Source organism: Taurulus bubalis (assembly GCF_910589615.1).
Source record: "Taurulus bubalis genome assembly, chromosome: 8".
Taxonomy (NCBI): domain Eukaryota; kingdom Metazoa; phylum Chordata; class Actinopteri; order Perciformes; family Cottidae; genus Taurulus; species Taurulus bubalis.
The window spans coordinates 2,275,945-2,348,033 of NC_136596.1; the positions used below are offsets into that span (position 1 = coordinate 2,275,945).

The 72,089-nt window shown below is 44.8% G+C and overlaps 3 protein-coding genes across 3 annotated transcripts in view; 1 reads left to right on the forward strand and 2 right to left on the reverse strand.

Moving 5' to 3' along the window:
* Nucleotides 1-15,236: 15,236 nt before the first annotated feature.
* On the forward strand, nucleotides 15,237-33,219 carry LOC306740145 (spermatid perinuclear RNA-binding protein-like; the record flags this gene model as incomplete). The annotated part of the gene is made up of 17 exons (XM_079222252.1): nucleotides 15,237-15,248; nucleotides 16,785-16,984; nucleotides 18,738-18,903; nucleotides 21,310-21,454; nucleotides 21,874-21,998; nucleotides 22,580-22,675; nucleotides 22,779-22,890; nucleotides 24,071-24,168; nucleotides 25,172-25,265; nucleotides 25,467-25,532; nucleotides 25,847-26,055; nucleotides 26,878-27,021; nucleotides 27,122-27,256; nucleotides 28,147-28,287; nucleotides 28,409-28,532; nucleotides 28,947-28,997; nucleotides 33,131-33,219. The coding sequence occupies 17 exons, from the start codon at nucleotides 15,237-15,239 to the stop codon at nucleotides 33,217-33,219; spliced, it is 2,007 nt and encodes a 668-aa protein (XP_079078378.1).
* Nucleotides 33,220-55,062: 21,843 nt separating this feature from the next.
* On the reverse strand, nucleotides 55,063-56,124 carry LOC306740146 (putative G-protein coupled receptor 21; the record flags this gene model as incomplete). The annotated part of the gene is made up of 1 exon (XM_079222253.1): nucleotides 55,063-56,124. One exon carries the CDS (start codon nucleotides 56,122-56,124, stop codon nucleotides 55,063-55,065), a length of 1,062 nt encoding a protein of 353 aa, XP_079078379.1.
* A 12,114-nt stretch (nucleotides 56,125-68,238) lies between these two features.
* Nucleotides 68,239-72,089, reverse strand: part of p2rx7 (purinergic receptor P2X, ligand-gated ion channel, 7) — an 11,313-nt gene continuing 7,462 nt past the window's right edge. Inside the window, exons 11-13 of the mRNA XM_079222254.1 lie at nucleotides 70,261-70,365; nucleotides 70,065-70,172; nucleotides 68,239-69,711 (exon numbers count right to left, since the gene is read on the reverse strand). Coding sequence (XP_079078380.1) covers nucleotides 69,088-69,711; nucleotides 70,065-70,172; nucleotides 70,261-70,365 — 837 coding nt within the window. The 3' untranslated portion in view covers nucleotides 68,239-69,087. The remainder of the gene's footprint in view (nucleotides 69,712-70,064; nucleotides 70,173-70,260; nucleotides 70,366-72,089) is intronic.

Sequence of the window (72,089 nt, forward strand, 5' to 3'; positions counted from 1 at the left end):
TTTTTTTCATGCTCAAAATAAAACCGTGTGGGAAGAAGTGAGACGAGTCGTTCCCAAATATTGTATTATGGTTACCAGATCATGTAACGTCATTTATTCCATCGTAGTTCTGATAATTGTAGTCTCTTTATATCACTGAATCCAAGATGAAAGACCAGCGTTCATTCTGTTTGTTTCACCGATGAGAGGAAATGATGATAAATGTTTTTTATTATATTTTCAATAACGATAAATAACAAAAGTTGTGATTAATCAAAAGTATTTCTCTTTTGAAATGGCAGAAAAACGTGTTCAGTTCTTAGGGTTCACAGACGAGGTCGACCTTGAAGGTCGCAAGAAAAGTGTTTCCCCAGGAAAGTGGATAAAAGGGGAACGCTTGACTGGAGGCAAAGGAAAGGCCCGTTTCCTCTCCTCACTTTCCGGCTTTGTGCGGCTGGAGGCTTAGAGAGATGCACTGTAAAGACGCAGTGAAGCGCCATCTTAACGTCCTGCTCTTGACATTGAGTCCTGCTGAAGCGGTTTAAACCCGCTGGCTGCCAGTCTGTCAGGACGGTGACGCTCTCCGAGCCGCGCGGAAACAAACCGCTGGAACTGGAACGCCGCCAATTCCTTGAATCTGCGGAACATCGCCGAGGAAGATAAAAGACGGGATTACGGAGCGGATTATCTTTTAAAGACGCGTGCTGGTTGGATTGTGTGTCGACGAGATGAGGTCACTAAAGTTCCTCCTAAGTCGGCTGCCAAACGTGGAACACGAGGACTTTTGATAAGAGTGGAGGGAGCAACCTTTTGAAGCTCTGAAGCCCCTGAGGTTGTTACTGGCAACGCGGAAACTCACCTGGATGCTGCGTCTCGTCACTGTTGGTGAATCTCAGCCTTTTGCCCCCAAAACCCAGCAGAACTAAGACTTTGGTGTTTAAAGTTGTGTGTTTACAACACTAACAACCCATAATGCACAGGGAAGCTGCTGTATTCGTTCTCTAGCTTGATGCCAAACACAACGTCCAGTATCCACAATGTGTGTTGGAAGAACCGATATTTTAGAAAGAGTCCGATGTGTCCGATGTGTCCGATGTGTCCGGGTCTCGATAGGAAACTTCTTTTGCATCCAGATCTAGAAGAAATGGACTGTATGGTTTTGTGGGCAAAAGTTCTACACACATATATATATATATATATATATATATATATATATATATACTTACATATACTATAATATATATGTATATACAGTGCCTTCTAGAATTATTAGTAAATATGAGCAAAACAGGCTGCGCAAAAAAATATTTGCTCTTCATCCTCTTGGTCTTTCACTCAAAATATTTACAAAAATCGTACCTTTTCATTAAAGTAAAGCATTTTTAAAGAAACTTTTTTTTTGACAATAAATACATATTTTTCTCCTAAACATGTGTGCCACAATTATTGGCACCCCGAGAAAATGTCATGATTAAAATCTAACTGAAGTATATTTTAAATGTTTAAGTTCACCTGTTTGATTAGGAACTCTTACGTGGTCAACCATGACTTCCTGTCTGAAAAAAAATGCATGCTGGGTATCAAATAAAGTTCCCTGTTGGTACTGGTGTCCCGGTTATGGTCCGTACTGGTTTGGTCCATATTTTAGGCCGAAAAGACAGAAGCAGCAGTTTAACCACAGGGCGCGTTGCTGGTTCTCTCCTCCCTGAACTCCAAACTTTTATAAAAGTGGAATTTAAAAAGCTGGCAGCTTCATTTTCTGCCTCAGGTGTTGCAGCGAAGTCCTTTGAGCTGAGGAGGGTGATGGCTCTCTCCCAGGATGCGGACCGGATTATGTGAAGGGATGCAAAGAATCGGCCTCGGCCTGCCGGGCCGCATTGGACCGATGCCCGATGCTATGCTGCTGGATATTATAATCAGCTTCTCTCAGTGGGACTTCATTCAGGGTTCACGGGGCGGCCGGGCTCGTCTGGGAAGAAGATATTTCATTCTGTCCACGTCCTCAACGAGAGCAGGAGCGTTTAAACCGCCTCCACACGGCCAGTTCTGAGCGACTACAGAGGCTTTATTGAAAAGACAAAGTCAGAGTTGACTAGTCTAAAGGTAAGAAAACACTCAGTACTATATTGTGTAAATTATTAGAAAGTAATACAAGCTCAAGACTACAACTGTTCCCCAAATGTCAACTTCAGCTCTTCTGATTCTGAACACGTGAAGCAGCTGACATGTTGAAGACGGAGGAGGAAGCTGGTTTCTCTGGGAGTGAAAAGACGTTTTTTAATTTAAGAACAAATGGCAAATCGATAGTTGGGTATCGGCGCGCTAACGACTTGATTGATGATTTCCTCGCTAATTGTTCTTCTCGGGGAGGAGCTCCGGTTGGTTTCTCCTGCAGAGTGTTGGATCCGTCCACAGGCGGGAAGACGACTCAACAAAACACAAAGAACCAAAGCGTCCGATAAACGAACGGGAACAGATGCTCATCGTAAAACTCGCGGCTCGCATCGCTACAGATTGGATCAGAAGAAAGACGAGCAAATATAACGTGTAGTATTAAATACCGATCATTGACGATGCATATTGCTGTTTTATTACAGCAGCTGGTCCACGAGGATCCAGACTTTTGTTTGTCACCGTCCCAAAAAATCATTTCAACTGAAGTCTGTAAACCATCAAAAATACTAAATGTCATACTTTTACTTTGTTATCGTCATTCAATCATCGTGGGCAATATGTATCGTGTGTAGCGTGTATCGTCATACAATTCAAATGCTAAGGATATTAAATATGTTATTTTTATAGATTATAGATAATAATGCACAGCGAGCTTCTTTCGGTGGACTGGAATGATGAAGAGGGTCTCAGCTCTCTGCTCTTCTTCATCATTTCCTCCTCTGAGTCTTCGTCGATACAAAAAGCCTTTTCTAGATGATGCATGTCTGCTTCATAACAACTTCCTGACGCTCACACTGTGACTCAATTTGTCTTCACAGAGAAACCTTTCAGAAAAAATGATTACTTTTTCCATTTGTTGTCCATTGACTGCCTGATTGATTTGTTTTCTCTGTTAAGCTTCCCTTCAAAGTAGCAGTTTTACTCCTGCTGCACCTCATTTATTTGTAATGAGTGTAAGACATAACATGCATTGCTACACAGTGAATTAAACCGGATAAAAACAACGTGATTTAAATGAGTTATTATACTTTAAAAGCTTATTAAACGTCTAACATGGTTCAGTGATAATCATCCGATATTACAACATATTGTCATGTTATTTAATGCTGAGGCTCAGAGGAGGTCTTCCAGTCTAAAGGGTGTCCTTGAGCAGCTGTGTGTGTGTGTGTGTGTGTGTGTGTGTGTGTGTGTGTGTGTGTGTGTGGCGTGTGCGTGTGTGTGTGCGTGTGTGTGTGTGTGCGACATGAAGTGTAACAGCCCTTTGAGAGAACGGTTTTATACAAATAGCAGCAGCTGAGTGAGTACCTTTATACTTTACACTTCTATACTTTATACTTCTATACTTCATACTTCTATACTTTATACTTCTATACTTTATACTTCTATACTTTATACTTTATACTTCTATACTTCATACTTCTATACTTCATACTTCTATACTTTATACTTCTATACTTTATACTTTATACTTCTATACTTCATACTTCTATACTTTATATTTCTATACTTCATACTTCTATACTTTATACTTCTATACTTCATACTTCTATACTTCATACTTCTATACTTTTACTGATGTTAGATCTTGAATGCAGGACTTTTACCCGTAACCGTGTTTTTTTAATAATGTATAATACAAAGTAAAAGATTATTGTACTGCTGGTATTATTTCATGACTGTGTGTTTCATCATCAGTGAGTCACAACGTCTCGGCGTCTCTCCTCATTTTAAACCTATGAGAATACATAATGTCCTAGATTTGACCCCCACACACACACACACACACACACACACACACACACACACACACACACACACGCTGCAGCAGCTTTTAGTAGCAGACAGGGATGAGTGTGTTGTGCTTACTTGGATGTTTTCAGGCCCACAGTGTGCCACGGATCCATTAATGCATTAATGAACGTCTGAGCCTACGCTGGAAAACAACACACACACACACACACACACCGAAGCTGCTGTTTCATAACAAAGCAGCTGTGTTTGCTGGAGCCCTCTGCGTGTGGGCGTCGCCTAGCTGGGCTTCGAGTCCGTGAAGCTGAGACGTCTGCTGGTAAAGTAGCTGCTGCCGCGGCCGCCAGGCGAGTGTGGAGACGACCCACCGGGCTCCACTCAAACGCTCTCTGCTGGACGGGCTGATGATGGTGAAACGTTTCCCTGGAAATGTCTGCTTTCAAACCCCGGCGGGTGGAGAGTGTTCCTGATGCCGAGGAGCAGCGATCCCCGTCCGGCCTCCACAGGAAGCACAAGTTGTTTTCCACAGGACGAGGCGGACGAGATCTACTTCGTTGCACCGCAGGGACATCGGTTCATGGGCTGCTGCATCGCACGAGAACACAGATCATACTGGTTCCACTCGGTTCGCTCGGACTCACGGGCAAACAAAGATGGCGGCATCTCGTCCCGCCTTCTGCGCTACTTTGAGCTTGTTCGCGGCGGAAGCGCAACCTCGTAAAGCGGCCCCCGTGGTGGGGCGCCCACCGGCTCCGTTTAAATCTGCTAGTTCGTTAAAGCGCTAACGGCCGCGATGGCGCCCCACGTTTGGAGGTCTGGGCGTTGATTACTTTCACTCACTGAACCACAGTTCTCTGTTTCCACTCAACACCTCTCCTCCAAGTATGTCAGAAACAGAACGTAGAGATTTAAACCCAGGAAGGTGAATTGGTGTCTCCTCAGCATCCGGCTGTAAAACCTGAGAGATGACTACTGTCTCTTTTAGCGGTACCAGCCTTCCTGTGTGTCTTTCCTCTGCCGCTGTGGCTCACTTATGTAACGCTCGTCGTCGGTTTTATGGGCTCTGCAGCAGTCGCCGTCTCTCCGGCTCTGAGAAGAGATCACAGGGAATTTGCGCAGCCGGTGAAATATGTTCCTCCGCCGCGACGCGAGGAGTCCCAGCGCGCTGCCGGGAGGTCAGCGGGTCACGCCGAGGTGCTCAGGAAGAGGGAAGAAGAAACTCCAGTGCTTCAGTTTGGATTGAATGTTGATGTCACGGCGACCTTGTGAGGTCGGGACTCCCAAACACAGGTGTTCTCCGTCCAAATCAGTCAGAACTTTGGTTCTTTTCTAGTGTAAAATGTTGATGTGGGATGATTTGTGACTTCTTTACAAAGAGGGGAAGAGCCGTCAGTAATAACTGCAAAGGTTCAGGATGAATGTAAAGTAACTGTGTCAGTGTTTCCCCTGATATAATGCTAGGGGAAACACTGAGTGAATCCAATCGGAGGATCACAGAAGTAAAAACACGACTCATCCTGTCAGAACTCCCCACAATAATAATATTCTGTCTCTGCAGAAATGGGACACGCATCGTGAATCCTAATTTCCTGGGATCTGCACACGCACACACACACACACACACACACACACACACACACTGAAACAGGCTCTCAGTCAGTCGCGGCTGCAAAATAAACGTCATTTACCAACACGTGTCTCCATTGTAGAGGCAGAACCAGCCGAGTGACCTTCAGGTAGCGGGACATTCTGTCAGAGGTCATCTTCCCGTTCAGAGTCCACACGAAACCGCCGGTTTGTTCTGGTTTTGGAGCTCCGATCCGTCGGAGCGCGAGTGCCCCAGCATTTTGGATTATTACGAGAAAGTCTGCGCCGCCTTTTTGCTGTCGGATCAAATGTTAGTCACAAAAGCTTCTGTAGAGAGAACAAGGCCTTCTTTTTGTTTCATGTTTTTATTCAACGTCCCATCCCGCACCTGGCGGGATGGGACGTTGAATGGGACCGGGGTGACACCGAGGTTATTATGAGAAGACTTTATCATGTGAAGACTTTATTATGAGAAGACTTTATCATCTGAAGACTTGTGTGAACGTTAAAGGCGGCTCATGAAAAGTTCCCTCCTGCAGAGCAAACAACCTAAATAAACACAGAGCCGGAATAACGACTCATCTCACCTTCATGAACGAGGAGGAGGAGGACGGGGGAGGCATTAGAGGAGGGAGGAGAGGGGGAGGAGGAGGAGGAGGATGGGAGAGAGGGAGAGTGGGGAGAGAGAGAGGGAGGGAGGGAGATAGGGAGGGAGAGAGGAAGAGGGAGGGAGGGAGATAGGGAGGGAGAAAGAGAGGGAGAGATAGGAGAGAGAGATAGAGGGAGGAGAGGGAAAGAGAGATAGAGGAGGGAGGAGGAGGAGGAGGAAGAAGGAGGAGGAAGGAGGAGGAGGAGAAGGAAGAAGAAGAAGGAGGAGGAGGAGGTTAAAGTGTTTCCACCGTTCCCTGTATTGTCTTTTTATTTATTCATGTGAACACGTCAGCACGACTCTGAGCGTTGTGAAGAAAGTCTACATTTATATATTTACTCACATCCCTGCTTCTGTCTCACTTCTTCTTCTTCTTCTTCTTCTCTTTTTAATCAGCGTTGTCCGTCGGTCACACGCTGAGCTCCATCTGCTGCTCAAAGAGTCATCCCTGTTCTTGATGATCTGGTTTACTCCTCTTGGTCTGAGCGGTGATGAGTCCAGTTATTGAGACCCTGAGCGTCTGCTTCTATTGGCCTCTGTTGTTTGCTTCTAAATACTTTTATTAAACTGAAAATGATTTGGCGTAACATTTAGCTTCATGGCTTTTTTTCCTCCATATTCAAAGTTTCTGATTGTGAAATCTTGTTCTGCAGAATCTCCTCTACGTATTCTTTAGCACATTTTAAAATACAGTATATGCGCCGGCACGGTGATGTCTGTTTTATTTATCTGCCTACAACCCAATGAATGAAACACACACACACACACACACACACACACACACACACACACACACACACTCACTCTCTCCTCTCAGTCGGCGTGAGGCTTGTTAGCATTCATGTGTTGAGTTCTCTCGTAGCAACGTCCTCCATTATTGAGCTGTCGTAAGCGCTTTGAAGTTCTGCTGTTTGGGGGAGGGTTCTACAGAGTGAGGGTTCTACAGAGTGAGGGTTCTACAGAGTGAGGGAGGGTTCTACAGAGTGAGGGTTCTACAGAGTGAGGGTTCTACAGAGTGAGTGAGGGTTCTACAGAGGGAGGATTCTACAGAGGGAGGGTTCTACAGAGGGAGGGTTCTACAGAGTGAGGGTTCTACAGAGGGAGGGTTCTACAGAGTGAGGGTTCTACAGAGTGAGGGAGGGTTCTACAGAGTGAGGGTTCTACAGAGGGAGGGTTCTACAGAGTGAGGGTTCTACAGAGTGAGGGAGGGTTCTACAGAGTGAGGGTTCTACAGAGTGAGGGTTCTACAGAGGGAGGGTTCTACAGAGTGAGGGTTCTACAGAGGGAGGGTTCTACAGAGTGAGGGTTCTACAGAGGGAGGGTTCTACAGAGTGAGGGTTCTACAGAGTGAGGGAGGGTTCTACAGAGTGAGGGTTCTACAGAGGGAGGGTTCTACAGAGTGAGGGTTCTACAGAGTGAGGGAGGGTTCTACAGAGTGAGGGTTCTACAGAGTGAGGGTTCTACAGAGGGAGGGTTCTACAGAGTGAGGGTTCTTTAGAGTGAGGGTTCTACAGAGTGAGGGTTCTTTAGAGTGAGGGTTCTACAGAGTGAGGGTTCTTTAGAGTGAGGGTTCTACAGAGTGAGGGTTCTACAGAGTGAGGGTTCTTTAGAGTGAGGGTTCTTTAGAGTGAGGGTTCTACAGAGGGAGGGTTCTACAGAGTGAGGGTTCTTTAGAGTGAGGGTTCTACAGAGTGAGGGTTCTTTAGAGTGAGGGTTCTACAGAGTGAGGGTTCTTTAGAGTGAGGGTTCTACAGAATGAGGGTTCTACAGAGTGAGGGTTCTTTAGAGTGAGGGTTCTTTAGAGTGAGGGTTCTACAGAGTGAGGGTTCTACAGAGGGAGGGTTCTTTAGAGTGAGGGTTCTACAGAGTGAGGGTTCTTTAGAGTGAGGGTTCTACAGAGTGAGGGTTCTACAGAGTGAGGGTTCTACAGAGGGAGGGTTCTACAGAGTGAGGGTTCTTTAGAGTGAGGGTTCTACAGAGTGAGTGAGGGTTCTACAGAGTGAGGGTTCTACAGAGTGAGTGAGGGTTCTTTAGAGTGAGGGTTCTACAGAGTGAGTGAGGGTTCTACAGAGTGAGGGTTCTACAGAGTGAGTGAGGGTTCTACAGAGTGAGTGAGGGTTCTACAGAGTGAGGGAGGGTTCTACAGAGTGAGGGTTCTACAGAGTGAGGGTTCTACAGAGTGAGGGAGGGTTCTACAGAGTGAGGGTTCTACAGAGTGAGGGTTCTACAGAGTGAGGGAGGGTTCTACAGAGTGAGGGTTCTACAGAGTGAGGGTTCTACAGAGGGAGGGTTCTACAGAGTGAGGGAGGGTTCTACAGAGTGAGGGTTCTACAGAGTGAGGGTTCTACAGAGTGAGGGAGGGTTCTACAGAGTGAGGGTTCTACAGAGTGAGGGTTCTACAGAGTGAGTGAGGGTTCTACAGAGTGAGGGTTCTATAGAGGGAGGGTTCTACAGAGGGAGGGTTCTACAGAGGGAGGGTTCTACAGAGTGAGGGTTCTACAGAGGGAGGGTTCTACAGAGTGAGGGTTCTACAGAGTGAGGGAGGGTTCTACAGAGTGAGGGTTCTACAGAGGGAGGGTTCTACAGAGTGAGGGTTCTACAGAGTGAGGGAGGGTTCTACAGAGTGAGGGTTCTACAGAGGGAGGGTTCTACAGAGTGAGGGTTCTTTAGAGTGAGGGTTCTACAGAGTGAGTGAGGGTTCTACAGAGGGAGGGTTCTACAGAGTGAGGGTTCTACAGAGTGAGGGTTCTACAGAGTGAGGGAGGGTTCTACAGAGTGAGTGAGGGTTCTTTAGAGTGAGGGTTCTACAGAGTGAGTGAGGGTTCTACAGAGTGAGGGTTCTACAGAGTGAGGGTTCTACAGAGGGAGGGTTCTACAGAGTGAGGGTTCTACAGAGTGAGGGAGGGTTCTACAGAGTGAGGGTTCTACAGAGTGAGGGTTCTACAGAGGGAGGGTTCTACAGAGTGAGGGTTCTACAGAGGGAGGGTTCTACAGAGTGAGGGTTCTACAGAGTGAGGGAGGGTTCTACAGAGTGAGGGTTCTACAGAGTGAGGGTTCTACAGAGGGAGGGTTCTACAGAGTGAGGGTTCTTTAGAGTGAGGGTTCTACAGAGTGAGGGTTCTTTAGAGTGAGGGTTCTACAGAGTGAGGGTTCTACAGAGTGAGGGTTCTTTAGAGTGAGGGTTCTTTAGAGTGAGGGTTCTACAGAGGGAGGGTTCTACAGAGTGAGGGTTCTTTAGAGTGAGGGTTCTACAGAGTGAGGGTTCTTTAGAGTGAGGGTTCTACAGAGTGAGGGTTCTTTAGAGTGAGGGTTCTACAGAATGAGGGTTCTACAGAGTGAGGGTTCTTTAGAGTGAGGGTTCTTTAGAGTGAGGGTTCTACAGAGTGAGGGTTCTACAGAGGGAGGGTTCTTTAGAGTGAGGGTTCTACAGAGTGAGGGTTCTTTAGAGTGAGGGTTCTACAGAGTGAGGGTTCTACAGAGTGAGGGTTCTACAGAGGGAGGGTTCTACAGAGTGAGGGTTCTTTAGAGTGAGGGTTCTACAGAGTGAGTGAGGGTTCTACAGAGTGAGGGTTCTACAGAGTGAGTGAGGGTTCTACAGAGTGAGGGTTCTACAGAGTGAGTGAGGGTTCTTTAGAGTGAGGGTTCTACAGAGTGAGTGAGGGTTCTACAGAGTGAGGGTTCTACAGAGTGAGTGAGGGTTCTACAGAGTGAGGGTTCTACAGAGTGAGTGAGGGTTCTACAGAGTGAGGGAGGGTTCTACAGAGTGAGGGTTCTACAGAGTGAGGGTTCTACAGAGTGAGGGAGGGTTCTACAGAGTGAGGGTTCTACAGAGTGAGGGTTCTACAGAGTGAGGGAGGGTTCTACAGAGTGAGGGTTCTACAGAGTGAGGGTTCTACAGAGGGAGGGTTCTACAGAGTGAGGGTTCTACAGAGGGAGGGTTCTACAGAGTGAGGGAGGGTTCTACAGAGTGAGGGTTCTACAGAGGGAGGGTTCTACAGAGTGAGGGTTCTACAGAGGGAGGGTTCTACAGAGTGAGGGTTCTTTAGAGTGAGGGTTCTACAGAGTGAGGGTTCTTTAGAGTGAGGGTTCTACAGAGTGAGGGTTCTTTAGAGTGAGGGTTCTACAGAGTGAGGGTTCTACAGAGGGAGGGTTCTACAGAGTGAGGGTTCTTTAGAGTGAGGGTTCTTTAGAGTGAGGGTTCTACAGAGGGAGGGTTCTACAGAGTGAGGGTTCTTTAGAGTGAGGGTTCTACAGAGTGAGGGTTCTTTAGAGTGAGGGTTCTACAGAGTGAGGGTTCTTTAGAGTGAGGGTTCTACAGAATGAGGGTTCTACAGAGTGAGGGTTCTTTAGAGTGAGGGTTCTTTAGAGTGAGGGTTCTACAGAGTGAGGGTTCTACAGAGGGAGGGTTCTTTAGAGTGAGGGTTCTACAGAGTGAGGGTTCTTTAGAGTGAGGGTTCTACAGAGTGAGGGTTCTACAGAGTGAGGGTTCTACAGAGGGAGGGTTCTACAGAGTGAGGGTTCTACAGAGTGAGTGAGGGTTCTACAGAGTGAGTGAGGGTTCTACAGAGTGAGGGTTCTACAGAGTGAGTGAGGGTTCTACAGAGTGAGGGTTCTACAGAGTGAGTGAGGGTTCTTTAGAGTGAGGGTTCTACAGAGTGAGTGAGGGTTCTACAGAGTGAGGGTTCTACAGAGTGAGTGAGGGTTCTACAGAGTGAGGGTTCTACAGAGTGAGTGAGGGTTCTACAGAGTGAGGGAGGGTTCTACAGAGTGAGGGTTCTACAGAGTGAGGGTTCTACAGAGTGAGGGAGGGTTCTACAGAGTGAGGGTTCTACAGAGTGAGGGTTCTACAGAGTGAGGGAGGGTTCTACAGAGTGAGGGTTCTACAGAGTGAGGGTTCTACAGAGGGAGGGTTCTACAGAGTGAGGGTTCTACAGAGGGAGGGTTCTACAGAGTGAGGGAGGGTTCTACAGAGTGAGGGTTCTACAGAGGGAGGGTTCTACAGAGTGAGGGTTCTACAGAGGGAGGGTTCTACAGAGTGAGGGTTCTTTAGAGTGAGGGTTCTACAGAGTGAGGGTTCTTTAGAGTGAGGGTTCTACAGAGTGAGGGTTCTTTAGAGTGAGGGTTCTACAGAGTGAGGGTTCTACAGAGGGAGGGTTCTACAGAGTGAGGGTTCTTTAGAGTGAGGGTTCTACAGAGTGAGTGAGGGTTCTACAGAGTGAGGGTTCTACAGAGTGAGTGAGGGTTCTTTAGAGTGAGGGTTCTACAGAGTGAGTGAGGGTTCTTTAGAGTGAGGGTTCTACAGAGTGAGTGAGGGTTCTACAGAGTGAGGGTTCTACAGAGTGAGTGAGGGTTCTACAGAGTGAGGGTTCTACAGAGTGAGTGAGGGTTCTACAGAGTGAGTGAGGGTTCTACAGAGTGAGTGAGGGTTCTTTAGAGTGAGGGAGGGTTCTACAAAGTGAGGGTTCTTTAGAGCGAGGGTTCTTTAGAGCGAGGGAGGGTTCTACAGAGCGAGGGTTCTTTAGAGTGGGGGTTTTGGTCATGTTAATTTTTAATTGTTTATTAGAGAAATATGATACAAATTCAAATACATTTCTTAACCTTTTGCACAGTGTTTTAAGCCTTTATAACATATAATAATGACAAATACTTGCCAGATTTTTACATTTCTCCTGAAAAAAGGAGCAAAATCATTTTGATCACAGACAGTCGATGCTCCACAAATGAAAGGCCAACCTGATTATGCTTTGGAGAAGGACTTAACAAAGAAGTTCAGGAGTGAATGGAGGGACACTGTCTTACGCAGATTTCACTTGGCGGCCAACCGTCGTCTCCCGCTCCACTAGTGGTGAGTTATCTGGTTTCATCCAGCCTGCTGGCCCTATGGACGAGGCTAAATGATTGGTTGTAGGCCTATAAGTTTGTTCTTTCTTGGAAAAACAAACAAACATGTAATGCAAAGCAATGTCTTCTTAATGTCTGTTGGAGGCTAGCTGTTGGTTGGCCCTTTTCGTCGTTGCTGCGCTCCGCTCTGTTTCGGACAAACACCGGACAGTGTGTTGTTGTTGAGTGTGTTGTTATCGTTATTGTTGTTGTTAATGTTGTTGCTGGATGTGTTAGCCTAATCATTTTACACCTTTTTAGGCCTATTTTTTTGAAATGTCCTGTTGTGGCTGAATCTGCTATCTGCTGATCTTTCAATACAATATATTGTGGGACTTATGTGTTGCTTGATTGCTGTGTTGATTGATTGCCATAGGCCTACGGTTCATGTCTAATTCTATTGGGTAGGCTACCTGCTCAGCTGGCCTATTTATTAGCTTGTGAGATTCTAAATAATACCGTCTGTCACCTTTTTGTGCCGGAGTTCGATTATAGGTGAAAAGTTGAACTGCTATGCTACCATAGGCTGTAAAAAAAAAAGTGCCCCCCCCCAAAGCAACGTACGGCCCCCCCGCAAATCAGTGCCTGGCGCCGGGCCTGAGTGCGAGGGTTGTTCAGTGCTGGGGTTGTTCTTCAGCGCGGGGGTTCTTATTATAAAATGTCGTTCTTCTTGGGTGAAATACAAACATATCTTCTGACGGTTGATGTTTTTCTCTTTGTGTTTTCTTTCCTCCCGACAGGGAGACTCTGAGCGAGAGGACCGAGAGACGTCTGACTGCATGAAGAGGTGGAGCGGCGGGACCCCGGTTCTCTCCTAGACCCTGGTTCTCTCCTAGACCCTGGTCCTCACCTAGACCCTGGTTCTCTCCTAGACCCTGGTTCTCTCCTAGACCCTGGTTCTCTCCTAGACCCTGGTCCTCACCTAGACCCTGGTTCTCTCCTAGACCCTGGTTCTCACCTAGACCCTGGTCTTCTCCTAGACCTTGGTCGTCTCCGAGACCCCCCACTGCCTGGACATGGTGAGCGGCCTCGGTCTGTCGTACGCTGTGTGTTTCTAACCACGCCGCTCTGCATCGGACAATCAGCTTGTATCTCCGTCACTGCGAGCTAAACCCTCAAAGTCACGACTGTTTTGGATAAAAGCGTCAGCTAAATGAAATGTAATGTAATGCCGGTGACGGTATCCGGGCCGACCGACACGGTTTTATTCTTATTTTGGCTTGTGAGGCTTTTTTTCCGTTCCCAAAAAGGTAATGACCTAAATGTAGTTTGATTTAATTAAGAGTTCTCTGGCAGCTTCAAATAATCAAGGCTCATTGGACTGTTTCAGGCAACAGGGTAACAAGCGGGTGTTTTATTTAATGTGAAAGTTGGGTTAAAAGCCGCTACTATCTTCGGTGGGTGTCCCCGATAGCTCCCCGCTGTAGCCAGCTAGCTAATGCTGCTGCTAGTTCCCCGCTGTAGCCAGCTAGCGCTGCTGCTAGTTCCCCGCTAACTTCCACTACCTCTCGCTAGTTCCCCTCTAGCTCTCGCTAGTTCCCCTCTAGCTCTCGATAGTTCCCCGCTAGCTCTCACTAGTTCCCCGCTAGCTCCCGCTAGTTCCCTGCTAGCTCTCGCTAGTTCCCCTCTAGCTCTCACTACTTCCCCGCTAGCTCCCGCTAGTTCCCCGCTAACTCCGGCTAGTTCCCCGCTAGCTCTCGCTAATTCCCCGCTAGCGCTCGTTAGTTCCCCGCCAGCTCCCCGACAACCATTGACGGTAGCGGGTCCAGCCCCGGCTCGACGCCCGACTCGGTCAGCGGGGACGCGGGCAGTAGCAGCAGCGGGGAGCTAGCAGCAGCGCTAGCTTGCTACAGCGGGGACACCCACCGAAGGTAGTAGCGGCTTGTAACCCGAATTTTACGGTAAATCTCTGTTCCTTGTGTTTATAACCTAAAGACCAGTCTCCAATAATGTTATCAGTATTCTACTATTCATAGAATTTGATTCCAGTGGTTTCTGACTGATTGTTTCAGACTCGTGTCCAAAAGTCTAAATTAATTGGAGAAGAAAAGAGGGATGTCATAATTTATAAAGAATTACACCATGTTTTTATCTGAAGAAACATTCTGCTTCAATTCAGATTTGTTGACGTTCAGCCTTTCAGGAGCTACATTCCTTCCGGGAGAAAAAAAAAGAAATTGCTTCAGATGTGTGAGTCAGATTTAAGTAAATGGCACCCGCCGACAAACCCCGCAGTGCAATTACTTAAAGCGGTGACCGTCGTTATCGCCGCTGTCTTGTCGGTAACAAATAAAAGGAACGAGCCGGATCCAGAAACGCTGTCGGGGCCGTGAAGGTGTTAATCTTTCACTTGGATCTCGTTAACGTTCTGAGTTTACGTTGTTGTGTCCGCGAGAGATTAGCTAGGTCGTGATGAATGACCCTCCCTCCCTCCCTCCCCTGAGGCTCATGGCCATGAATTATTAAAGCGGCATCATAAATAACTCACCGTAATGAGGGTGTACTTACACGCCGCGGGTCAGGGGAGAGGGAGGAAGAGGAAGAGGAAGAGGAAGGGGTGATTGAGAGGGAGCAGTTTGACCTTGGACTGGAAGCCGCGTTTGATGCTCGGGGGGGTTTTCTTCTTCTTCTTCTTCTTCTTCTTCTTCTTCTTCTTCTTCTTCTTCTTCTTCTTCTTCAGGTCGCTTCAGGTGTTCGCTGTCACCGCGCAGCCGGGGATGCAACCCAAAAAACAAGCGCCTGGGCTTTGCTCCAGAATGTCTGAGCGAGGAAGTCGAGGGGGAGATAGACACACACACACACACACACACACACACACACACACACACACACACACACACACAGCACCGGGTGTTGAATTAAAGAACGGTGTGTGTTCAAGTTCAAAGAAAAGCTGCTTTGCTCTGGATTTCGTCGGCTGCTTTCTCCTGCGAGTTCACTGTCAACAACATGTTGGATCCGCTTCTCTGCAGTTCAACAGCACGACAACGATAAGATGAGGATGAAGATGAGGATGATAATGGCGATAACAACAATAGCGACGATGATGATAACGGTGATAACGAAAATAGTGGAGATAATGATGATCACGGCGTTGATGGCGATAGCGCCGATAGCGGCGATAGCGACGATTGCGCGATAGACAGCGCCGATAGCGACAATGATGATGAAGGCGATAACGACGATAACGCTGATAAAGTAAATGACGATGATAACAATGATAACGAAGGTAACGATGATGACGATGATAACAATGATAACAACGGTAACGACGATGATAGCGACGATGACAACAATCCTTCAAATCAGTTTTCTAATAGTTCAGAAACAAACAGCTGAATATTGTGAGATGTGCTTTGAAATGTAGACATTTAGACATGAAGCACGTGGAGGGAGATTTACACGAAAACATTAGATTTGTGTTTATATGAAAAGTGAACACTTTAAACAATACTTCTCTCTACTGACCACCAGGGGTGGCGACCTGGACTTTCACCCAGGAGACCTGCGTCAAATCACAAATACGTGTATTGCGTAACTTGCATAACAATTTGAACCGTCGCCGCGACCTTTCCCTAAACCTTATCCGGGTCGCTCTGCTCGCTCGTAGGAAAACGCCGAAAAAAATAACACGTAGGTTTTTTGTACGCTATCGTATGAAAAACACTGTTTTTTTTTTTCTTTCATCGCCTCAACGACAAAAATAAACCAATTTCAAAAACCAGAGCGGGTGAATCTTAAAGCGCAGTAAAGTATTTATGTTGCTCCTCAGCAGATGGTGGCTGTTTCAAATCCACTTTACTAATTCATGTGTGTAGCTGGCAGATATATAGCTCAATGAGAACATAATTAACTGTTTAATAATGTTGGGCTCAGAGACAGTTCATGGTCTGATTCGTGATTCAGTAGCAAACTTATTGAAACTCATTGTTTCAGTCAAGAAAGAGTTAATTTACTCCATTGCCTTCTTATTGTCTCATTATTCTTACTGTGACACATTGGGCCTCCTGCAGCAACCACCTTCTCTTTATTTGTTATGCAGTGTTAAATAAAGTGACTCAAAGTCAACGGGGTTGTTCAGGACCGGCGTTTCAGGCAAGTCCAGAAGCTTCCTTTAGTCTTCATGCTGTTTTCTTTCAATCTCATTCAGTGATAGTCGTGTTCTTTTATTTTGTTTTTCGTTGCGTTGGACGAACATTTTGTGGACGGTGAAAACAAGATGTTTGTAAAATGTCCTCCGCCCTTTAGAGAAGCAACGTGTGGGAACAAAAGAAGGAGAAGTAGTTCTCTGGACGCTTTTACAGAACCAGGATGATGCTTCCTGAGGTTTTATTCTCCTGAAGTCTCATCGTTCGGCCCCAAACTGTTTGTCTGTCATTACAAGGAAAAGAGCCTCTCAATCATGCTGGTGAATAAATATGAACATAAAATATGAATACCTGCTAACGTGTTTGAAGGAGAGGTACCGAAAGTCCTTCCTTCCCGCTGCTGTCAGGCTGCATAACAAGCTGAAACACTACATAACACGTATAACTCTTATTACACTGCGGGACTAATACAGGATTATCTTCTCTTCTCTGATATGACAGAGAACTGCTTGTTTCCAGGTGTTGGATTGAAGACTCTCCAGCTCTTTAAGTGGCTCCATGACATTCATGCTGCTTCATGACGCTGATGAGGCGGGCCGACCGCCTCAAAGGTCACGGGGCTTAAAGTCCATTTGGCCTCCTCAGCTTCTCTCCAACGTCTCTCTCTCTCTCCCCAGAGGTCGTTCCGATCGTTTGCGAACGACGACCGCCATGTCATGGCCAAGCACGCCAGCATCTACCCGGCGCCGGAGGAGCTGGAGGCCGTCCAGACGCTGGTGTCCACCGTGGAGGGAGCCCTCAAGAAGGTCTCCGATTGGATGGACGGCCTCCACGGATCCTCGGGGAAGACCGGGGAGGAAGACGCCGCTGAGACCAAGTACGTCCCGCTCAACGGGTTCTTATTGATTAACCCTTCTGAACCCAGAAGCACTATTTCACTCTCTGCAGTATAAAGGTTCTGCTCCTCTCTGGAAGCAGAACCTTCATGACGACAAGTAGTTATTGTTGGAAAAATGGAGGCTCTAGGGGCCGGAAGTTCAGTCAAAGTTTCTCTGATTTGTTGTCACGTGGCTGTTGGTCTCAGATGAATCCGTCATGTCTTCATACTTCAGACACGAAGAATTAAATGTGCCTGATTAAAAGTCACAATTTAAAAACTTCATTTTGGCGGGGGGTTTCTGACAAAAGTGCATTCAAGGACCGTCGTAAAAGATGAAACTCTGGCGATGATGACAGCTTTTACAGATTCTGGCTGACAAACGGTGTCGTTTGGGAAATCTGTTTCAAGGAAACCTGCTTTTCAGTGAATCTATCGCTGGTTCCAGTTTGGTTTTTGTACCTTTGGCCTTTTCCTCGACGCAGAGCCAGAACATTCCCCTCATAAAACGGAGCTCGCTGTAAATCTTCATCGTGTGATGATGAGGATGATTAAACAAGCTCAGCAAACAGTCATAAATTCTCCACGTTTGGCCCGTTGCCTAAACATCCACACAGAGGCTCTGGATTAACGAAGCGTCTCCGAGGAGAAACACAGGTTAGAAGAAACAGAAACACACTGTATTATAGATATGATGTATGGGGATTCAGCAGGACCCATAATGCAATGCTGTGGGAATCAGCTTGACAATCCAGAGAAAAAGAGTCTGAAAGGGAACGAGCGGAAGAACAAGAAACAATGAAAGTAGGTATTTTTTTCTTCGGTTGCTGTAATAAAGCTTTTTACTCTTTTTATTTCAACCATTCACACCTACGGACAATGTAGAGTCCAATACCTGAGCTGAACATGCAGACTCCACACAGAGGGACCGCCCAGACCGGGATCTGAACCCGGGCCTCCTGCACCACCGTGCAGCCCGATCCACGAGCATGTTTTCTTTAAATATTCACCATTACTACCTTCGTCCGAGCCAGAAGGTGTAAAAAAAACTAAATGGCATAACCCAAACCTAAAATTGTGATATTTCATCAAAAACATGTTATTCTACGCGTCTCGTTTAACATCTCGCTGATTCTGTAAAAAAAAACATTAATATCTGAGCTCCTCGGCACAACTAGGGAGCCATGATGGATTCTCCTGAGACCGACAAGTGTGACAACAAGTCAGTGAAGCTCCACTGAGCAGAGAGGCTGTCAATAAAGGCGTTTTTACGGTCATGGAAAACCTGGAAAAGTCATGGAATTTTAAAATGGTTATTTCAAGGCCTGGAAAAGTCATTGAAAAGAAAAAGAAAATCCCCAAAGTTTAGTAAAAGTCATGTAAATGTGTTTTATTCATGTGTTCATGTCGTTCATTTACGCTGAGTTTGAAATAATGAATATGCTTTTAAAAGAAAGACTCAAAATATAAGCAGGCATACATACAGGCATCTATATAAATGTTTATTCTTTTAATCAAACTATTGTCTCATTCATTTGTGTCATTTAAGGTTTACTGTATGCTTTGTGTTCTCATTGTTAGTTTAAATACTACATTTACTCACTTTTTACTGTTTACACCCAGATTTCACTAAATGTTTGGAATAGACATTTGATTTAAAGTCATGAAAACCCACTGGTCAACATGTGTCTGACCCCTGCTGTCTGACCCCTGCTGTCTGACCCCTGCTGTCTGACCTCTGCTCCGCCCTCAGGCCCGACGGGACGCCGGCGCTGTGCGGCGTGGCGCGCGTGGGCCTGGTAGCCAAAGGGCTGCTGATCAGAGGAGACGAGGAGCTGGAGCTGGTGCTGATGTGCAGAGAGAAGCCCACCAAGCTGCTGCTGCACACGGTCAGCGCCAACCTGCCGCTGCAGATCCAGGTACGCTCGGCCCCGCCTCCGGCTCCGCGGCGCCGGCGACCTCCAGGCTCTCTAACGGCGTCTTTGTGACTCAAGGTTCAGTGGAAAGTCTCCACAGAGAAGCACCAGGAAGCTCTTTGTGTGCGATGAAAGCACCAGATCTTAAGTGGTGAAATTCTGAAGAGACCAGAATAACAGGACACATATTACACGTGGTAGACGGAGTACATAGAATCCATTAAGAAGTATTTATACTTTAAATATAGTCACACAAAGGTGCAGCATTCTTTATATCTTGCTCCGTTCAGTTTCTGTTGGAAAATGAAGCTTTGAGACATGAAAACATCCTGTTCTCTCTCTCTCTCTCTCTCTCTCTCTCTCTCTCTCTCTCTCTCTCTCTCTCTCTCTCTATATATATATATATATATATATATGCTTCATACATAGTGTTCAAAATTGTGTTCAAAATTGGTGGAAAAACACATATAATAAGTAAAAAATACCGTAGAAATACATTCAAAGCATTTGGTGCCTTTAGAGCTTTTTGACACTCACATTATTTTCAAGTATTTAGTTTTCTAACAACTAACACACTAATAATATATTATAATGATCCTTGTAAACAGTCATTCAGGTCAGAGTGACACGTTGAGCTCCGCTGGTTTGTTTTACGGTCTAAAGCCGTAATCTCCTCGCTCCGTATTAAGAGCTGCCTCATTATTACATCTTCTGCGAGATGGATTCGTTTCAGTAATTATTACCTTCTATTGCCTTCTATTACATCTCCAACAAAAAACCCTCTGTACACACACACACACACACACACACACACACACATTGTTTTGTTGATGCTTCAACCCACCCAATCACAATAAGAACAGATGAACTCCTCCTCAAAGCAGTTTGTGAGCAGAACATTCCCCACAATAACGACGATGTCACCGAGGCAGAAACAAATCACTTCTGTTCTCAAACTGGATGAAAGGATGATTTTAAGTCGGAAGGAGAAACGATGTCAAAGGAAGTGTCCTTGTCTTGTTTTATCTTTAGCCGTCTCCTTGAGATGTCTGAAGCTTAGAAGGTTGTCGTCACGCTTCGACCTCTGAGTGCAGCTTTGGTTCGGACATCTCATTCTTTATTCTCATGGACTCCCCATCATGCCTTAACCCTAGAACACTGACGTAAAAAATAGTAAGACTATCACTAACGTCGGGTATATTTCACCCGATATAATGTACCTGATAAAAAATCAAAATATATTAAAATACAACAATACAAGGTTGAAGTACTCTTCCTTTATTTTAACCTATAGAACTTCTCAAAATGAAAAACACGCCTACCGTCGATAAGACACGCCCACCTTCTATAGGACATGCCCACATTCAATAGGACACACCCACCTTCAATAGGACATGACTACCTTCAATAAGAGACACCTACCTTCAATAAGACACGCCTAACTGCAATAAGACACACCTACCTTCAATAAGACACGCCTAACTGCAATAAGACACACCTACCTTCAATAAGGCATGCCTACCTTCAATAAGAGACACCTACCTTCAATAAGACACGCCTAACTGCAATAAGACACACCTACCTTCAATAAGACACGCCTAACTGCAATAAGACACACCTACCTTCAATAAGACACGCCTAACTGCAATAAGACACACCTACCTTCAATAAGACACGCCTAACTGCAATAAGACACACCTACCTTCAATAAGACACGCCTAACTGCAATAAGACACACCTACCTTCAATAAGACACGCCTAACTGCAATAAGACACACCTACCTTCAATAAGGCATGCCTACCTTCAATAAGACACGCCTACCTACAATAAGATACACCCACATGCAATAGGACACGCCCACCTTCGATAAGACACGCCTACATACAATAAGACACGCCTACCTTCAATAAGAAACGCCTACCTACACTAAGACATGCCCACCTTAAATAGGACACGCCTACCTTCAATAAGAAACGCCTACCTTCAATAAGAAACACCTACCTACACTAAGACACGCCCACCTTAAATAGGACACGCCTACCTTCAATAAGACACGCCTACCTTCAATAAGAAACGCCTACCTTCAATAAGACACGCCTACCTTCAATAAGAAACGCCAACCTACACTAAGACACGCCCACATTAAATTGGACACGCCTACCTTCAATAAGACATGCCTACCTTCAATAGGACACGCCTACCTTCAATAGGACACGCCTACCTACACTAAGACACGCCCACCTTCAATAGGACACTTAGAGTTCTGGGGTAGCGGTGTCTGCGTGATGACGATGACGGTGAATCAAGTGTCTTCACAGAGGACGTCCTCTATCCGCGGGTCGGGTTGAAAGGTCGTCCGTGTTTTTCCTCTGGGCCGCGTTCCACTCTGCATCTTCATGTATTTGCAGGCGATGACGGAGGACAAGTACGAGGTGCGGTCCTGCGTCCCCGAGGCGGCCATCTTGGTCTGCAGCACCAAAGAGCCCCGGCTCACGCTGAAGATCACCCTCTCCTCTCTGACCATGAGGGAGGAGCCCGGCGCCACAGAGCAAGGTACTGACTTCCTGTTGGGGAGGATGACCTTCATCTGACCTCTGTGTGACAACGCCGTGACACCTGAGAGAGAGGAGGAGGAGAGGGAGGGAGAGAGGGAGAGGGAGGGGAAAGGAGAAGAGGGGATGTGGATCTGATAGAGACAGAGAGGGAGAGGGAGGGAGAGAGAGAAAGGGAGAGAGAGAGAGAGGAAGAGGGAGGGAGAGAGAGAAAGGGAGAGAGAGAGAGAGGAAGAGGGAGGGAGAGAGAGAGAGAGGGAGACGGAGGGAGAGAGAGAGAGAGAGGGAGAGGGAGGGAGGGAGAGAGAGGGAGAGGGAGGGAGGGAGAGAGAGGGAGAGAGAGGGACGTATGTGTGTGTGTGTGTGTGTCTGTGTGTGTGTGTGTGTGGTCAAACTGTTTCATCCTGTCCGTCTCTCCAGAGGACCGTCGGGACGAGGAGCAGCAGGAGGAGAAGGAAGAGGAAGAGGAAGAGGAGGAAGACGTCCTGGACAGGAAGAAGTGCCGGGCGGCGCTGGCGGCGCTCCGACACTCCAAATGGTTCCAGGTGAGAACAGCTGTCCCTGTGTATTATATTGTATTATATTGTATTATATTGTATTATATTGTATTATATTTGTGTGGAACGTGATGAGAACCCTCAGGAAGCAGCTGTTGCTTCACAGATCTAAACACAAGGACGTGTTAAACCAAATCCACCATCTTTCCCTCTCCTTTAAAGTATTTAACATCCCAGAATATTCAGCGTGTTTCATTGTACTTTAATTTGTCCAGCACTTCTTTTGTCTACTTCATGATTTATGATGTGGTGGTTCTTTTATTATATATTTGATTTTGTATATTTTGGTCAGCGTTGGACTAAAGCTGAGTAGGCACAATAAGTGTTATTATTTATCAATAATTTAGTATTATTTTGAGGCACTTTCATAACCTTATGGACTGTAAACTGCTAGAATAACTTCTGCTTTCCATCCACGTCTTTTTATGGACATCGGAGATGCTGGAAATTTGAAAAAAAAGACCAAAAATGCACTTCCATTAAAACATCTCTCTCTCTCTCTCTCTCTCTCTCTCTCTCTCTCTCTCTCTCTCTCTCTCTCTCTCTCTCTCTCTCTCTCCCCCCTTCAGGCCAGAGTTACGGACCTCAAGTCTTGCGTCGTCGTCTTGAGGATCTTCAGGGACGTCTGCAACCGAGTGGCCGGCTGGCAGCCGCTCAAAGGACGGGTAGGGGTTGTGTGTCCAGTGTGTGTGTCCAGTGTGTGTGTCGTCAGCTTGTCGTCCACGGGACCAGAATAGGTTCAGGTCCCTCTCTGTCCGTCCTCTGCAGCCTCTGGAGCTGATCTGTGAAAAGGCCGTGGCCACCTGTAACCGCCCGCTGGGTCCGGGCGAAGCCCTGAGGCGCGTCATGGAGTGCATCGCCTCGGGGGTCCTGCTGCCAGGTGAGTGTGGAGAGGTGGAGGGGTTCACACGCAGTGTTGGGGTAGTTACTCAGAAAAAGTAACTAGTTACAAGTTACTGGTTACTTCTGAAAATTGTAACTAGATTACTTTACTAGTTACAGCATTTGAAAAGTAACTTCACTACTAGTTACTTTACTTTCCATTTTTTTAAGCAAATGTCCAAATTAACTGCAAAGATACATGGACAAACATCATGGCCCTTTCATCACTTTATTTTCAATTTTCAATAATAATTTATTATTAGTAATTAATATAATTTCCAATAATAATAATCGCGGGAGTCACACGACACTTCCTGCATGAACAATCTACCGTAAACGTCGGGTTACGAGCCGCTACTACCTTCGGTCAGAGTCCCCGTTAGCTCCCCGCTGTAGCCGGCTGGGGCTCCTGCTAGCGCTCCGTCACTTCCCCGCTAACTTCCGCTAGCTCTCCGTTAACTTCCGCTAGCTCCCCGAAAACCACCGAAGGTAGCGGGACCAGGCTCGACACCCGACTTGGGCAGAGGGGTCGCGGCAGTAGCAGCAGCAGCGGCCGGTTGCAGCAGCAGCGCTAGCTAGCAGCAGCGCTAGCTAGCAGCTTGTTGCTATTGTTCATGCAGGAAGGGTCGTGTGACTCGCGCGCCACTAAAAGAGAACTTTTCGGACTGGTAAAAATGTCTTGGGTAACGCAGGAAAGCGCGTTCCTGAGGTCTAGTAAAGTAGTGTAGTTACCAATATTTTGAGTGTAATGCGTTACTTTACTTTGTTACCTATAATAGTAATATCGTTACTGTAATCCGTTACTTTGTAACTCGTTACCCTCAACACTGTTCACACGGTCATGGAGAACCTGGAATTTAGTTATTTCCAGTCCTGGAAAAGTCCTTGAAAAAAATGAAAACCCCAAAAGTTTAGTAAAAGTCATGTAAATGTGTTTTATTCATGTGTTCATGTCGTTCATTTACGCTGAGTTTGAAATAATGAATATGCTTTTAAAAGAAAGATGCTCAAAATATAAACAAGCATACATATGCAGGCATCTATATAAATGTTTATTCTTTTAATCAAACTATTGTCTCATTCATTTGTGTCATTTAAGGTTTACTGTATGCTTTGTGTTCTCATTGTTAGTTTAAATACTACATTTACTCACTTGTTTATTTGTTGTTGTTGTCCAGGAGGTCCAGGAGTTCACGACCCCTGTGAGAGGGAACCCCTCGACGTCCTGTCCGGCCTCGGCGCCCAGCAGGCCGACGACATCACGGACAGCGCACAGGTCGGGCCTCTTTACCCATCAGCCCCCTCTGCTGCCCTCAGGGGGGCTTTTGTTTGCACATCCTCGGTTCCTTTCCTCGCCTCCTCTCCTCGTGTCTTAGTAGGAGTCGTGACGTCATCTTGTTAGTTTGTGGACGTTAGGGCATTTTGCCCGTCGCCATCTTGTTTTTTTGCAACCAGTGAACAGGAAGTGACTATATTTGGATTGAGGAGGAGTGATGTAGAGACTTCTATACAACAGAGGAGTCGCCCCTGATGGTCAGGAGAGAGAATGCAGCTTTAACACAGGAAGCATATACTTCTATACAACCAGAGGAGTCGCCCCCTGGTGGTCAGTAGAGAGAATGCAGCTTTAACACATGAAGCATAGACTTCTAAACAACCAGAGGAGTCGCCCCCTGGTGGTCAGGAGAGAGAATGCAGCTTTAACACATGAAGCATAGACTTCTAAACAACCAGAGGAGTCGCCCCCTGGTGGTCAGGAGAGAGAATGCAGCTTTAACACATGAAGCATAGACTTCTAAACAACCAGAGGAGTCGCCCCCTGGTGGTCAGGAGAGAGAGATGTTCATTTAGCAGACCATGAAGCAGGGGATGCTTTAGGGGCGGGGCTAAAGGTGATTGACTCTTCAGTCTAAAGGCGGTCACTTCCTGTTTACTGGTTGCAAGAAAACAAGATGGTGACGTCAAAAACCGCAAACTCAAGCTTATCGTCCACTTTGTGACAGTAGCTCCCTGACCTCCACACAGCAGCTTTAAAGTGAGATGTGTGAAGATGTGTGTGTGTGTCTCTCTCCCTCTCTCTCTCCCTCTCTCTCTCTCTCTTTCCTCTTTCCTTTGTCTATAATTCATGAATCGTTTGTTTACACGATCACAAGACTTTACCTCGATGATTGAACTCCATCAATCGGAGAATAAATGATACTGACTTCTGTTGCTTTACGTGTGTGTGTGTGTGTGTGTGTGTGTGTGTGTGTGTGTGTGTGTGTGTGTGTGTCTTTCAGCATGCGTTACGCCTCCAGGCCTTTGGACAGCTTCACAAGGTTTTGAATATTGATCCTCTCCCCGCCAGCAAACCCTCATCGGGGCGGTTAGAAGGTGTGTGTGTGTGTGTGTGTGTGTGTGTGTGTGTGTGTGTGTGTGTGTGTGTGTGTGTGTTTTTTTTATTGTACTTACAATACTTAAGTTATAAAGTGTCTGTGTATTATACGATTAGCCGTGATGTCTGTCATACTGGTGTGTCATACTGGTGATACTGGTGTGTCATACTGGTGATACTGGTGTGTTGTGGCTCTGCAGGCGGTCACAAGAGGCTCCGGGACGACGTCGGGTCGGACGACAGAGACCTCATCAAGAGGATGAAAGGTGACTTTGAAGAACCGCAGAACCGGAGCTCGCTCTGGTGGTCTAAGGACCAGAATCCTGATCACTGGAGGCAGGAGCTTCATGTGCACCTGGTCTTTTAAATAATATAATATCAGGATTATATATTATAAACCAGTATTGATCAAACTCACATCAGCTGGAGGCGTTTGTCTCTAACAGCAGATGAGAGGACTTTGACAAAGACAATGTGTGTGTGTGTGTGTGTGTGTGTGTGTGTGTGTGTGTGTGTGTGTGTGTGTGTGTGTGTGTGTGTGTGTGTGTGTGAGCCTCACTTGTTCCTGTTCTGCCCTAAGTGCTGGACTGGAGGATGACCGACCCGAACCACCCCATGAACGCCCTGATGCGGGTGAACCAGGTGCACCCGGGCCTCCGGTACCGCCTGCTTTCCCAGACCGGCCCGGTCCACGCGCCGGTCTTCACCATGTGTGTGGAGATCCAGGGGACCAGCTACCGGGCCACCGGGACCTCCAAGAGGACCGCCAAGCTGCAGGTGGCCCTCAAGGTACTCAGCCTGGACGACGCACAGAGAAGCATCCCATAGTATAGCATATATATGTATTTATATTTATTTGGGAAAAGAAAAGAAAAAAATATATATAAATATTTAAAAAAAATGTAGATATATAAATATTTAAAAAAAAAAAATATATATATATATATATATATAAATAGAAAAATATATATATCAATATTTAAAAATATATATATATAGATGTTTAAAAATATATATATAAATATTAAAAAATATATATATATAAAACAAAGAGTCAAAGCAACTCTTTTTAAGTTGATGACAAGTTTTCCTCTTCTTCCACCTTCTCTTTCTCCTCCTCCTCTTCCTCTTCTTCCTCCTCATCTTCCTCCTCCTTCTCTTCCTCCTCCTCCTCTTCATCTTCCTGCTCCTCTTCCTCCCCTTCCTCTACCTCGTCCTACTCTTCCCCCTCCTCTTCCTCCTCCTAATCCTCCTCATCTTCCTCCTCCTCTTCCTACTCTTCCCCCTCTTCCTTTTAATCTTCCTCATCTTCCTCCTCCTCTTCATCCTCATCCTCCCTCTCCTCCTCTTCATCTTCCTCCTCATGCTCTTCCTCATCTTCCTCCTCCTCTTCATCTTCGTCCTCCTCTTCCTCCTCTTCCCCCTTCTCATCTTCCTCCTCCTTGTCTTCCTACTCTTCCCCCTCTTCCTTCTCCTCTTCCTACTTTTCCTCCTCTTCCATCTCTTCCTCCTCTTCCCCCTTCTCATCTTCCTCCTCCTTCTCCTCTTCCTACTCTTCCTCATCTTCCATCTCTTCCTTCCCCTCCTCCTCTTCCTCCTCTTCCTCCTCAGGCGTTGCAGGCTCTGGGCTTTGTGCCCTCAGGCGATGGCGACCTGGACTCGCTGAGCGCCGACGAGAAGTCCGACGGCGAGGGCAAGAACGACCGCATGTCCACGAGCTCCAGCTCCATCACCTCCTCCACAGACGCACAAGAGGTGGGGAGCACACACACACACACACACACACTCACACACACAGACACACACACAGGTTATATATAAAACAGATGTGAGGCCTGACCCTGTCCGTCCTCAGTTCAGAGCTCCGGGTCCGATCCTGACCCCCGGCGGTAAGAACCCGGTGATGGAGCTGAACGAAAAGCGGCGCGGCCTGAAGTACGAGCTGATCTCAGAGAGCGGCAGCAGCTACGACAAACGCTTCATCATTCAGGTACGAACACACAACAACCTCCCTCAGACTCCTCCCCTCTGTGTCATGTGACAGGTGTCATGTGACAGATGTCATGTGTCATGTGACAGTCCTCCCCTCCCTCAGACTCCTCCCCTCTGTGTCATGTGACAGTCCTCTTCTCCCTCAGACTCCTCCCCTCTGTGTCATGTGTCATGTGACAGTCCTCTCCTCCCTCAGACTCCTCCCCTCTGTGTCATGTGACAGTCATCTCCTCCCTCAGACTCCTCCCCTCTGTGTCATGTGACAGATGGCATGTGACAGATGTCATGTGTCATGTGACAGTCCTCTCGTCCCTCAGACTCTTCTCATCTGTGTCATGTGACAGGTGTCTTGTGTCATGTGACAGTCCTCTCGTCCCTCAGATTCCTCCCCTCTGTGTCATGTGACAGTCTTCTCGTCCCTCAGACTCCTCATCTGTGTCATGTGACATGTGTCATGTGACAGTCCTCTCGTCCCTCAGACTCCTCCCCTCTGTCATGTGACAGGTGTCATGTGACAGTCCTCTCCTCCCTCAGACTCCTCCCCTCTGCGTCATGTGACAGGTGTCATGTGACAGGTGTCATGTGACAGTCCTCTCCTCCCTCAGACTCCTCCCCTCTGCGTCATGTGACAGGTGTCATGTGACAGGTGTCATGTGACAGTCCTCTCCTCCCTCAGACTCCTCCCCTCTGTGTCATGTGACAGGTGTCATGTGACAGTCATCTCCTCCCTCAGACTCCTCCCCTCTGCGTCATGTGACAGGTGTCATGTGACAGGTGTCATGTGACAGTCCTCTCCTCCCTCAGACTCCTCCCCTCTGTGTCATGTGACAGGTGTCATGTGACAGTCCTCTCGTCCCTCAGACTCCTCCCCTCTGTGTCATGTGACAGGTGGAGGTGGACAAGCAGCTTTTCCGGGGAACGGGTCCCAATAAGAAAGTGGCCAAAGCCAGCGCGGCGCTGTCGGCCCTGAGCGGCTTGTTCTCCGGCTCCAAACCCGCGAGCAGCAAGAAGAAAAGGCCGAACCCTCCCGTGAGTACCTGCGGCGCTGCTTGGGTCCACGCTCAGTGAAACGCAACCTCGCCACCGGCTCATGTGTCTCTGTGCGTGTCTGCTTTTGTGCGTTTGTGTGTGTTTGTGTGCGTCTGTGCAGCCAAAGCGGCCGCCGGCCTCGGCGCTGACCCTTCCGGCCCTCGCCTCAAGACCTCCACGGCTCCCCGTCATCCCCAGAGCGCCCTACATCAGCACCCCGCCCACACACGGATACCTCCCCCAAGGTCAGTCAAGGTCGTTGGGTTTACATGATCTATAAGCGCCGAGGGGAGAGAAGCAAGTGCATTACTGGAAATATATAACCTTATTCCTTTAAAAAACACATTACTTAACACATAACGAGTGATGTGTGTGACACACTTTGGTAAAAATGTGTTTAATCTGAAGAATAATCAGAAGACTCTACATAGATTAATTAATAGAATTAATACCATGTATTACAAAGCTAGCAGCCTGTTAGCTTAGCACAAATACAAAGATACTTAAGATCCACAATATTTCTGCAGTGAACTTTAGAAGCGCTGTTCAATGGATTTAGTTGTTGGACAGAGGCAGACTAGCTAACTAGGCTTTATGCTAAGCTAACTGCTGCTAGCAGTAATTACACTGTATCCTACTTCCTCTCTTTCTTCTCCCAGGTTTCGGTGCTCCTTACGGTTACAGCCCTGCAGCAGCCCTCCCTCCCTACGGTAAATTCCGTCACTGATCAATAATCCATCCGTTTGATTTGTCCATCGCTACATTTGAGTTATTTTTATTATTATTTTCTTTCTTTTTTGTTATTCTTCCTTAGGTTTTCCTTCCAGAATGCCCTCTGTAGTCGTCCCAGTCATCCGAGTCCCTACAACATACCCCGTCACCCACTTCTACCCTCACACCCCTTCACAGGAAGCCACCCACTTCTACCCCTATTAGGACCCTCACAGGAAGTCACCCACTTCTACCCTCACACCCCTTCACAGGAAGTCACCCACTTCTACTGCTATTAGGACCCTCACAGGAAGTCACCCACTTCTACCCTCACACCCCTTCACAGGAAGTCACCCACTTCTACCCCTATTAGGACCTTCACAGGAAGTCACCCACTTCTACCCTCACACCCCTTCACAGGAAGTCACCCACTTCTACCCTTATTAGGACCTTCACAGGAAGTCACCCACTTCTACTCCTATTAGGACCTTCACAGGAAGTCACCCACTTCTACTCCTATTAGGACCTTCACAGGAAGTCACCCACTTCTACTCCTATTAGGACCTTCACAGGAAGTCACCCACTTCTACTCCTATTAGGACCCTCACAGGAAGCCACCCACTTCTACTCCTATGAGGACCTTCACAGGAAGCCACCCACTTCTACTCCTATTAGGACCTTTTACAGGACGTCACCCACTTCTACTGCTATTAGGACCCTCACAGGAAGCCACCCACTTCTACTACTATTAGGACCTTCACAGGAAGTCACCCACTTCTACCCCTATTAGGACCTTCACAGGAAGTCACCCACTTCTACTCCTATTAGGACCTTCACAGGAAGTCACCCACTTCTACTGCTATTAGGACCCTCACAGGAAGTCACCCACTTCTACCCCTATTAGGACCCTCACAGGAAGTCACCCACTTCTACCCCTATTAGGACCCTCACAGGAAGTCACCCACTTCTACCCCTATTAGGACCTTCACAGGAAGTCACCCACTTCTACTCCTATTAGGACCTTCACAGGAAGTCACCCACTTCTACTGCTATTAGGACCTTCACAGGAAGCCACCCACTTCTACTACTATTAGGACCTTCACAGGAAGTCACCCACTTCTACTCCTATTAGGACCTTTTACAGGACGTCACCCACTTCTACTGCTATTAGGACCCTCACAGGAAGCCACCCACTTCTACTACTATTAGGACCTTCACAGGAAGTCACCCACTTCTACCCCTATTAGGACCTTCACAGGAAGTCACCCACTTCTACTCCTATTAGGACCTTCACAGGAAGTCACCCACTTCTACTCCTATGAGGACCTTCACAGGAAGCCACCCACTTCTACTCCTATTAGGACCTTTTACAGGACGTCACCCACTTCTACTGCTATTAGGACCCTCACAGGAAGCCACCCACTTCTACTACTATTAGGACCTTCACAGGAAGTCACCCACTTCTACCCCTATTAGGACCTTCACAGGAAGTCACCCACTTCTACCCCTATTAGGACCCTCACAGGAAGTCACCCACTTCTACCCCTATTAGGACCTTCACAGGAAGTCACCCACTTCTACTCCTATTAGGACCTTCACAGGAAGTCACCCACTTCTACTGCTATTAGGACCCTCACAGGAAGTCACCCACTTCTACCCCTATTAGGACCCTCACAGGAAGTCACCCACTTCTACCCCTATTAGGACCCTCACAGGAAGTCACCCACTTCTACCCCTATTAGGACCTTCACAGGAAGTCACCCACTTCTACTCCTATTAGGACCTTCACAGGAAGTCACCCACTTCTACTGCTATTAGGACCTTCACAGGAAGCCACCCACTTCTACTACTATTAGGACCTTCACAGGAAGTCACCCACTTCTACTCCTATTAGGACCTTTTACAGGACGTCACCCACTTCTACTGCTATTAGGACCCTCACAGGAAGCCACCCACTTCTACTACTATTAGGACCTTCACAGGAAGTCACCCACTTCTACCCCTATTAGGACCTTCACAGGAAGTCACCCACTTCTACTCCTATTAGGACCTTCACAGGAAGTCACCCACTTCTACTGCTATTAGGACCTTCACAGGAAGCCACCCACTTCTACTACTATTAGGACCTTCACAGGAAGTCACCCACTTCTACCCCTATTAGGACCTTCACACCCCCTCATCCCTTCACAGGAAGTCACCCACCCCCTTCCTTTTACTTTATCTAAAAGGCAAGGTTCCACACTGAAGGACCTGAATGAACATTCACTACTAAATATCTAACGTAGGAACTAGAGGAGTAAGATCTGTCCTCACCTTCACACAGCGAGGAAAGGAACCGCTATTCAAGGTCAGAAAGTACATTTATTATATGTATTTAGTTAGCAGCTGATTCTTGATCCATAGAGACTAAATATTATACAAATCCTTAATACCAACCACAAAGTATTGAGCCAAACTTCCTCTGAAAGGAAACTTCCTCTGTCGACTCTAACTGTAAAGCTTTGTGGTTATTGTTCCTCTAACGGTCCCTCAGGGAAGTGAAGCCTGTTTCGTGTTTCAATTTATCTGTTTTTTTATTATATTTTAAGTTTTTGTGAAGATAAAACGAAGGGTTTACAATAATCGGTTGCACTGACGAACCACTTCCTGTCGCTGGATGTTTACACTTCCTGTTCCTGTCGCTGGATGTTTACACTTCCTGTTCCTGGATGTTTACACTTCCTGTTCCTGGATGTTTACACTTCCTGTTCCTGGATGTTTACACTTCCTGTCGCTGGATGTTTACACTTCCTGTCGCTGGATGTTTACACTTCCTGTTCCTGGATGTTTACACTTCCTGTTCCTGGATGTTTACACTTCCTGTTCCTGGATGTTTACACTTCCTGTCGCTGGATGTTTACACTTCCTATTCCTGGATGTTTACACTTCCTGTTCCTGGATGTTTACACTTCCTATTCCTGGATGTTTACACTTCCTATTCCTGGATGTTTACACTTCCTGTTCCTGTTCCTGGATGTTTACACTTCCTATTCCTGGATGTTTACACTTCCTGTTCCTGTCGCTGAGCATCTGAGCTGAAACACGTTCTCTTTAGGAGAGATTATATTTTCACCAGTTTGAAGGTTAATCTGTTTGAATAAATTATAATTTTTTTGTCAACAGCTGAGTAACTTGTGGTTCCATCCAGATATGATTTGCTATTATTTAGCCTGCATCACTGTGTGTATATACATAAAAAACATAGTATTTTACTCAACCTGTTGTTTCTTATATATATCTTATATATTATATGTTTCTTAATATAAACATAAATTATCTCCTGATACTCTGTACCATACATCCTCATGCTGTAATATTACAACTTGTTTTCAATGCTTTGGCCGTTAGTTCTGTCAATATTAATAATAATAACAGCGCCACTAGAAATAAATCGAGAAACACGAGATGAAGAGAAAACGGGTTCGCAAAAGGCATTTAGAAAACAAAAGCATCCTGTAAACAGTTTTTAGACATCACATCTCAGGTGCTTTTCCTGTTAGTATTTAAATAAAGTTTTGGGGTCGTTTTAGGGTCACGAGTCTCAACCTCAACCTCTAAATCCTCTGAAGCGGCCTGAAGAAGGAGAACGTCTGAAACCACGGGCGAGTCTGTGGAGCGCAGACGATGCTACGCTACGATTGGCCGGTCTGCGTTCGCGGGGCGGGACTTATAGCGAAGGGGAAATCGGTCTCAAACCGGCCGTTATTATCTTAAAAAAACACAAATGTGAAGAGATGGGAATAAATAATGAGAGCAACGTTTTAACAAACCAGATTTAGCCCTAAAATGAAATCTATTGTTTCACAATATCAACAGTTTTGTTTCAATTTCTAATCCGGACCAAACCCCCAGAATTCCCCTGTGCTCGAGAGACACAACCCTGTAGCGCCGTATAGAGGGCAAAGACCGCTAAGAACCCTGGGAGCTACTGTAGGCCTCCTGAGAGCAGCTACGAGCAAGTATGTGATCTGTGTTTACTTTGCTGCCGACCTTTGACCCCGTCAGCGCTTTAAAAACATGTCCATCCATCACAAAGCCAAACAAAGTGCTGCAGGTGATTCCTGCTGACCTCTGACCCCTCGTGTGTCCGCAGGCGGCCTTTACATCGACAGCGCCTACTACCAGCCGCCGCCCATCGGCACGCCCATCATCTTCCACCTGGGACCCCAGGACCTCTTCTGACCAGAGCCGGCGGCCCGAGACCTGAGCCGGCGGCCCAAGACCCGAGCCGGCGGGTCGAGACCTGAGCCGGCGGGTCGAGACCTGAGCCGGCTGATCTTTCGTGACAAAGAGACTTTGTTGGACCCGTCAATAAAAACTCAAAGCAATACTTCTTCTGCCTTCGGGGATCAAACCATCAAACCATCAAACCATCAGACCATCAGCACAACGACGTGACCGACTGTCTGTAAATACTGTATTTACTATCTGTACAGATGGATGGATGTGAGTTTTAATTATATATATATATATATATATATATATATATATATATATATATATATATATATATATATATATACATATATATATATATATATATATATATATACATATATATAAACATGTAGAAATATGTAAAACCCAACAGCGGGGAAAGAACGATATTTATAATATATCTCCGGATGTAAATACTGAAGTTTAAAGCTCTCATATCTATAAATACTACGAGTTAAATACATTTTACAACTTAACGCCGTATTGGTACGTTAATATTATGGTATATAATCCCCATATAAAATCAATTTGCCCCATTTTCAAAAGCTTTGAAAGTTTGTCCTCAGTTCTCAAGTCTGCTGTGTTTTGTTTACGTCGATGGTTCCCAAGCCGTGGCAGCGGCCCCACCACGGGGTCGCAGGACACATCTCACGGGTCACACGATGTTTACCACCGGAGGAAAGAAGGAAAACGTATTTCTACTTCTCATTTATGCTTATTTTTCTATTTAAGACGCACGCAAAAAAGTTGGAAACCGCTGGTTTCAATGGTTGCAATACGGTAAATATTATAATATTATAGAGGACGGTTTATGAACGAGATCACGTGACATGTCTGCAGCCTCGACCCAGAGAGATGAGTTGCATCCTGTAGTTGTAGGTGTTTTATTTTGAAAAGCACAGCCTGACGTTTAAGCCACAGAACAAAGAAACTCTTCACAGTTTGTTCTCAACGGAAACGTTGGTTCATATTCTAAAAGAGTCTCAAGCAATATTCCAGCTCAGGAACCTTCAACCCAACGTCATGGGACCACGTGATCACATGACCGGGGACCACGTGATCACGTGACCGGGGACCACGTGATCACGTGACCGATGAAACCTGATGTAATGTTATGAATGTAATAAAGAAATAAACATTTCATTCTTCTGAAAATTAAAGATATGGCTTTTTAACATTTGATGTGTTTACGGTCCGACCCTCCGAAGTACGGAAGCTCATTCAAAAACAAGATTAAAATGAGTAAATCCAGATTTAAAATTAAGGGATTGCACAAGTTATTTATTTAATAAATTTAATAAAGAGAACCGATCGGGTGCCAGTTTTTAATCGATAAGTTGTATCAATCGTTCTACGTGTGAGGCAACAACGTTGTTTTTTCTTAACTTCGTAAAACTAAAGAGAACAAATAAAGCTGTAGATGTTTAAAAACTCACTTAACGTTCTTCAAAGAACAATTTTTAAAACTTCCACTTGAGAAGTGAAACCTCCTGGAGTGTAAATGTAAAGTTAGAACTGGATTACAGTTTAAAGTTTTGGTGCAAAAGAAAACAAATTCAACACACAGTTAAAATAAAAACTAAACGAGATGTTTACATTTTTCCGTTCTTAATTCTAAGCTGGTTGTAAATTTCGGTGCAACGTGACGCTAATCAGGTTTAGATCTGGTTCCAGGTCAGCGTTCACATCGTCAACGCGCTAAACAAGAACCTCCACGTTCTCCGGCTGCACAGGTTCAGTTTGACGTGTGAAGCCGGTTGGAAAAACACGTTCTTATTTATCGACCAGGCTGTTGGGGAATAATAAAATAATGTTTCTGCCTGTTGGATTATGACTGCAATATTTATTTACGTCCATTAAATAAACTCTTCTTCTACGACTTAATGTTGTTTTCTTTACAGCACTTGTATTAACTTAGAGATCCTGGAAACCTTTGATCTAAAATACTTAAGATGATAAAACTGAAAGAGAACGAAAGTTACATAAAGTATATTTATTCTATTTTAGACTGTAAACTGCTAACTTTGTTAGTATTACCACTTATTAACACTTAATTAAGATTTAATTAACACATTGTCAAATATGAACACATATTAAACACTTATTAACACGTATTAACATTTATTAATGTAACACGTATTAACAGTTAATTAACACTGAATGGGTTTATTAACACATATTAACATGTATTAACGTAACACTTAATTAACAGTTGGAAGCTTAACAAACGGTGCGTTCAGGGACACCTTGTGCAGGTGCAACAACTATTATGACCTGATGAACCTGATAAACGGCTGCAACAGTTCTCTCTTCTCTTCATCCTCAAAGTCGCTTTGCCTTTCCCTCCTTTCCTCCCTCCTCTAACTGCTCGTTTCCTTTCCTACATCCTACCTCCTCTCCTCCTTCCCCTTCTCTCGGCCCGCCATGTTTTCACTGTCGGTGAGGTCGAACAAAGAGAACGAGGGAATATGTGAGGAAGAAAGATACAAAAGAAAAGTGCATTCAGATGAGCAGGAAACGCAGAAAAAGAGGGATGAAAAAGAAAAGAGGGAAAAACAGAAGGAAGCAAAGGAGGAAGAATTAAATAAACTATCGATGAGAGGAAGAAAGAAATGACGAGAAATAGAAACTGGAGTCTTGATGCGGTAGATTACTATTATTCTAATATAGAAGCCAAATGAAGAAAAACAGTCAAATATAGATAATCGACAACCTGTGTCACTCGCTACACGGTCTAATTATTATATATATATATTTAAATATACATATTTTATATAAATATATGTATACGTAAGAACAGCAGGAGGGAGGAAAGAAAATGAAAGACAAATAAATGAAAATACAAGGTAAGAAAAAATAAATTAAAGGAAATTAAAGGAAATTAAAAGAAAGAAAAAGAAAAAAGGAAAGAAAAATAAAAGGAAGGAAAAATAAATAAAAGGAAATAAAAAGAAAGCAGGGAAATTAGAAAGGTAAGAGAGTAAATAAAGAAAGTCTCCTCTTCCTCACTTCAGCAGTTAAATGAAACCACTAGGTGGCAGCAGAGCTCTCCGTCTGACCTGAGATCAGCTGCAGCAGCAGAAACACCAGCTGCTTTGTCTCAGGTCACGTGAGGTGCAGTCTCTCAGCCAATCAGAGCTCTTCAGGCTGCAAAGACTCATGAAGATGATGAAATACTTATTTATGTTTAAAGCATTTCTGCAAGTACGATATCAGGCTGATATTACATTTTTTTCAGAAACGTCGATATTCAACGTATTCGTTGTTTGCACCAATTAATAATGACAATTCCTTTTCTTCTGCCGACCGGGTTTAATTTGAGGCCTTTTCTTAAAGTGAGAAAACATCAAACTGATTCAGTGTCGAGAGCAAACTCTGACTTTAAAACACACTTTGGTCTGAAAGCAACTTGTTTTGTGTTTATATATTAAAATCAGAGCAGAAAAGAAATGTTGCGTGAGAGTTTGAAGCAAAAATGCCTAAAAATTATCTGTTTCCATGAGATATTTTCTGATTTGTTTTGAGTAGTAAAAATATTAATTCAATATCCTTTAACCTCAAGCTGTTTCCAAACCGCTCACATGCAGCACATCGGCCTCAACTTGTGATGAGGCGTTTGCCTCGTGATACGTCACGCACCTTTACACTCAGATTGATTATGAATTTATTATTATTTATTATTTTATGAATCAAGTGATGCCGCTTGTAGAGAAAATCTCAATGTTCGTTTACGACGAGAACTGCAGAAGTTTAGTTTATTAATCCCTTGATTGGCAGAAAACTAATCTGCAACTATTTTGAACCAAAGAAGTAAAAGGGAAAATCTTTGTGTTTTGGAAATCAACAAAACATTTTAAGACTTCTATACAACCAGAGGAGTCGCCCCCTGGTGGTCAAGAGAGATAATGCAGCTTTAACACATGAAGCATAGACTTCTATACAACCAGAGGAGTCGCCCCCTGGTGGTCAGGAGAGAGAAAGCAGCTTTAACACATGAAGCATAGACTTCTATACAAACAGAGGAGTCGCCCCCTGGTGGTCAGGAGAGAGAATGCAGCTTTAACACATGAAGTATTGGCTTCACTTTTCAGGCCCGGAGGCCGATGAGCTGTAAAGGTAAATGAGTAAAGGAATGAACTCTATTTTTCCTTCTCGCTCTTCTTCTATTTTTAATTGAATGATGAATGTTTTTGTTCTCCGTGTCTGAAGAACAATTTGATGTTTTATTTCAAACTGTTCCCTCTTTACCTCCGTTGACTTCTGTTCTATTTTCCGTAATTTTCCTCTTTTATTTTTATTATTCATCCTCTGAGTAACAGTGTGAGTGGAGCAAAAGTCTGTATCGTGAATATAGAGGTTGCATTAATATTTCAGTCTGCAGCCGGCGGCCGGAGAGGAAACGTCGCTTTAGTTCCGAGTCGTATTTTTAATGCGGTTAATTTTGTCTCTTCCATTGACTGCATTTATTCCCCAGAGATGGACGACCTGAGCCGCACCCCTGGGATATTAAGTATATTCGCTGGCATTAAGTCTGATTAACACGTTTTATGAAAGTATGTTCATGCTGATAAAATAAAAGGCACTAACTGTGGTGTTGATGGACTGGTGAGGAAATAAAGGAGCCGCTGTTAGAGCTGAAAAAAAGGAATATAAATTGAATCGACACCAGAGACGATCTCAACATGGACAGCAACAAACATTCTGTCTGAAGTTCTCACATATAATTGGCTTTGGAGCTTAAACTAAAACCTTCTTCAATACAGCATGACGTTCATTTAGTAAATTATGGTCATTTAGAGTCAAAGCAGGGGATGCTTTAGGGCGGGGCTTCAAGGTGATCGACAGGTCGATACCAGAGACGTCTCTATGTCGCTCCTCCCTCATCCATATATGGTCACTTCCTGTTTACTGGTTGCATAAAACAAGATGGCGACGGCTGAAATGTCCACAAACCAACGAGTGACGTCATGACAACAACGTCCATCAGTTGGCAACAATAAATCTGACTTATCCAGAGCTTCTGCTGTTATTGCAAACATAAGTTCACAAAAATAACTTTCTGGGGAAAACCTTGGTAAGAATGAACTTCATATATAATCAAATAAATAAATAAAGCTGAATCTCAGTTAGGGAGCAGTGGTGCAACAATCGTAGTTTATTCTGTTTTTGTAACTTTAATGCATTTTACAGAATCTCAAAGCCCACAGTTCTGCCTTCAAAATACTTAAACAAATATATTTATAACTTACCGTCTCATACGACTATAAAAACAGCAAATCTGGAGGCAGAAGCCAGGCAGTTTGTTTTGGCCATTTTTGCAGAAAAATGTAATAATTCTGATTATCGATATAATTCCAGATGAATTACTAAAAGTTCCCCGTGAATCCCACCGCGTCGTACGTAACATGCCTGAGGCCGAGGATAATCAGAGAAGTACGAGAGACCGGAGCTAATTTGATAAAAGCTAAATTAATTAAATGTTCTAAATAGACAAACTGGTTGGTTACCAGCTGACCTTTAAAGAACTGGGGCCTGATGGTTTCATTTATGTGTTCCTGTTCCACTCCGCAGCCTTTGGAGAAGTTTAACCTCAACTTCACTTCAAACAAAGCAGGAATATCGAAAATTACTTTTTTTCCGATCGATTGATTAAATAAATAAATAATAAATAAGGGCTAATAAAAGAAGCAAACTCACTTTTTTACTGATGAGTGGAAGTTGTGGAAGAAGTATTACGGAAAAGTACTAATACAATATTATGAAAAATACAACGTGTAAAAGTCCCACATTCAAAACGTGACTTAAACCCCCTTTAATTAAACATCCCTTTCTTCAGCTAAACATAATGTATCCCTGTATTTAGTCGTGCTGTTGGGGGATTTGGGTCCTAATCTCTACTGGTTGAAACAACGGAAACGGAAAATAAAAAACAGTAAAGTCCGGCTCCATCTAAAAGTAACATCAGCCACGGCCAGCAGTTTGTGTATAGCAGCTAGCTATCTAGCTTGCGTCTACTCGTGTTGCGGCTGGCTAGTTAGCTAACTAATTACCATAACGTTAACTAGCTGGCTAACTAGCCAGCCGCAACGAGAGTAGACGCAAGCTAGTTAGGTAGAATCCGACAACGTAGTGTGTCGCCCACAATCTCTTCAGTGTGGAAGAGAAACATGGATTGTAATTGCTTTCATTGACGTTTTTGTGATTTATCTATCGGCCGTAGAAATACCGCCTCTCGAGCGCAATGCATCCTGGTACATGGAGGCACAGCTGGCACTTCTTTGCAGTGGCTTTCAACGTAGCGCACAATGGCGAATACTTAAGAGAGGCGACGCAGAGCTGAGCAGCACAGCGGCCCGTCCTGTAGGGGGCGCCACAACGATGAAGTCCTCCAGGTTTACCTCCATCAGCAGCACACACACACACACACACACACACACACACACACACACACACACACAAACACACACACACACACACACAAACACACACACACACAAACACACACACACACAAACACACACACACACACACACACACTCTGCATATTCTCCATAGCGGTCCATAGGTTACCTTCCTGCTGTTTTCAATGATTAATTGGTTCCATTATTAATGGCGTGTTTGTGCGCCTCGCTGACTAATAGATTGAACCTGACTGCTGCTGCTGCTGTGGGCTTTTTGGGTGAAGGCAGGGAGGAGGAGGAGGAAGAGGAGGAGGAAGAGGAAGAGGAGGAGGAGGAGGTAAGGGAGCAAGGAGGGTATAGGCAACATATTAGGGTGGAAAGGAATAGGGGAAGGAAAGGTCATGGGAAGGGGTCACGGTCTGCTATATATACTTTGAAAACACTGATTGTGAGAATAAGACCCGTCTTTGTTTAAATTGTTTGACATATTTGGTTTGAATGGCATCCCTCGATCCAGTTTTCCTCCTCATGTTGATCGACTTCCTTCAATGCGGGATCTGTTTGTGTAGCGCTCGGTCATTAGCTGAGATTATGATGCATGATCTTCTCCTGCTCCCGGAGGCGGAGCCGTCAAAGGGCGATTGATCGACACTCAACACTGCGCCTGAACGCACCTCGCTACTGGAAACTGATGAGGACTGCTGCCAACGTGCTCCGTTCACTACGGTTTAAAAAATATATGAATAAATAAATCAGACAATCCCAGTGAAGACTGGTTTCAACCCTCCGAACCTGAACACCCGCCGGTGGAATGAAAAAGCGTGTTTCCTTTGAACAATCCGCCAAACTACAGCGTTCATCACGACCAGAAACTGTAAAAAAGACCATACATCACCAGACCTTCATCTGTCCGTCAGTCCTTGAGCGTGTGTGAAGAACGCCTCCGCCAGAAAAAGAAACCGAAACTAAGCTTAAAAATGATATTTCATGCATGTGAGTGCATGTGAATGCATGTGAGTACATGTGAATGCATGTGAGTGCATGTAAGTGCATGTGAGTGCATGTGAATGCATTTGAGTGCATGTGAGTACATGTGAATGCATGTGAGTGCATGTAAGTGCATGTGAGTGCATGTGAATGCATTTGAGTGCATGTGAGTACATGTGAATGCATGTGAGTGCATGTAAGTGCATGTGAGTGCATGTGAATGCATTTGAGTGCATGTGAGTACATGTGAATGCATGTGAGTACATGTAAATGCATTGTAGTGCATGTGAGTGCATGTGAATGCATTTGAGTGCATGTGAGTACATGTGAATGCATGTGAATGCATGTGAGTACAAGTGAGTGCATGTGAATGCATGTGAATGCATGTGAGTACAAGTGAGTGCATGTGAGTGCATGTGAATGCATGTGAATGCATGTGAATGCATGTGAGTACAAGTGAGTGCATGTGAATGCATGTGAGTACAAGTGAGTGCATGTGAGTGCATGTGAGTGCATGTGAATGCATGTGAATGCATGTGAGTACATGTGAGTGCATGTGAATGCATGTAAGTGCATGTGAGTGCATGTGAATGCATGTGAATGCATGTGAATGCATGTGAGTACAAGTGAGTACAAGTGAGTGCATGTGAGTGCATGTGAATGCATGTGAATGCATGTGAGTGCATGTGAGTGCATGTGAGTACATGTGAGTGCATGTGAGTACATGCAGGCCCGGCACCAGGCACTGATTTGCGGGGGGGCCGTACGTTGCTTTGGGGGGGGGCACTTTTTTTTTACAGCCTATGGTAGCATAGCAGTTCAACTTTTCACCTATAATCGAACTCCGGCACAAAAAGGTGACAGACGGTATTATTTAGAATCTCACAAGCTAATAAATAGGCCAGCTGAGCAGGTAGCCTACCCAATAGAATTAGACATGAACTGTAGGCCTATGGCAATCAATCAACACAGCAATCAAGCAACACATAAGTCCCACAATATATTGTATTGAAAGATCAGCAGATAGCAGATTCAGCCACAACAGGACATTTCAAAAAAATAGGCCTAAAAAGGTCTAAAATGATTAGGCTAACACATCCAGCAACAACATTAACAACAACAATAACGATAACAACACACTCAACAACAACACACTGTCCGGTGTTTGTCCGAAACAGAGCGGAGCGCAGCAACGACGAAAAGGGCCAACCAACAGCTAGCCTCCAACAGACATTAAGAAGACATTGCTTTGCATTACATGTTTGTTTGTTTTTCCAAGAAAGAACAAACTTATAGGCCTACAACCAATCATTTAGCCTCGTCCATAGGGCCAGCAGGCTGGATGAAACCAGATAACTCACCACTAGTGGAGCGGGAGACGACGGTTGGCCGCCAAGTGAAATCTGCGTAGGACAGTGTCCCTCCATTCACTCCTGAACTTCTTTGTTAAGTCCTTCTCCAAAGCATAATCAGGTTGGCCTTTCGCATTGGAAAGCATTGGAAATCCGTTGGAATTACGTCGATGGCATAAATATTCGAGGAGTTACGGTAATCTTAGTTTTGCATCATGTTTGCATGTTACCTCCTGTGACGGCTCCTGTCGCCGGCAACAGAGAGTTGCGCTCTTTTTTTTACGTGTGATAAGTGACTGACAGGCTTGTCCGTCCAGGGCGGACCCAGCCCCCCAAGGCCCGCCCATAGCGCCGGGTCTGAGTGCATGTGAGTGCATATAAGTGCATGTGAGTGCATGTGAGTGCATATAAGTGCATGTGAGTGCATGTGAGTGCATGTGAGTTCATGTGAGTATATGTGAGTGCATGTGAGTGCATGTGAGTGCATGTGAGTACATGTGAGTTCATGTGAGTGCATGTGAGTGCATGTGAGTGCATGTGAGTGCATATAAGTGCATGTGAGTGCATGTGAGTGCATGTGAGTACATGTGAGTGCATGTGAGTACATGTGAGTGCATATAAGTGCATGTGAGTTCATGTGAGTACATGTGAGTTCATGTGAGTACATGTGAGTGCATGTGAGTGCATGTGAGTGCATATAAGTGCATGTGAGTGCATGTGAGTGCATGTGAGTATATGTGAGTGCATGTGAGTGCATGTGAGTGCATGTGAGTGTATATAAGTGCATGTGAGTGCATGTGAGTGCATATAAGTGCATGTGAGTGCATGTGAGTGCATGTGAGTTCATGTGAGTATATGTGAGTGCATGTGAGTGCATGTGAGTGCATGTGAGTGTATATAAGTGCATGTGAGTGCATGTGAGTGCATATAAGTGCATGTGAGTTCATGTGAGTGCATGTGAGTGCATGTGAGTGCATGTGAGTACATGTGAGTGCATGTGAGTGCATATAAGTGCATGTGAGTTCATGTGAGTGCATATAAGTGCATGTGAGTACATGTGAGTGCATGTGAGTGCATATAAGTGCATGTGAGTGCATATAAGTGCATGTGAGTTCATGTGAGTGCATATAAGTGCATGTGAGTACATGTGAGTGCATGTGAGTGCATATAAGTGCATGTGAGTGCATATAAGTGCATGTGAGTTCATGTGAGTGCATATAAGTGCATGTGAGTGCATATAAGTGCATGTGAGTTCATGTGAGTGCATGTGAGTGCATGTGAGTGCATGTGAGTGCATGTGTTCATACGGTGATACAGACGATAACGTCGTCCAGACTTCTTGCAGAAGTGAAGCTTACATCTTCCGAAAAGGAGGAAGAGAAGAAGAAGGTTAGCAGCGTTAGCTCCGTTAGCTTCTTGCCGCCAGCTCTCCGTCACCATGTTGAGAACCGCGTGAGGCAACAAATAAACTCACAATCTCGTGAGAAACAGCAGAAAATTGTCAATAGACGTCGTTCCTGTTGACAGCGCATGGTCTGAAAGCAACTTGTTTTGTGTTTATATATTTATACATTGTGTTCACGCATTTCTTTCTATTTTGTTCCGCGTCATTCCGTTTACTTGAGGATCCTCCAGGGCCCTCCTCATGTAAACGCTCAGAGGAGTACAAGCTAATGTCGTGTCGCTGCGGAAAAACAAAGCGTCATCGTGGCGCTCGTTCCAAATCGATTCCCGAAGCGAAAGCGGCTCCGTTAAGACGTGACGGCTGCGCTCGGCGGCCGCCAACAACGATCTCATTTCCTGCAGCACGGCAGGAGGAAGGAGAGATTCAGCGGCGATGAAAAGACTCATTATGAGCCCTTAAAGGGCACTCGCCCCGGCCGCCTCCGGCCGGTTCGATAAGCGTTCCTCTCGCGCTCGAGTGTGTATTCTAATTACAGCTCAGGGATGATCGCTTCATACAACACTCCTACATGTCGGAGCATTATGCTCCTTCCTCTCCATGCTGGTGACGGCATGTCAGTATTGTATGAGATCCCTCTGATCCCTAAATGATTCCTTATCATCAGATCGGGATGTCCTTTACATTCCAGGAATTAGTCTGTGTCGCTGCAATTTACTTTGTCCATTCATTCCTCGTTTGCTACCACCCGGATAGCTTGTGTGTCCAATAAAACGCATGCCGGTTTAGGCTGGAATTTAAATGTAATGCAGCCTTAAACTGGACCGTCGGTGTCTCAGTTGAGGTCATGTGATCTGAGCCCATCGGCTATCAGTCCGACTCCAGGAGACAAGGAGCTTCCTTTTTTAAAATTTACTCTGATTAGCAACTAGAAATGTCCAACTGGAGGTTCCTCTACTTTACTTTGCTTATTCTACACCAATAAAAAGCTAAATGATTGTCAGACGATCAGCGTTTACCTGCAGCCAACCAAACGATGCCGGGACGCGGTTGGTCAAAGCTTAATATTAAAAAAAGGGAAACCAGAACACTTCTGGTGCCAAAACGTTGACCAGATTCAACATGAGAATGCAGAATCTGGAGCCGGTCGCGTTGCAAACACAAGGAGTAAAGAGCAGCGGCAAGATATTTTCTGCAAGAGTTACAATAGTTTGAAAAATGGTGCAAAAATGTATACGAAATATGTAAATTATCACATTTTCTTTGTGTTAAATACCGTAAAAGTCGGATTATACGCCCCTCCTACCTCCGATCGTTGTCCCGCTGACAGTAGCAGCGCTAGCTAGCGCTGCTACTGTCCGAGTCCCCTCTGCCCAAGTCGGGTGTAGAGCCAGGGCTGTTCCCTACCTTTGGTGGTTGTTGGGGAGCTAGCGGAGAGCTAGCGGAAGTTAGCGCGGAACTAGCATGAGCACCAGCTAGCTACAGCGGGGTGCAAATGGGGACAATGACCGAAGGAAGTAGCGGCGTATAACCCGACTTTTACGGTATGTTTTTTCCTACAATGTTTTCCCTCTTTAACTTTAACGCCACTTGCCATCATTCATGATCATTTTATCCAACAAGTAATTATGTTTGAACCGTCTGACCTCGCAGTCCGCCGTTGGATAGACTTGAAAAGCCGCAATGCATTCTGGGCTCAGGACACCGCATACTCTTGGTGATCTAGTTTTACATCAGGGCTTTTCTCACGTACACAAAATGCACAAACTAAACTTAATGAATGTGTTAGTCACCATTGAGTTGAATAGATTTATATGTTAACCACATCTCCTCCCTGCAGCCTGAACAAATGGGCCAGGCATCACGTCTTTTCACAAGACGCTTAAATCACCGACTGAAAGAACAGCTTGTTCGGCCAGTGGCCGACACACACACACACACACACACACACACACACACACACACACACACACACACACACACACACACACACACACACACACACACACACACACACACACTGCGTCTCTTTCGTGAACAAACACAGAAACATTGTTGTGATTAAATATGATCCCCTACAGCTAAAACAACAAACTAATTTATATTATTAAGAATTGCTTGTTTCTCTCTCTCTCTCTCTCTCTCTCTCTCTCTCTCTCTGAATATATTCATGGCACATTAACATTAAAGTTCCTACAGTCATCCTTTATTTACTTTCCCCTATTAGGCTTTGTTCGAGCCTTGCATCTCATTTAAAGTGAGAACCAGTCCCAACGTTAGGAATGAGAACTTCATCTTGTTTTTAAAGCACACCTGAAGCTTCGTTAAATTAATCACACTCTGGTGTCGAGAGCTGAGAGCAAAAGTGTTATCAAGATTAAATAAATCTCAACGGCAGCCAAGTGTGACTGTTGTTTCTGGAACAGCAGGGTCACTGAAACCGGGCCAGATGTTCTGATTGTGTACAGATTGATGAGTTCAGCAGTTATTATCTGTGTAATTATGCTTTGGACCGATTTGTGTGTCACATTTTGTAAGATAAGACATTATCAGTTATTTCTGATATAAATGTGGTGCTAGTAATTACATTTCTCGGAAGAAAATGAATCTGCACTTCATGATCAGCTCTAATCTTCAGGGCCGGATCCACATAGAGTCGACCGTTTGTGACTCATTTACGTCATTAAATGAAATAAAGTTGACTCTAAATGACCATAATTTACTAAATGAACATCATGCTGTATTGAAGAAGACTTGAAACTAGAGATTGAGACATAAACTCATGTTTACAATGTTTACTGAGGGAATACATCAAGAGAAGTAGAGTCATTTATATAGACTTCTATACAACCAGAGGAGTCGCCCCTGGTGGTCAGTAGAGAGAATGCAGCTATAACACATGAAGCATAGGCTTCTATACAACCAGAGGAGCCGCCCCCTGGTGGTCAGGAGAGAAAATGCAGCTTAAACACATGAAGCATATACTTCTATACAACCAGAGGAGTCGCCCCCTGGTGGTCAGGAGAGAGAATGCAGCTATAACACATGAAGCATGTACTTATACACAACCAGAGGAGTCACCCCCTGGTGGTCAGGAGAGAGAATGCAGCTTTAACACATGAAGCATAGGCTTCTATACAACCAGAGGAGCTGACCCCTGGTGGTCAGGAGAGATAATGCAGCTTTAACACATGAAGCATATACTTCTATACAACCAGAGGAGTCGCCCCCTGGTGGTCAAGAGAGAGAATGCAGCTTTAACACATGAAACATATACTTCTATACAAACAGAGGAGTCGCCCCCTGGTGGTCAGGAGAGAGAATGCAGCTTTAACACATGACTCATAGGCTTCTATACAACCAAAGGAAAGTATATCCAAAGTTACAACAATGGAGCGATTGATGACATTTCTAAGAGATGATGGAAAACCACCAACAGAATTAACAGAAGATGAGACTCCTGTACCTTTAAGACTTGGTTTTAGAGCTGTGGTCGTACTGTAGAAGTAGTTTGTTCGTTTGCTTGGATTCCTTTCACTCAGGGTAAATTGTCCAGTAATGCAATCCTCCTTTAGAAAGTCCCTCCACAGATTAAAGTAATGAACTCAGTCTCAGAGTTTCTGCTGATGTAACGTCTTCAGTGGTTTCTGGCGGCTGTAGTTCAGCCTCTCTGCTCACCTTTGGGTTGTTGGTATACACAACTCCGTCTCACGGAAGTTCACCAAACAATCACAGAATGCAATCTGCTGGTTTCGTTTACCGGGAAACCAAATGTCAGATTTCTTCTGCACTACTTTTTTTTCAGTAAGACCTTAACCTCAAAACCAAAGTTACGTCCAGGCAACAAAACCACTGAGTCAGATTAATAAAAAGCATCACGGTTGGCCTTAAAATAACCATCAACAGTCGGGTTTAGACGACGAAAGAACCCACAAACAGTCGGATCCACAAACAGTTGGGTTTAGGCAATAAAACCCTGTAAGAGGATTAGGAACAAAAGGTGTGGAAAGTCAAAGCCCAACAGCTGAACAGCGGCTCTCCTGCTTGTTCCGTCCACCAATGCACGTCTTTTTTTATATTATATTATGAAGTACGTCACTTGTTCCTCAGTCACAAGGATGCATTTAATGTGCGTTTCCACCACGAGTAAAGCTCCTAATTGACTTTCCATCGGAGTTATTTTCATCCCGAGTGACACAGCATTGTACACGAAACCAAGAGATGCCTTTTGAGACTCTATCAAAAAGGATATAAATATACATATTGCGAAAAAAAATGTTGGCTCGCTATCATGGAAGAGAACTTAATAAATAAAAGAAAGGTATTCGTGCAGCATTTTGTATGTACTTTTCCCCCCAAATAAATTAGCTAATAAAAAGTTACTTTTTTATTGTGAAATTAAGTCCAAAGCTTAATTTCCTGTTGAACATTTCTATATTAATTTTAATTTTCTAGTTGAAAGTGTCCCGTATCATCGAAATTCAAAGTGCAGTCTTTATGTATTTGTATATTTTGTGTGTGTTCTGGAGCAATGATATTCATTTTGAATAAAATAATCAGACGAAAGGAACAAAGTGAAAGCATGACAACCTTTCTATATATATATATATATATATATATATATATATATATATATATATATATATATATATATATATATGTTACTGTTGTATTGTGGGAGTGGGCTGCAGAAGAATAACAGGAAGTGAGAATAAAGGACAGAGGGAAGCCGAAGGACTCACAACGCGCTGCGGACCAAACACTGAGAGAAGTGACGACAACACGCTCGTCACCACCAATACAAAAACAGCTTCTGAGTACAACGTGTACTTTTACTGTGCTCGGAGGCGTAAAGTACGCAGATCCTGATGTCGCTTCAAACCCAGCGGGGTCTTGGTTTTAGTGTTATGGACGTTTAAAGGAGACACTTTCACGTCAGCGGCGGATACTTTTTGCAGCGCAGTGTTCTTTGGCCGTGATAATCATCACACACACACACACACACACACACACACACACACACACACACACACACACACACACACACAGAGTACATCATGCTCCTATAAATTCATTCTATTTTTGTCGACTGCTAATCTGCAACACAATAAACAGTGAATGGTACAAAGAAGTGCTCGTAATACCGTGTTGTACCGATAAAGGGCGAGAACCCAACAAGTGAGAACTTCTATGCAACCAGATTAGACCTGCAAGTGGTTCACTGTTTAAAGGCTGAAACAAGAGGATTATTTTAGTTATTTTACTGTCAAAGTATAGTCATACAGTATATGTATGTGTGTGGGAAGACGGTCATCTGCCAATATCTGCCCTTTTGAAAGTAAAAAGTACAACATCTACCTCTGAGATGTAGTATATTTGTACTGTGTTTCTGAACTTAAAGTTGACTAATAACATTTCTGCTTCTCAGAACTGTTCACATTATATGACTGTAGTCTGTCTGTGTGTGTGTGTGTGTGTGTGTGTGTGTGTGTGTGTGTGTGTGTGTGTGTGTGTGTGTGTGTGTGTGTGTGTTCTCAGTCAGGTGAGTCGTCGTGGCTCCAGGCTCATTTCTTCGGCTCTAAGAATAACCGGCAGCATGAACGGGCTGTTTTCACTCTGATTGCAGATAAGAGCTCCACCTCCTTATCGCTCAGGTTCACACACACACACACACACACACACACACACACACACACACACACACACACACACACACACACACACACCAACATGAACATGAGGCATAAAACTGACTCTCTAAACACCGTTTTTAACATTAATATTTAGAGGTTTTGCCTTCATGCCATGAGTCGTTATGAGCCGTTGTGTTGCCGGGCAGAATAGAGCCGAGCTGGACCGTTCCACGCTAAATACATATAACCCCTCCTCCCGTTCCTGCTCCTAGTCCTGGGTCCAAATTTGGCACTGTTGGTCTCTGTGAAAAGGCTTTTCCCCCGGGGGGGGGGCTGCGATCACATCGTGATTTTCCCACAGGAAAATGAAAACGTCAACTTTGACACGACGTGTTTTTGAATCGGGGATCAAAGCGGAGAGGAGGGCGGCTGCGTGGGAGCAGCGTCCGGCACATTGTCCAGAAGAAGCCGCCGGACGGGGCGGGCGGTGGCGTTAGCGGCCGTGAGCTCCAGGAGAAGAGTGCTGACTGTGCAGATTTACTCCACAGAGTGGAGAGAAGAAGTGGACGTTGTGACACTGCTGCTGTGTTGACGCCTCGTAGGTTGTACCGTCGCCATCTTGGATTACAGTGGTCGCCATGTTTGTTTTTTTTGCAACCAATGATGAGGAGTTACCATATTTGGAATGCATGGTGACGTATCGACCTGTCAATCACCTCGTAGCCCTGCCCCTAAAGCATCCCCTGCTTTATGGTCTGTAGAGAGAATGCAGCTTTAACACATGAAGCATAGACTTCTATACAACCAGAGGAGTCGCACCCTGGTGGTCAGGAGAGAGAATACAGCTTTACCACATGAAGCATAGACTTCTATACAACCAGATGAGTCGCACCCTGGTGGTCAGGAGAGAGAATGCAGCTTTAACACATGAAGCATAGACTTCTATACAACCAGAGGAGTCGCACCCTGGTGGTCAGGAGAGAGAATACAGCTTTACCACATGAAGCATAGACTTCTATACAACCAGAGGAGTCGCACCCTGGTGGTCAGGAGAGAGAATGCAGCTTTAACACATGAAGCATAGACTTCTATACAACCAGAGGAGTCGCACCCTGGTGGTCAGGAGAGAGAATGCAGCTTTAACACATGAAGCATAGACTTCTATACAACCAGAGGAGTCGCACCCTGGTGGTCAGGAGAGAGAATGCAGCTTTAACACATGAAGCGTAGACTTCTATACAACCAGAGTAGTCTCCCCCTGGTGGTCAGGAGAGATAATGCAGCTTCCACACATGAAGCATAGACTTCTATACAACCAGAGGAGTCGCACCCTGGTGGTCAGGAGAGTGAATGCAGCTTTAACACATGAAGCATAGACTTCTATACAACCAGAGGAGTCGCACCCTGGTGGTCAGGAGAGAGAATGCAGCTTTAACACATGAAGCGTAGACCTCTATACAACCAGAGGAGTCTCCCCCTGGTGGTCAGGAGAGATAATGCAGCTTCCACACATGAAGCATAGACTTCTATACAACCAGAGGCGCCATGAAAAAAAGGCCTGAAATCCGGCCTTTTTTATAAAAAAATAAAGTGTGTTATAAAAAATTTTTGAGTGTGTGGTGAGTCAGCAGGGTTTTTTTTTTAAAGAATCACTGCAACCACGAGACGTCTTTGAGCACAGAGTCATAATACGCACAGGAAATATTGGACAGATGGGTTGGGTCGGATGCTAGATTAGCTGTGGACACACACACACACACACACACACACACACACACACACACACACACACACACACACACACACACACTCTCCACCCAGAGTGGACGGTTGCACTAAGGGGCTTAATGGCGGCTCGTGTCCGAATCAAAGGACTGAAGAGAGTTTCAAAACCACAATTTCTCGTTAATTGTTTTATTATTTTTGCCTCTATGTTGTACAGTGTGTTCATAGTTATGATGTTCAACCAGATAACCACGTTACCACACAATGCACAGAGGGTGGGCTCCAGGGACTGCTTCTTTAAAAGCAACCTTTCATAAAGGAAACTTACCAAAGAAAGAAAGAAAGCTGCTGCCCGGAGATCGATGTGTATTAGTCTGGATGTGTCGGTGCGTTTTAGTTTCCAGTGAAGATCTAAACCGCTGATTCTCAACTTGTTTGAAGCCCGAACGTTTAGCTTGATTCTGTTTAGTTTAGGTCAGAAACTCATGCACACACACACACACACACACACACACACACACACACACACACACACACGCACACACACACACTTGTATGATGTAATGTAAAAACAAACATTCCCCCAGTATAAAATATGTTATTTTAACTTTAATATGTTATTCTTTTTTCCTTTTTTTCCACAACAAGCTGGCGAGCCTGAGAAATGATCCAGAAACCTCGTTAGGAAAAGTGGTCTAATTGCCGTCCACGAAACTATTGGTATTGGCTTCTAGATCCCATTATTGATTGACCGTTGCATCATCAACGATCCCACGTCGGAGAGGAAGTTCAATGTCGTCTTTCCCCGATCGATAACTTTCACGTGAGCCTAATCAATGGCATCAGACTCAAGCGATCGCATCATATGAACAGAAGCGGAAAGGGAGTCGAACAAAGCAGGACGCATTCCACGGCACATTACTAAAAACATCTGGCCACCAGTGAACAGGAAGTGACCAAATTTAGAATGCGGACGAGTGATGTAGAGACCTGTCAATCTCCTTGTAGCCCCGCCCCCATAATTTACTAAATGAACATCATGCTGTATTGAAGAAGACTTGAAACTAGAGATTGAGACATAAACTCATGTTTACAATGTTTACTGAGGGAATACATCAAGAGAAGTAGAGTCATTTATATAGACTTCTATACAACCAGAGGAGTCGCCCCCTGGTGGTCAGGAGAGAGAATGCAGCTTTAATAACACAGGAAGCATATGCTTCTATACAACCAGAGGAGTCGCCCCCTGGTGGTCAGGAGAGAGAATGCAGCTTTAATAACACAGGAAGCATATACTTCTATACAACCAGAGGAGTCGCCCCCTGGTGGTCAGGAGAGAGAATTCAGCTTTAACACATAAAGCATAGACTTCTATACAACCAGAGGAGTTGCCCCCTGGTGGCCAAGAGAGAAAATGCAGCTTTAACACATGAAGCATATACTTCTATACAACCAGAGGAGTCGCCCCCTGGTGGCCAAGAGAGAGAATGCAGCGTTAACACAGAACCGGAGGTTGCCCTAAAGAACATACACATTTATCCAAAATGTATTGACAATTGACATGAAATTGACATTAATGATGAACATTTATTTGTCTTTTCTTCCTTTTGCTTTGTCACTTTTTATCCTCTATGAGGCCTGAGGAAGGATATGTAGGTGATCAAAAAGGATCCGTAGTCTAACCAGAACCAGGCGGTTAGTGTTTAACTGGATGGAGTCCAGATTAAGGCCATAATTCACCCTCCCATCCTTTGAGGAAGTAATAATTCATCTTGATTAGATCACTTTCAAAGAGGCTTCCCAACTACACGAGAAAACATAGTTTGATGGTGGATATAAAAAAATTTTGGGATCCCAAATCAATCCAATACACAGAATCAAAACATTTCACTTTAATCAGACGAATGACAATAATGTGTTAAACTCAAGTCACAATGAAATAAAACAAGATTTATTTTATATGTTGTGTTATTAAAATGCAACCGACATCTACAAGTCGATGGAAACTGGACAAACTCCTGCGGAGGAAGACCATGTGAAAGCTCCAGATCAGCTGCTCAACGGGCCGGGTGCGTTTCCAAGGCCAAGAACGAACTTTCAATCGCGACTTATTAAGAGTGATTTTCCTTGTTTTAATACACACGCGTGTAGCAGTAAAAGCTTTCCCATATATTTCTATGAATGAGATTTAGGATTATTCTGCTCAGCTGTAGACAGATGTTTTGCTTCAGATCTGGAACGATTCATCCATTAAATCCACTGTGGAGTTAATCGTCAACTATTCTCTGACTCCAGCTTCTTAAACGAGAATGTTACATCTAAATAGTTCTTTTTTTTTTACTAACAGATTATTACCGAGACCTTTTAAAGCTTCTGGAAACACTTTTTGAAAGTTTCAAAAAAAATGATTGACCCCAAGAGCAGTTAATCAAACAATGATGTTTTATTTTTTATTCATCAGCATCGATATCGGTCTTGCAATGACATCATTGACTGTCGGTGATTTTTACAAAATATTTTTTGACACAGTGGGATCTTGATCAATAATGAACAGCAGTGTGGTTATAACACGTGGTAATAACAGTTTATCAAAATGACTTTACTTTAAATTCAGTTTTCTCCAATGATTCAGCACAAAGTGTTTGACACACAGACATTTATTGTAAGGATGAAATAATCTTTTCGCTCCAGGCGGCGATAACTTGATATAAATGTTTTGCTTAGTCGGCGGTCAATGCAACATTGTGGTTTTCTTACATTTTTTGCTATTTCTGGCTCGCTGGCAGCAATTTGTTTCACTGGTGTGAACTTTCCCTGTTAGATAAACCAATAAATAAATAAAGTCCCAACACGAGCGTGTCGTAAACTGTGGTTTGGTTTTCAGTTCAGTTTGATGGTTTACTGATCGATTTCGCATGCTGTTTTCTTTGAATCGGGGAATTTATTCGCTGCTGTTCCTTTAAAACGTCGGAGCAGCGGAAACCTTTCAGGAGAAAAAACAGCAGAACCCAGAACACAAAGGGTCTGGGGCTCCTTCTTCTTCCTCTTCTTCTTCCTCTTCTTCGCTTTTCAAGCGCAAATACGTCAAATTCAGGAGCAAGACGCTCCCAGAAACACACTTCACTGTGACTTGAAATCCAGAGTCCTCCTTGGCTCGCGGCAAATAAATTATCTTATAAAACACAAGACTTCGTCCACAACATAGACTTAACAGCCCCTCCCCCGCCAAGAAGGACCCGGTTTGAATATTTAAACTCTGGAGTACATCGACATGAAGCCACAAGCGGAGGAACAAGGCTGCAGATCACAGAGGAGCGAGTGTGTCGTGGACTACGAGTCAGGAGGCGGCGGTCTGATGCTCAGATCCAGAAGGCCAAAAAAAACCCGCCCGGGGGCGTTTCAAGAAGAACTGCTGATCCGAACCTGAGGAGGAAACAACAACTCTGCAAATAAATACGAATCAGTGTCTCTTTGAAGGGCCGGGCAAGTCCCCCCTCCCCCAACCCCGGCTCCAAAGCAGCCGAAGAAATAAAGCTAAATCTTTTTTAAAAAGTCAACAATTTCACGTGAAACCCGAGACTGTGTTAACAAAACTTGGAGCTTCGTCCCGGCTTCAAAAGGGAAAAGGACCCTTCTGATAAAAAAAACAAGCTCCGAAATAAACCTCAATCTTCTCTCTGGGAAATGAGCTCAAGGTCCATTCGATACACACATTTAGCTCTCTCACACACACACACACACACACACACACACACACACACACACACACACACACACACACACACACACACAGATAATCAGATGGTTTTTCAGTAACTCACTAGCATCAGGCGTTCTCTAAGGGAAGGGAAGTGGGCTTTTTTTTTTTTGCATTCTCTAAATTCTACCCTGAAGACAATTTGCAGGCTTGAAAGTGCATTTTGGGGGATCGCACACAACACAAGGCGCGCTGTGTTATTTTTTTGCATCTGGGAGTTGTGAAGTCAGTGCAGGCAGGAGTGTTTTCATGAAATCCCGTGAAGCGACGCGTGACTTGTATTCCTGCGATCCGCTTTCTTTCTTCTCAACATCCAGAAAAAACAAGTTCTTCTCTCGCCTTTTGCGGAGAGAAACCTTCACAGCCTCCATAATACAAATAAATACAATAAATCTGCCTCTGTGAGGTCGACGGGCTCCACTCCGCCTCAGCAACGTCTCACTGCGGGACCAAGAAGCAAGAGCTGGGTCTCGCTACGCAGCTGAGAGCGGCGCTTCCGAAAAGAGGTCGAAAACGGATCCGCCGTCATCGTTATCGTCGCCGCCGCCGCTCACACTGGCCGGCGAGGCTCCGGCGCCTTTTTGGCGTCCAAGCAGCCGAGGCAGGAGGGCAGCAGCGGGCTGAAGAGGCGTCCGAGGCCCTTCCGGAAGACGCTGTTGGAGAGGCTGTAGATGAGGCAGTTGCAGAAGCTGTTGCTGATCGCCAGCCACGTGGTGAGGAAGGACGCCACCTTGTGGTGGTACAGCCCGGCGCTCTCCAGGAGGAAGTAGAGGATGTAGGGCATCCACAGCACGTAGAAGACGCTGGTGATGCGGAACAGCACCATGGCGTAGCGCCGGTCCGGGCAGCCTTCGCAGCGCTCCCCGCCGCGCTCGCCCTCCTTGTCGCCGCCCTCCGTCGGCTGCGAGCCGAAGCGGGCGTGGCGCTGCGTGATCTCTCGCGTGTGCTGCCGGCAGATCCGGAAGATGCTCCCGTAGGTGAAGCAGACGATGAGCGCCGCCGGCGCGTAGAGCAGCGCCGCGATGAAGGCGCTGAACCCCGGCTCGGTCGTCCAGGACTCGGCGCACCAGCGGAAGACGTCGCCGTGGTACCCCGGCTTGCCCCAGCCGAAGAAGGACGGCAGGAAGACCAGCGCCGAGTAGACCCAGATGAGGACGATGCACGCCCTCAGGCGGCACGGCGTCACCAGCGTGGCGTAGGACAGCGGCCGGGTGACGGCGACGTAGCGGTCCACGCTGATGCACGCCAGCGAGGCCATGGAGACGCTCTTCAGCACGGACACCAGGTAGCCGAACGCCTTGCAGGTGAGCTCCTCGTTCAGGCCGCGCAGGAAGTGCAGCAGCGACAGCGAGGGCACCAGGCAGCTCACGCCCACCAGCAGGTCGGCGTAGGCCATGGTCTGGATGAAGTGGCTGGTGGTGTGGTGGTGCAGCAGCGGCGCGCAGTGGAAGACGAAGATCACCACCAGGTTGCCGGAGATGATGAGCACGGTGAGGAAGAGGATGACCACCGCCTCCAGCACGCAGGTGTCCAGGCTGCGGGAGTAACCTGCGGCGCCCAGCAGGCAGAACGGGGGGGAGACGCTTTGGTTCGCGTCGGAGGAAGAGTTCATGTTTGAGTGGGGAAGGAGGGGGAGGAAGAGGAGGAGGATGGGAAGGAGGGGGCGGCGGTTTCAGCTCAACGCAGCCGCCATCCCGAGTCTCTTTCTCTAGATCCAGAAGTTGCTCGTCCCCGTGATCTGCCCGGATGAAAGCAGAGTACCTCCTGTTCTTCTTAAATCAGCATCTTTCCTCCCTCAGCGGGAGGAGAGCTCGTCCTTAAAGTAGCAGTGATCCATCTGAGGGCCAATCGCAGCCCCGGCTGAAATGTGTGCGACCTCCAGAGGCACAAAAACAAAAAAATAAACGCGTAGAAGAAGAGATGCCGATCGGATGCTGCAGTGCAAACCGCCCCCCCGCCTCGCAGCTGTTTATCACATCCCCCCCTCCCCGTCTGGACTGCAGATCCTGAGGTGAGCACTCTGCCCCCGGAGGATGCCGGCATCCACTTCTGCTCCTTGCAACGGCAACAAAATACAAATCCCCGGCAGCTCCTCCACCACGCCGACAGTGACAGTCTCAGCCAGGCAAAAAGAGTCCAGGACAAGCTGATCTGGCTCAGGGGGGTGGAACACACACACACACACACTTTTACACACACACACACACACACACACAGCGTCTCAGAGCAGGAAGAGTTCTTCGAGGTGGGCGAACATCCAGATGTGATGGATAATGTCACCGGGACCTCTTCTCCGGGAAGCTTCTAGGCAGCCGGCTGGCTTCCAGGGTGTGTGTGTGAGAAAAAGTGTGTGTGTGTGTGTGTGTGTGTGTGTGGAGTTAACGAGTATGTGAGCATGAGAGAGAGAAAGACAGAGAGAGAGAGAGAGAGAGAGAGAGAGAGAGAGAGAGAGAGAGAGAGGGCGATAAGGGAGACAAGCGGTATTCTGTCTCTCCTCTCTGCTGGAGTGGCAGTAGTGATGATGCAGCGCTGCTTCCCTCTGCTCGCTCACATTTTTCCTCCCTCCCCTTTCTACTCCCCTCCCCTCTCCCTCTCTTCCTCCTTCCTCTCTCTCCTGACCACCAGTAGACTCCTCTGGTTGTATAGAAGTATATGCTTCATGTGTTGAAGCTGCATTCTCTCTCCTGATCACCAGGGGGCGACTTCTCTGGTTGTATAGAAGTATATGCTTCCTGTGTTATTAAAGCTGCATTCTCTCTCCTGACCACCAGGGGGCGACTCCTCTGGTTGTATAGAAGCATATGCTTCCTGTGTTATTAAAGCTGCATTCTCTCTCCTGACCACCAGGAGGCGACTCTTCTGGTTGTATAGAAGTCTATGCTTGTGTCAAAGCTGCATTCTCTCTTTCCAAACAAAATGTGGAAACTGTGAAGAAGCAAGAAGACGGCACATGCAACCATCATCGGTAAACTCTTATCTCATATCCATGGGAAACTTTCTGACTTCATACAAACGAATGTTTACTTTTTCTGTCTAAATTTAGTACAAAGCATTAAAAAGGAGATTAAAATGTGATGAAATGTGGATTATTTATAGATTAAGGGAGCTCATCGTGGATGATGAATATAGCCGGTGAGAGTTTAAATGTATTTATGTAATAATTTACGTAAATGTAAATCTCATGAATATCCACTCCATCCTCGTCTCACGGACCCAAGAAGACATGGACACACACACACACGCACACACACACACACACGCACACACACACACACACGCACAGAATAAAGTGAGGCAAATCTTTTGATGAGGAGAGGAGGATCCCTGCAGGACTCGTGCATCTTCTAAAAAACCAAAGCACCGGTTCTATAAGCGAATGCGTCACTGCCGACCGGCGCCGTCTGCTGACTCGCCACATGAAGCTAAAAGCCTCTCCTGGGATGTCTGGTTCAGACGGAACCGGAGGGAGAACGTCTGTCGGTGTGGAACAGAGACGGCATTCAGGCCGCTTTGTTTTGTTTACGGACATGTAAACATGGCGGCTAATGTCCTTGCCATATGGCGAGCAGCGCCATATGATAAGGACATTAGCCGCCATCTTTGTGCCGCCATCTTTGTGCCGCCATCTTTGTGCCGCCATCTTTGTGCCGCCATCTTTGTGCTTGTGTTTCTCCAGGTCAAAAGGTCAGAAGCGCCACATCTGCCCGGCTGACAAGGCCGAACGTGGAGGCGGCTGCACGAGCAGTCCGGCATGTCTGACATCTTGGACATTAAACATGAGCTAGCAGACACTAGCAGACGCTAGCAGATTCTAGCAGATGCTAGCAGACGCTAGCAGACGCTAGCAGATTCTAGCAGATGCTAGCAGACGCTAGCAGACTCTAGCAGACGCTAGCAGATTCTAGCAGATGCTAGCAGACGCTAGCAGACTCTAGCAGACGCTAGCAGACACTAGCTATAACTAGTGTCTGCTAGCAGACGCTAGCAGACACTAGCAGACTCTAGCAGACGCTGGCAGACGCTAGCGGATGCTAGCAGATTCTAGCAGACGCTGGCAGACACTAGCAGATGCTGGCAGACACTAGCAGACACTAGCAGATGCTAGCAGACGCTGACAGACGGCAGGCCGACGGGGGGAAGCCACCTTGTGACCGAATGTTGGGGAAGGTGGGAGCTTGTGATGTGGCGGTTCAAGCGGTTCGAGCGGTTCGAGCTCCAGCAGCAAAAAAAGATCTGAAGATCCCAACAGCCCGGAAGGCCAGACCGCTACGTAGCCGTCTGCCGACCTGAGGGGCTCAGCAGCGCCAGAGCTAAAGAGCCAAGAGGGCTTCTATTGTGGAGATTTGCAGTATTCTTTAGGTTTTCATTAACAGATGCATGACTATGTAATTTATGAAGACGTGAACATGATTCATCCAGGGCTCTCAAGTTTTTAAGACCGGTAAGAGTGACATAAACCCCCACCCACCCCCGGCCGCGCCTCCACCCATGCTATATGCCCACAGACCAACCCCCTCCCCCCCATATTATTATTAGCTTTATTTTCATTGGTTGCTGGATTACATTTCACCCAGATACAACAGATACGTTTTTCTGATTGTCTATTCGTGTAGCCCATTTCTTTTTTTTGATTGGCTGATGAGTGGCACCTCGCTGCAGAGCTCCAGGGGATTCGGGGGAGACGTGCTTGATTCCTCCATGGTGAGGGCAGCGCGACCAGGTCATGTTTGTGCGCTGCGGCACATTAAATAGCCTAGAGGTTTTTTTCGTGACACTTGAGAGCCCTGTTCATAGGCAGATGTTTTGTGTTCACCATGAAAGCCCCTGTGTTCAGATATTTTTAGTTTGGCCTTCGAGGGTTTTTGAACCCAGCACCAGTTAATGTATATTTCTAGGAAGATCGGATGTCTCCGGTACAGTAATGCTTCACCCCAAAGCACAGCAGACCCGTTGATCATATAGTGTGAATGTATTATGAGAGCAGGAGACAAAAAACACACAAAAAAACAGCATTTATAAGCAAATAAGTACCAATAAGCACCAATTAGGTTAGGATTAGAAGAGTTTGGAAAAGCATGCTCTCTTTAAACAATCGGCGAAACTACACCAAGCACAGAAAAATTTAAAAAATAAATAAATACAAATAAATAATTGTCAGATTTACATCTTTCCGATGGTCCATGAACGCATCATGTATAAACATACGTACAATAAACTGAAAATTAAGCTTAAAATGGTGATAATTCCTCAACAACATTTTATTCTACGTGTCTCGTTTAAAATCTCGTCACAAATAAACAAAAAAAACATTAAATTCTGAGCTCCTGAACGCAACTCGGAAGCCATGTTTGATTAAACTGAGGTCAACAGTCATGTGACAACAATTCCGTGAAACTTCAACGGAAGTTCAGGCTGCTGAGAGGCTGGAACTGTAAAAATTTAAATATATCAATATACATATCAACAATATATATATATATATATATATATATATATATATATATATATACATATATATATATGTATATATACATGTATATATATACATATATACATGTATATATACATATATATAATATTGTTCCCCAAGTTTTGTAAAAGAAATCGTCAAAGAAATCCAACTTTTTTTGAATGATTTGTCACTCTGTGTTATTCTACATAACACGTATATCCTGATGGTTCTGTTTCCAGAGAGGAGCAGCACTTTTATATCAAAGGACACATCGAAGCCACAGAGAGGGAAATGTGACGGCAGCAAAGGGTTCAGAGGGTTGAACAGTTATCACCTTCGCTTTCGAGACATGTGTTTTGCTCATAGACAAACATTCTAAAATGAAACCAGTGTTTGTGTGTTCGGGGAAATGTTTGCACAATGGATGCTTTTGGTTGTTGAGAAGCAGCTGTGTGTGGAACAATGGGGAAAATATACATCAGCGAAGCCGAGGGCGAAGTTATGAAGTACAGCAGTACTTCATAGATATTATTACACCCTACAAGATGCAATAAAATGCTCTAATTAAAGAGTTTATGTGGGAAATGCCAACAGAATATGGAACATTCACGAAGGGAATGATGCATTATGGGAACGTCCCATGTTTCTACCATGTGAACCGCCGAGATCATCATCAGTCATGAGTCATTATTATTATAACACTGTTCGTTTGTTGGCTACATCTTTGCTCGACTGTTTAGTTTTGTTAGTTCATTTTATTATTCTATTCCAGATTGTGCTTTTATTTGAATTCTATTGTTTGCATATATAGTGCATTTTTCTTAATATTCTATAAAAAAACTTGCAAATGTTTATTTATTTTTGTTTATTTTATTTATTTGCTTATTATTATATTGTTTTAAATGTTGTAAATTGTTCTTATTATTCTTTTCCATGTTTTATATATTGTACATTTTCTTATTATTATATTTTGTATATATATTGTGCATTTTTTATATTTTATTGCATAACCGTAATGTACAAATGCTGCTATCCATCCATCTGGGGCGACTGTGGCTCAGTGGTGAGCAGGGCCGTCCTTCAATCAGAGGAACGGCGGTTTGATTCCCATACATGTCCAATAAAAGATGGTGACATACTTATTTAGGTTTGAACTAATCTGAGATTGCCAGTAATTAAGATCTCTTAAACCAGATGTATAATGTCGTCCTTAATCCCAGTTATTTAAGCAATATCTGCGACTTTATAAATAGCAATAGTAAGCTCCCTTTCAGCACAAAATAGTTGTAGCCACCAAACCTTGTGTATCGCATTTCAGCAACAGAGAAAATAGTCCCGGGACGCACAAAGGGACTATAACACTGACTGCCTGGTTACTGACCGGCCTGTTGGAAGACACTCAGCCACCGATGTAAAGAAGTGCTCTCGCTGCTTCTGTCCGTCTTTTCTCCGTCATGTTTCTCCTCCATGATGTTTACAGAACTTGCCTCGCGTCGGGAAATTACCGACGTAATTATCTCTCACTGGAAATGATCAAGATTTTGTGGTCCAACCCTTTTCATTCCTCATCTCATTTTAGGGAGGAAGTGACGTTGTGTTGTCGTTCGTTATGCTAGTGTGGGGGATGCTAAGTGAGCTTGTTAGCTGTTCCGTTTGAGCTAACGTTACTGTTAGCGAAGAGCCCCGTTGCAATACTGTGAACACTCAAGCAATACACCTGCAAGTTAAGGAAACCAACGTCTGAGTCGTTACTGCGGACGTTACAATATCAAAGTTTACACCAACATGTTTTAACTGTCAAGCTTGAAATGACAGCTAACGACCGCGCAATTTAAATCTAGCTGTTATTTAAAGTGCACTGATATGGAACGCTCTAAATGTAAACAGGCTGTACAGTACTTTATGGCTGAATAAACTACACCTCGTGACTCACTCTCAACCAATCAGAAGGCTTGATTTGATCTACCCGTATTATAATGGTTCTTAAAGCCTGTTATTTGTGCAGTTTAAGGCAGAAACATTGTTTTTCATGCACTGGTCAATTTTAATATTTCTGGGCTATTTTTGCTTCCATAAAGTGTATTCTTTGAGACCACAGACGGTATTTAAGAAGCGGACGTGATGATTATAACCCACATATTCACTTGAACCAACAGGCATGAGTCAGGTCAAAGGTCACCACAGACCTCCAGAGGTTTCACAACAGCTTTCCAGGCAGTTTAATTGCTGTTGAAAATGGAAAATCTGACCAATTTCATCTTATAAAAGGCTTAAAAATGATAAGAACTGGAGACTAAATCAATTTGTTTGCCAATTAGAGCCCAGAACCAGAAACGAATGCATTGCTTAGACCCGCCTACAGGATTTAAAAAACAGTTACTTTCCACCAGGCACCGGCACATTACTGACGCTTTCTAACAGACAGTCCACTGTAATCACAGCGATGCAGACACACACACACACACACATACACACACACACACACACACACACACACACACACACTGAAGCCAATTATCACCAGAAATGGCTTCATTTCTCCTTCATCTACTTAAAGCTGTGGACCAAACTCCTCTGGACTTCTGCTCATTGATCCAGAGAAAGTTCAGGTTCCTCAAACAGCTGTGATATCTTTTGAGAAGTTATACTAACACTACTTATTATTAGTCAACGGATCATCACACTCACGGCTCAAAGGAGCAAATATACATTCAGCTTTCTTTGCAATACAAATATTAGTTTTACTCTCTTTAGGAGCCGCCACCGTTGTTTAGTTTGTGAAACATATTTTACTGGATATTTAAGTGGATTTCCAACATCTTCATATTGCAGCAGAGAACGGATCAAATATTAATTTATTTAGTTTTAGCAGTGTGACCCTGCTTTAAACATTCATGACCCACTATAGCGTGAAGCTAAGGGTTCTTCTCTGCTGGACGCCCACTGCTTCTAACATTAATATTCATGTTGCCATTACCACTTTTAAAATTATATTATTGTATAAATAGTTGTTTTTCTAGCCACTGCGCTGCTCATTATAGAGGTAGACATTCCTCTTTTATATCTTCGCTATATATATATATATATATATATATATATATATATATAATAATTCATCAGGTTTTCACGTAACAATAAACAAGGACTGTTTATTTTCCCTTTTTTATTCCGTTTTTATTGTTACGCGACAAAGACAATTACGACAAAAGCTCAAGAATCACAAATAAAAGAAAATACATAAAAAAAATAGGAAATATTTACAATAATAATGCGATGGCAGCGCGACATCTGCAACGCCAGAAAACAGATGAAGGGCTTAAAGTGAGAGCTGTCTTTGGACTTGAACCACCGGTTTCTGCTCCAACACCAGAGGCTCCAAATGAGGCTTCAAGCTGCTCACCCAACCGTCGCCATAACTTCTTCTTATTATCATAATTGCATTCCTTTGTTGAAGATGGAGGGCTGTAGATTAGCCGTCTCCCTGCAGGTTAAACACTGCTTCCCACGTTACAATCAGATAAACGAGGGCCTCCACTGACACACACACACACACACACACACACACACACAGTTAAGGACCATGCTAATGAGAGAGTGTTTGTTCGGCGCTGACAGATAGCGGATCAGAAACAGTAAAGAGTAAAAGGCTGCGGCCTCTTTAACTGTTCACCTCTGAGGCCATTTTCGCGATTTTACATAATTTCTTAAATTCACTTTTTTAAGCCACTTCCATATGAGATTCATACCCATGTGTGTATCAAAAGTTGCAGAACAATCTCAGCTCTCTATATAATGAGGCACCATTGTCTTAAAGCACAAGTGTAAAGTGATAAAATGGCCCTAAAGCTGAAAAATTTAAGCTAATTTTTTTAAATTCTTCATATTTCTTGTGAAAACATAACTTTACTCATGTGGATGAACTGTTGTGGTGATGGAAATTGGTTAACCAAAGGTCTTAGGTTCACAAAAGTAGTGAAATATATGAATAAATAGATACATGTAAATACATGTCTAATACAAAATGTTGTATTATCGTTTATTGAGTTGAAGTGTTGTCTGTCACTACTTTAACCAACAAAATGGTAAAATGTGACTGAGATCAAATGTGACATATTACAGCGTTTTTTGTTTTCAAACTAAATATTTAGCAACGAGCGGCAGGGAGAGAAACAGGAAAGAGTGGAAAGAGTACAATTAACTATAAAGTCAAGGATCGTGTTCAGGTTTCTATTTGAATAAAAACGTGCAGAAGCTGCAAAGTCTGCATGAAAAGTGACCAAAAACCTATTGAAACCTGCAGTCATTCACAAAATGCATGCTTTATAAAAGGCAACATAATGAAACTATTGTTTTGACTTTAAAAGACTTTAAAAGAGAAGTTTTCATGTTTTCAGACAGAATTAATGTGATTGTTGTGATTTCTACACCACAAGTATCAGGAGAGAAACATCGAGACTAGAGAAGCACATTGATGTATATTTATCTGCTTACAGCTTGTGACTTTTACCACTCAAACTCTTTTTCAAAAATTCTCTTCGAATGAAAACCTCAACAAATAAATACTGGATTACAGATTTCCTGCATTGTGTACGCAAAGAAAATACTCAAAGTCCACAGACATCCAGTTGGTAGTTTTACAAATATACAGAAATACTGCGATACTTTCATCCGAAGGCTTGAGCAACGACATTTGGTGTTTTGGGGATGGGAGGAGGAGGAGGAGAAGAAGGAAGAGGAGGAGAAGAAGAAAGAAGAGGAGGAAGAGGAGGAAGAGGAGGAAGAAGAAGAAGGAAGAGGAGGAGAAGAAGAAAGAAGAGGAGGAAGAGGAGGAAGAAGAAGAAGGAAGAGGAGGAGAAGAAGAAAGAAGAGGAGGAAGAGGAGGAAGAAGAAGAAGGAAGAGGAGGAGAAGAAGAAAGAAGAGGAGGAAGAGGAGGAAGAGGAAGAAGAAGAAGAAGGAAGAGGAGGAGAAGAAGAAAGAAGAGGAGGAAGAGGAGGAAGAGGAGGAAGAAGAAGAAGGAAGAGGAGGAGAAGAAGAAAGAAGAGGAGGAAGAGGAGGAAGAGGAAGAAGAAGAAGAAGGAAGAGGAGGAGAAGAAGAAAGAAGAGGAGGAAGAGGAGGAAGAGGAAGAAGAAGAAGAAGGAAGAGGAGGAGAAGAAGAAAGAAGAGGAGGAAGAGGAGGAAGAGGAAGAAGAAGAAGAAGGAAGAGGAGGAGAAGAAGAAAGAAGAGGAGGAAGAGGAGGAAGAGGAAGAAGAAGAAGGAAGAGGAGGAGAAGAAGAAAGAAGAGGGGGAAGAGGAGGAAGAGGAAGAAGAAGAAGAAGAAGGAAGAGGAGGAGAAGAAGAAAGAAGAGGGGGAAGAGGAGGAAGAGGAAGAAGAAGAAGGAAGAGGAGGAGAAGAAGAAGGAAGAGGAGGAGAAGAAGAAAGAAGAGGAGGAAGAGGAGGAAGAGGAGGAAGAAGAAGAAGGAAGAGGAGGAGAAGAAGAAAGAAGAGGAGGAAGAGGAGGAAGAAGAAGAAGGAAGAGGAGGAGAAGAAGAAATAAGAGGGGGAAGAGGAGGAAGAAGAAGAAGAAGAAGAAGGAAGAGGAGGAGAAGAAAGAAGAGGAGGAAGAGGAGGAAGAGGAAGAAGAAGAAGGAAGAGGAGGAGAAGAAGAAAGAAGAGGGGGAAGAGGAGGAAGAGGAAGAAGAAGAAGGAAGAGGAGGAGAAGAAGAAAGAAGAGGAGGAAGAGGAGGAAGAGGAAGAAGAAGAAGGAAGAGGAGGAGAAGAAGAAAGAAGAGGAGGAAGAGGAGGAAGAGGAAGAAGAAGAAGGAAGAGGAGGAGAAGAAGAAAGAAGAGGAGGAAGAGGAGGAAGAGGAAGAAGAAGGAAGAGGAGGAGAAGAAGAAAGAAGAGGAGGAAGAGGAGGAAGAAGAAGAAGGAAGAGGAGGAAGAATAGGAAGAGGAAGAAGAAGAAGAAAGAAGAGGAGAAGAAGAAGAAAGAAGAGGAGGAAGAGGAAGAAGAAGAAGGAAGAGGAAGAAGAAGAAGAAAGAAGAGGAGAAGAAGAAGAAAGAAGAGGAGGAAGAGGAAGAAGAAGAAGAAAGAAGAGGAGAAGAAGAAGAAAGAAGAGGAGGAAGAGGAAGAAGAAGAAGGAAGAGGAGGAGAAGAAGAAAGAAGAGGAGGAAGAGGAGGAAGAGGAAGAAGAAGAAGAAGGAAGAGGAGGAGAAGAAGAAAGAAGAGGAGGAAGAGGAGGAAGAGGAAGAAGAAGAAGAAGGAAGAGGAGGAGAAGAAGAAAGAAGAGGAGGAAGAGGAGGAAGAGGAAGAAGAAGAAGAAGGAAGAGGAGGAGAAGAAGAAAGAAGAGGAGGAAGAGGAGGAAGAGGAAGAAGAAGAAGGAAGAGGAGGAGAAGAAGAAAGAAGAGGGGGAAGAGGAGGAAGAGGAAGAAGAAGAAGAAGAAGGAAGAGGAGGAGAAGAAGAAAGAAGAGGGGGAAGAGGAGGAAGAGGAAGAAGAAGAAGGAAGAGGAGGAGAAGAAGAAGGAAGAGGAGGAGAAGAAGAAAGAAGAGGAGGAAGAGGAGGAAGAGGAGGAAGAAGAAGAAGGAAGAGGAGGAGAAGAAGAAAGAAGAGGAGGAAGAGGAGGAAGAAGAAGAAGGAAGAGGAGGAGAAGAAGAAATAAGAGGGGGAAGAGGAGGAAGAAGAAGAAGAAGAAGAAGGAAGAGGAGGAGAAGAAAGAAGAGGAGGAAGAGGAGGAAGAGGAAGAAGAAGAAGGAAGAGGAGGAGAAGAAGAAAGAAGAGGGGGAAGAGGAGGAAGAGGAAGAAGAAGAAGGAAGAGGAGGAGAAGAAGAAAGAAGAGGAGGAAGAGGAGGAAGAGGAAGAAGAAGAAGGAAGAGGAGGAGAAGAAGAAAGAAGAGGAGGAAGAGGAGGAAGAGGAAGAAGAAGAAGGAAGAGGAGGAGAAGAAGAAAGAAGAGGAGGAAGAGGAGGAAGAGGAAGAAGAAGGAAGAGGAGGAGAAGAAGAAAGAAGAGGAGGAAGAGGAGGAAGAAGAAGAAGGAAGAGGAGGAAGAATAGGAAGAGGAAGAAGAAGAAGAAAGAAGAGGAGAAGAAGAAGAAAGAAGAGGAGGAAGAGGAAGAAGAAGAAGGAAGAGGAGGAAGAGGAGGATAATACAAATAAAAATGATGAACTACAGGCCGACTGATCCTCAATCCGCCCGTTTAATCTCCCATGTGACCATGTGACCATGTGACCATGTGACCAGCAGCTCATCCCTCCAGCAGCTTTCACTTACATCTGTGATCAGAACACACTCTGATGTAAAGAAAACACCAACATATGACAACATATTCCCTCATAATCCGCTTCTCTGGAAGTCACTGCAAATGAGATTAAAATGAGTTTTAAAAAGACGCACGCGAACAGATTGGCCACCAAGTCCTGGAACTGAAGCAGCATAATAATAATAATAATAATAATAATAATAATAATAGAAAGGTTTCACGTCAAAGATCTCGTTCAGCTTTAACAGATGGCTCCCCACAGACGGTTCCTTGAAACACATCTATTTCAGTGAAGAATGGCCTTGTGCGCTAACTGCTAATGCTAATGCTAATATTACTCCCATGGAGAGGAAGTGGGGAGCCATCTGTAAAAGCTGAACGAGATCTTTGACTTGAAACATTTATATTATTATTATTATTATTATTATTATTATTATTATGTGCATGAATCCGACCAGAGACAGATTTCATCACAATCAGAAATGTATTGTCGGTTTTTGAGTTTACAGAACAGAACATCCTATAATCTGCAACACGCTGTAATGTGTATTAATGCATCACTAATAATAATAATACAATAATACCATAAACTAATAAACAGACCCTTGATCATAATACTATGAAAGGGTCAATAATGCACAATTATTTAGAATATATTTCATTAATAATACATCTTTCCTTTGACTTTTGAAGATGCAGGTTTTTCTTTTCTTTCATTTTAAAGGGACAGTGAGGATTTAGTGACATCTAGTGGTGAAGCTGCATTTTCTTAGCTTGGCTTAGCTTGTGGTTCTGCTTCCACACTGAAAGCCACCCGGAGGTGATGGATGGATCATTTCTCAGCCAGAGCAGCTGCTCGGTGACACTTTGAGTATCGCTGAATAATCAGTTTGGTTTCAGACTCAGTAAACAAAGAGTTCCACATGTTAAGAAACCGGTTCCTTCACATGTCAGAACATCAAAAGGAAAAGATCAAAACAAATTGGGAAAAATACTTTTATTGGCTTTCTTACCGACAGTGAAATCAGAGGATTCATGTGTTATCTGTACAGTAACGATGAAGCTACAGCAAGCAGCTGGTTAGCTTAGCATAACGAGCTACGACCACGCGGTGGAAACATTACCGGACAAACTTATTATCAGTCGGCAGATTCAGCCGGAGAGAAAAGATTTAGGGTTTTGGCACAAAACCTGATAACGGAGGGATTACTGGAGGAACCCACAGGGGCCCGAAAGGTCAGGGGCCTCAGACACACCCTCCAGGAAGAGACTCCAAATGACCACAAAGACACATTCAGTTACTACAAAGAGACAAAAAGACTCGATGACGGTGAAAAGAGAAAAAACTAAAAACAAAGATGGCTACAAATTGAGTCAAAACAATTATAAAAAGGCACATAAATACCACAAAGAAACAACAAACAACTACAAAGAGTTGCAAAACAACTACAAAGAAACACAAAACAACCACATAGAGACACAAAACAGCCACAAAAAGGGCTTTAAGTATAGAGTGTGTTTATGGTGGTGGAGCCTTTTCCATTGTCGTCTCATAATCTGCCAAAATGTTTCTAAATCTAGGATTATTTTATTAAACAAGAGACTCTCAGCGGCATTAAAGAGTCGAGGCGAGGCTGGAGGTTTTGTTCGGAGCTCTTTTAGGCGTCAACATTCCCCAGAGGAACAGAACCCTTCATCCGTCCAGAGCCGGGCCGCATGCGAGCGCTTTGGCGTGAGCTTGTTAGTGACGTTACGCAAGAAAAGGTAAGACCATGTTAGAAACCGCATCGCCTCCTTCCTCCCACGAGCTGACGGTCATTAGAGTCGCGTTATGTAATGCAGATAAACAAAAGCTCCGTTAGCCGGTGACTCGTCTCTCCTCTCAGAGCTCCCCGTTGGCGGCGGCCTGCACGGACGCCGTCCCGGCGGGCCTGAAGCCGCCGTACCGGCCGTCGGGGCTCGGGTACTCGTCCCTGACCCTGCGCACGCAGCAGCTGGGGATGGCCGGGTGGGCGCCGGGGGGCGGGACGCCGAACCTCCAGCTGACGTACTGGCCATAGGCGCAGTGGCGAAGGGCGGCGGCCCGGCCTCGGCCCGCGGGCGGCGGGGCCAGAGGGTCCCGGTACAGGAGGACGGCCTCCAGCAGGGGGCGCCGCAGCACCAGCCGCTCGAACGGCGGCGACGAGGCGACGCAGGCGCCGGCGCTGCGCCGGCAGCACAGCTCCTCCTGGGGGAGCGAGGAGGCAGCGCAGCTTCCACACTGACACCAGGCGGGGCGGCGGCGCTCGGGGGCGGGGTCAGGTTTGTGGGAGGAGTCGGGGGCGGGGTCAGGTTTGTGGGAGGGGTCTGGGTCGTGGGCGGGGTCAGGTTTGTGGGAGGGGTCTGGGTTGTGGGCGAGGTCAGGTTTGTGGGAGGAGTCATGGGCGGGGTCAGGTTTGTGGGAGGAGTCAGGGGCGGGTCCCAGCTGGAGCAGAAAGATGGCGGCTCTCAGGTGTCCAATGTCTTCCTGTCAGGACGAGGAGAACAGAATTATAAAATATATTAAATTAATAATTGTAGTAATTATAATTGATCAAAATAAATATTATGAATTCCTTCTGTAAAAACCTTTGATTCTAAAATGTCAACAATAAAAAACAAGACATTTTAACCTGTGACCATTTACTCCAGCAACAAAGAATCAATAACGATGTTGTGTTTTTGTTTTGCCTTCAGACTTCAGCTTCTTTTCTCTTTGTGGGAGTTTATATCATCAAATGTCAACAAAAATACACACACACATTATATACATTACATATATATATATAATGTATGTGTATTTATGTGTATGTGTATGTGTGTATATATATGAAGCGTCACCTTGTGCGGCTGAACTGACGTCGGTTTGACGAGTTGTAAACTTTTCTTCTGAGATCTCTTCACCAGCCGGATGTTCCTCTCATCGACGTAGGACACGCAGAGGATGCACTGCACACACACACACACACATTACAGGGATGGGACTGTACATACAGTGTGTGTGTGTGTGTGTGTGTGTGTGTGTGTTTTAAGTCACCTTCTGTTTGTCCGCCACAGACTCCACCTTCTTCTCAGAGTAGATCTGTCCGACCTCCGCCGAGTAGCAGCTGGTTCCAATGAGCCAGTCGATCATCACGGTGGTCTGGAGGATGAAGTGAAACATACATATATATAAAAATACATAAACTATATTAAATATATAAAAGGTCAAATATTAAGTATAACATGTCAAATAAATTAGGTAAAATATAATTAATATATGATAGTTTATTTCCTTTATTTTTACGTTTTTTTCCTTTGTGTTTACTTATTTTTGATATTTTATCCGTTTGATATTAACAGATTTAAAAGAATGTTGTGATGTGTGTGTTGTGTGTGTGTAGTTGTGTGATCTGTGTGTAGTTGTGTGATGTGTGTGTAGTTGTGTGTTGTGTGTGTGATGTGTGTGTAGTTGTGTGTTGTGTGTGTGATGTGTGTGTAGTTGTGTGTGTAGTTGTGTGTGTAGTTGTGTGTGTAGTTGTGTGATGTGTGTGTAGTTGTGTGTGTAGTTGTGTGATGTGTGTGTTGTGTGTGTAGTTGTGTGATGTGTGTGTAGTTGTGTGATGTGTGTGTTGTGTGTGTAGTTGTGTGTGTAGTTGTGTGTAGTTGTGTGTGTAGTTGTGTGTGTAGTTGTGTGATGTGTGTGTAGTTGTGTGTTGTGTGTGATGTGTGTGTAGTTGTGTGATGTGTGTGTTGTGTGTGTAGTTGTGTGTGTAGTTGTGTGATGTGTGTGTAGTTGTGTGTGTAGTTGTGTGATGTGTGTGTAGTTGTGTGATGTGTGTGTAGTTGTGTGATGTGTGTGTTGTGTGTGTAGTTGTGTGATGTGTGTGTAGTTGTGTGACGTGTGTGTTGTGTGTGTAGTTGTGTGTGTAGTTGTGTGATGTGTGTGTAGTTGTGTGTGTAGTTGTGTGTGTAGTTGTGTGTGTAGTTGTGTGATGTGTGTGTAGTTGTGTGTGTAGTTGTGTGATGTGTGTGTTGTGTGTGTAGTTGTGTGATGTGTGTGTAGTTGTGTGATGTGTGTGTTGTGTGTGTAGTTGTGTGTGTAGTTGTGTGTAGTTGTGTGTGTAGTTGTGTGTGTAGTTGTGTGATGTGTGTGTAGTTGTGTGTGTAGTTGTGTGATGTGTGTGTTGTGTGTGTAGTTGTGTGATGTGTGTGTAGTTGTGTGATGTGTGTGTTGTGTGTGTAGTTGTGTGTGTAGTTGTGTGTAGTTGTGTGTGTAGTTGTGTGTGTAGTTGTGTGATGTGTGTGTAGTTGTGTGTTGTGTGTGATGTGTGTGTAGTTGTGTGATGTGTGTGTTGTGTGTGTAGTTGTGTGTGTAGTTGTGTGATGTGTGTGTAGTTGTGTGTGTAGTTGTGTGATGTGTGTGTAGTTGTGTGATGTGTGTGTAGTTGTGTGATGTGTGTGTTGTGTGTGTAGTTGTGTGATGTGTGTGTAGTTGTGTGATGTGTGTGTTGTGTGTGTAGTTGTGTGTGTAGTTGTGTGTAGTTGTGTGTGTAGTTGTGTGTGTAGTTGTGTGATGTGTGTGTAGTTGTGTGATGTGTGTGTAGTTGTGTGATGTGTGTGTTGTGTGTGTAGTTGTGTGTGTAGTTGTGTGTAGTTGTGTGTGTAGTTGTGTGTGTAGTTGTGTGTGTAGTTGTGTGATGTGTTTGTAGTTGAGTGTAGTTGTGTGTGTAGTTGTGTGTGTAGTTGTGTGTGTAGTTGTGTGATGTGTTTGTAGTTGAGTGTAGTTGTGTGTGTAGTTGTGTGTAGTTATGTGTGTAGTTGTGTGTGTAGTTGTGTGTGTAGTTGTGTGTGTAGTTGTGTGATGTGTTTGTAGTTGAGTGTAGT